Here is a 69,533-nt window from a genome sequence, read left to right as displayed (position 1 = left end):
CTGGCAGGGCTGAGGAACAGTGAAACCAGTGGTGGGGGTGGGAGGATGACGGAGGGGACAAGATGACTGTTTAGGAGGCCGGGACTTTCTTTCTGATGTCCTGAGTCTTCTCTGTAAAATGCCTGATTTATACTTTGGGTTCCTTGAGGGTGGATGCAGTGGGCTCCAAAGGCACATTGGATGGTTCTGAATTTCCAGGCCATCATGTGCAGGGGCAGGTTGAGGGGAGGGGCCTGTGGCGGCCTTCACCAGCCATCCGCTAGTTATTGAAGTATTCTGGGAGCTGGGAAGCCCAGCTGATTTCCTACCTCCCTTCCCCCCTCTCCCCACCAGGCATCCGGTCGTGGGACATTGACCCTGGCGTCTGCAGCCTCGATGAGCAACTCAAGGTCTTTGTGTCACGGCACTCGGCCACCTTTTCCAGCATTGTGAAAGGTGAGGCTGGGGACCCTGCATGCCCCAGCTCTCCCCTTCTGCTCATTCAGTGGACAGGTGTTCTTTGAGTGCCAACTATATGCCAGGCATGGGGATCAGGGAATGGCTGTAAGCAGCAACAGTAATAACACAACTGAGATCTACTGAGTGCAGAGCAGGGGCAGGCCCTGAGCCAGCACTCACTTCCTTTGGTCATCAGCAACCCACAAGGCAAGAACTTGTGTTTTTGTCCCCAGTGAGGTGTGGGGGACAGGGAGACCTCTGAGGAGGGTCTTTTTGGATGAAAAGCAGCTGGGGCTGGTGTGGAGAGTGGAGGGAAGGGCCCAGTCAAAGGGACAGGACATTTGGAAAGTGAGGGGCTGCTGAGCGGGACTGGAGGGTGGAGTGTAGGCCTGGTGTGGCAGGGACTATGTCTGGTTTATGCCTGTGATTCCTTCACAGGGCCAGGTACACAGTAGATGCTCAGTAGATGGGGACCTGAGAAAGCAAGATCGAGGAGGGAGTTGGGGTTCCTGGGCCAGCCCCACATGTCCCGTGGCTCCCTGGGGATTCTGGGGTGACCAGGGTGAACAGAGCAGCTGCTGGGCAGGGCCTGGGTGTTGCCTGCAGCTCTCCCCTGCCTCAGCCAGCCTGTTGAGTCACCTCCAGGCCGCTGCAGGAGAGGAAGGAAGCGTCCGTCGCCTCATTGTCCCAGTGGTTCTGGGTGGCTTCCTGACCCTCACCATTTGGGGGAGCTGGAAATGCCATCCGCTCTGTGTGGCCTTGGCAGCCACTTCCCCTCTCTGTGCCTTAATTTCCCCACCTGAATGGGGCAATAGCCGCACATGATAAGAAGCCCGTGATAAACTGATAAAGGGTAACCAGCAGTAGAGGGTCCTTGCCTCTCCAGACGCAGGCTGGGTGCTGCATATTTGAAACACATCTGGTCTCTGGGGGACGGACGAGGGTTTGGATCCCAGAATCAACCCCACTCCCCTCTCCGTGGCCCATGAGGCCTCCCTGCCCTCGGCTCCCTCCTGCTGCCCCTCGCTGCAGCCCCACCTGCCCCTTCCTGATCCTCAGACACAGAGAGCTCAGTCCTGCCGCAGGGCCCTTGCCCGTGTTGTGCCCTTTTCCTGGTGTACCCTCCTTGGCCCTCCCTGGGCTCAGGCTCCTTGATTATAAAATGAGGGTGACAGTGGCATCCCCCGCAGGGCTGAGAGCTGTGAATTGGGCCCTGCCAGCAGTGGAGGCCTTGTTTCCAGCGTGAGGCCTGCCAAGGCGGTTTCCTGTTCTTGCCTCATCCTGACCTGCAGCTTTACCACATGCCTGTTAATCCCTGGATGACCCTCTGGCTGGGGGTCCTGGGAAGCGGAGTCCTGGAGGGGCTCATGGCCGCCTGGGGGTTACACAGTGAGGGAGGGTTTGACCTTGTCACAGGCTGACCCCCACACATGTGGCTCAGCCCTAAACTCACAGGGCCCGGTTCCCCCACAGGCCAGCGGAGCCTGCACCACCGTGGAGACACCCTGGAGACGCTGGTCCTCCTGAATCCATCAGACAAGTCCCTGTGTGACGAGGTAGGGAAGGGTAGGCTCCTGGGGGGAGTGGGCTGCTGGGACGAGCGCCATTCCCTGGCCTCACCTCATGTGTCCTTGCCTTCATGCTGCCTGAAATCCTCCTCTTGACACCCAGCAGCAGCGAAGCCTCCCCCAATGACTCCAGCCTCGATTTATTCCCTCCTCAGAGCTGATGGGGGGAGCGGGTGGAATCAGAAAAGGCTGGAGTTTGGGAGGAAGGAATGAGATAGGGAAGGGCTGGAGGTGGGAGGGCAGAACCCAACCGATGTTTGCGTCCCGTGCGTTCCTTTGGGCTGGGCCCCGCTCATTGTCTGAACTGACTTAATACTTCTAGCTTGTGGACATCTGTGATCTTCTCTCAATTTCCCATGAGGCGACTCTCAATTTCCCATGAGAAAGATGAACAAGATAGAGCCCCGGGACACCCCTCTAGATACTCTTGTACGAGTTGATTCCTCTGATCAAAAATGCTCCCTGAAGGGGCTCGAGGAGACAGAGCCAGACACAGGCCCCTCTTCCCCATGGCACTGGGGCTGGGCCAGAGGGAGAGGTGGGCTTCAGGGAGCCCAGAAAGGGTGTGCAGGGCTTCCAGGAGGAGGGGGCACCGGAGCTGGGCTTTGTAGAATGAGCAGGAGTTGGGAGCAGGGATAGGGGGTCGAGCCCGACTGGAGGCCTACAGGCTGCAGTCCCGGCTTCTAGTTTAGTACTGGTCAGGCCGTCATGGGGACAGGAGTGGGGTGGTATATATAGATTAGGGGCTGGGGACCACCCCAAAGAGGGGTGCTGACTATCTCACTGCACAGAATAGGGCCTTGAACACTCTCCCTCTCCCTCAGCTCCGGAACCTTCTCCTGGACCCTGCCTCTCACAAGCTGCTGGTGCTGGCTGGGCCCTGCCTGGAGGAGACGGGGGAGCTACTGCTCCAGACAGGGGGCTTCTCACCCCGCCACTTCCTCCAGGTCCTGGGGGACAAAGAGGTAAGCCACGCCCTCACCATCCTGCCTCTGAAGCCTGGCTCGTCCCCACTGGGCTGAGTGGCTCCAGCGACCTGCTGTCCCCCTGAGCATCGTCCCTTCCTCCTCTGTGGAATAATGGTGGTGGCGTGTCTTCCTCCTGGGCCCAGTCCCATGACCCACTGCAGTGTGTGGGCCTGTAGGTCAGCAGATGTCTCAGAGTCTTCAAGTGGCACCGCAGATTCTAGGTCCCATCTGAATGGGGGTCCCTTCTGAATCCCTTAGTCTGGGTGGAGCAAAATGAGCAAAAAACTGGCAAACCATGTTTGGTTTGATAAGAACCAGTACACAGGGGTGGTGGTGGGGTGAGTGTAGAAGGTCTCTCTGGAGGATGCTGTGCTTTAGGAGTTGAGAACAGCAAATGCAAAGGCCCTGGGGCAGGGAGAGTGAGAGAGGGTGGGGGAGGGTAGAGGTGGACAGGTGGTGATGGGCCCTTCTGGGATGTGGGGAAGGCTGGGGTCTTGTCCTGAGGGTGACAAGGGCAGGCAAAGGGCCTTAGTTTTCCCAAGGGGCTGGGTGTTGTCTGGCTCCAGGTGACCCCTTAACCATTCCGCCCTCTACAGATCCGGGATCTTCTGGCCTCCACACCCCCGCCTGCAGACCCACCCAAGCTCACCATCACCTGCCCGACCTTTGGTGACTGGGCCCAGCTGGCACCCGAAGTGCCCGGCCTCCAGGGCGTGCTCCAGCTGCAGTTGAACCCTCCAGTGCAGCTTCCGGCTTCTGAGGGCCTGCGTGAGTTCCTGGAGTACGTGGCTGAGTCGCTGGAGCCGCCGTCCCCCTTTGAGCTGCTCGAGCCTCCGGCCTCCGTGGGCTTCCTCAGGCTCGCCCGGCCCTGCTGCTACATCTTCCCTGGTGGCCTGGGGGATGCTGCCTTCTTCGCCGTCAATGGCTTCACCGTGCTGGTCAATGGTGGCTCCAACCCCAAGTCAAGCTTCTGGAAGCTGGTGCGGCACCTGGACCGGGTGGACGCCGTGCTGGTGACCCACGCGGGCGCTGACAGCCTCCCCGGCCTCAACAGTCTGCTGCGGCGCAAGCTGGCGGAGCGTGATGAGGCAGCCGCTGGCGGGGGTTCTGGGGATGACCGGCTGCGCAGGCTGATCTCCCCCAACCTGGGCATCGTGTTCCTCAATGCCCGTGCAGCCGCCTCGCGGCTGGTACGCGGGGAGGATGAGGCGGAGCTGGCCCTGAGCCTCCTGGCCCGGCTGGGCATCACCCCCCTGCCTCTGAACCGTGGGCCGCTGCCGGCCGAGCCCACTGTGCTCTTCCAGAAGATGGGCGTGGGCCGGCTGGACATGTACGTGCTGCACCCACCCTCGGCCACCACTGACCACACGCTGGCCTCTGTGTGTGCCCTGCTGGTGTGGCACCCCGCGGGCCCCTCCGAGAAGGTGGTGCGCGTGCTGTTCCCTGGCTGCACGCCACCCGCCCGCCTCCTGGATGGCCTGGTCCGCCTGCAGCACTTGGGGTTCTTGCGGGAGCCTGTGGTGACCCCTCAGGACCTGGCGGGGCCTCAGCGAGCTGAGAGCAAGGAAAGCGTGGGCTCCCGGGACAGTTTGAGGAGAGAGGGCCGGACGACGGCACCCTCCAGGCCCGCCCAGGAGCGCCCCGGGGTGGCCCAGAAGGAGCCACCGCGGGCTGAGGCCCCTCGCAAGGCTGAGAAAGAAGCCAGGCCCTCCCGGGAGGTGAAGAAGGACCCCAAGCCGAGCGCCCCTCGGACCCAACCCCGGGAGGTACGGCGGGCGGCCTCCGCTGTGGTCAGTGGCAAGAAAGCAGGTGCCCAGGTGGCTCCCAAGCCCCGCAGAGCACCCAACACACCCCGCCCAGGTGTCCCACCAGCAGAGAATGGGCCCCGCAGCCCACCTAGCTTCCGGTGCAGAGAGGCCAGCCCCGCCACGGAGGCCTGCAGCTCCCCAGCCCCTCGGCTGGTGGCCACGCCCAGCCAGGAGAGCAGCCTGGAATTGGGGCTGAGCCCAGCCGGGGAGGAGGGCGGCAGCTTGGAGGAGAAGACCCTGGAGCTGCTGTTGGCCACCAGCACCCCCGAGCCGTGCACACCCTCACCCGCCGGAGCCCACCAGGGCCCAACTGAGAGCAGCGGGCCACTGTCACTGAGCCCGCTGCGGGGTGGGGAGCCTGGGCCGGATGCGTCCCCCACAGTGACCACCCCCTCGCTGCCTGCTGAGGTGGGCTCCCCGCACTCCACAGAGGTGGACGAGTCCCTGTCGGTGTCCTTTGAGCAGGTGCTACCGCCACCAGCTGCCGCTGCAAGTGAAGCCGGGTTGAGCCTCCCACTCTGTGGCCCTCGGGTGCTCCGCTCGGCCTCCCCACACGACGTGGACCTGTGCCTGGTATCACCCTGTGAGTTTGAGCACCGCAAGGCTGTGCCCATGGCGCCGGCACCTGTGTCCCCCGGCAGCTCCAATGACAGTAGTGCCCGGTCCCAGGAGCGGGCGGGTGCTCCAGGGGTGGAGGAGACACCACCCACATCCGTCAGCGAGTCCCTGCCTACGCTGTCGGACTCGGACCCCCTGCCTGCCGCCCCTGGCACCGCGGACTCAGATGAGGACACAGAGGGCTTTGGGGCCCCTCGCCGCGACCCACTGCCTGACCCGCTCAAGATACCCCCGCCACTGCCCACCCCGCCTAGTATCTGCATGGTGGACCCTGAGATGCTGCCTCCTGAGCAGGCGCGGCTGAGAGAGGGCCTCGGCCATACCCGGAAGCCCCTTACCCGCCCCAGCCGTGGCACCACTGCCCCCAAAGCCACTCCAGTGACTGCTGCCAAGACCAAGGGGCTGGCCAGTGGGGACCGGGCCAGTCGGCCACTCAGCGCCCGGAGCGAGCCTAGTGACAAAGGAAGTCGGGCACCCCTGGCCAGAAAGCCCTCAGTCCCCAAGACAACCACTCGAGGTCCATCCGGTAAGTACCTGGGGGCTGGAGTCCTGCAGTGGGTTCCCTGCCCAAGTCCTCCTGTTCCCCGCTTGCTGTGTGGTCTCAGCCATACGCACCACCCTCTCTGGGCCTCAGTTTCTCCGATAAAATGGAAGCTCTGGCCTGACTCTTTAAGCACTTGCAATTCCAAGGTGCTCAAGCAGTACCGTCAACGGAAATGTAATGTGAGCAACACCCATCGTGGTGAATTTTCCAGTAGCCACTCTAAGCAAAAAGAAACAGGTGAAATTAACTTCAGTATTATATTTTGTTAAACTCATTTGTGTGGAGGGTCCCAAGACCACCCCCACGTTGGATGATTGCCTAGGAGGACTCGGTGTATGGTCATACTCATAAGTTTATTACAACAAAAAGATACAGAGCAGGATCAGCAAAAACAAGACATGGGGGGGGGGAGTCCCAGGGAAACCAGGCACAAGCTTCTGGAAGCCTCCTCCCAGTGGAGTCACATATCATGTGCTTGGTTCCCCGAGCTCCAAGCTGTGACAACACGTGTGAAGTGCCGTCGATCAGGGAAGCTCCTTAGAGACTCAGGGCCCAGAGTTTCTATTGGGGCTGGTCATGCAGGCACCCTCTACCTCACACGTACACTGGAAAGGTTTCCAGGATCCAATTCTTGGACACCAGCCCGGTGTCCCGCAGTTGGCCGCAATTCTGACAGTCTACCCAGAGGCAGAATCACATTCCACAGGTAAAGGGCTCCGTCCCCCGAGCACCCTCCACTTCAGGTGCCAGTCACAAGTCCAGGCTGTTACCCGTGCTTCTGACCAACTGGTTGTAAATCGGAGGGTCCCATGCCCCCCTCCTCTGGTTTGATTAATTTGCCAGAGCTGCTGACAAAACCCGGGAAAACCCATTTACTCACTAGATGACCAATTTAGTATAAAAGGCTCTTAAAGGATACAAATTAACAACCAGATGAAGAAATACATAGGGCGAGGTCCCAAACAAGGGATCTTATGTCCTCATGAAGCTTGGGACCCTGCATGGTAGCACAAAGCGTTCTGGTTCCCTGGTGTGGAAGCTTTCTGTAAAAGGGCCAAAAAGCGGCCTTTTGAGGCTTTTATGGAGGCTTCACTACATAGTCATGATTGACTAAACCATTGGCCAATGGCGAGTGACTCAACCTGAGGCCCCTCTCCCCTGCCCAGGAGTCAGGACGCAAGACTGAAAATTCTGACCCGCTAATCACAAGGCTGGTTCTCCTGGCAACAAGCCGCCACCCTGGGGTGGGAATCCAAAGTCACCTTCATTAACATAAACCCGGTTGTGGTGGAAAAGGGCTTCTTATTAATAACAAGACACCCATTTCACCCTTTTGGCCCTAAAGTGTTTTCTGGAACTGAGGACTAGAGACCAAATATAACAAAGATGCTCCCATTGCTTACGTTGATCAGAAAATTCCAAGGGTTTTGGGAGCTGTGAGCCAGGAACTGTGGATGAAGGACCAAATATATCTGAGAATGACTATATGTATTTCTTATAAATCACAGTACTGCAGTCCACCCCCTGGCGGAACAGATCCCTTACAGCAAAGCAATCATACCTATCACAGCACTTATATTTGGGGTCGCATTTATTAGAACAGATGTAGCAATAGTACCAACATAAATAGGCCAGACATTTGGAGAAGCTGTGTGGGGTAGGGATGGATGGATTGGTGGATTTTTGGTTGCGTTGGGTCTTCGTTGCTGTGTGGAGGCTTTCTCTAGTTGCGGCGAGCGGGGGGGCTACTCTTCATTGTGGTGCGTGGGCTTCTCATTGTGGTGGCTTCTCTTGTTGCAGAGCATGGGCTCCAGGCCCGTGGGCTTCAGTAGTTGTGGCACGTGGGCTCAGTAGTTGGGGCTTGCGGGCTGTAGAGTGCAGGCTCAGTAGTTGTGACGCACGGGCTTAGTTGATCCGCGGCATGTGGGATCTTCCCGGACCAGGGCTCGAAACCTGTGTCCCCTGCATTGGCAGGCGGATTCTTAACCACTGCGCCACCAGGGAAGTCCCGGGATCGATTTAGAGAAACGTCATTTGCTACTTGTACCTTACGATCAATTTGTGCAGAACTATTCAGCACAGAAATCAGCTGGTGATTAGCTATCCTGGTCCTCCTCAGGCCAGTCATTTCCCACAGGTATTACCTCCGGAGGAGGCTTTAACTCAGGCTCTCAATACATTTGATCATCAGTATCAGTGTTACCATAAGACTCATTTACATGAGGTAGTTGAATCTTACCAGCGACAGGGCTACACCGTATCGAAATATGGTTACCGTACGATTCATTTTCATTACACAACAAATCGGTAAGAGCTACAGACGTGTTCACTTTGCCTTCCCAACAGAATCTGCCTTTGCCCATATACCAGACGGTATTAAGGACAGAGGTGACCACTGGCCACCATTCAGCTAGCTCCAGATTCCAAGGTAACTAGGGACAAGTTCACGAGCTTGTACTGAGTCTGATTTCCACTGTGTGTTGTATCACAGGGCCCACCTCCCTTCTGTGGGGAGGACACGAGTTGTATTTAGAGTATTCCTATCCCAACTAACTGTGCTGCAGGGTATATTTTATTTCTAGCTTTACTGGAGGTGCGAGCAGTCAGGGTGCATCTGTGTAAATTATAAATGTCCCCAGAGAACTTCCATAAGCTTGGAGGGCCGTAACATTCCCATAGGTGTGTGCGCCCCTGAGCCTCGGCAGCTAGGATTGAGGGTCACTGCCCCGTGGCCACTTCAGCCTGCATATGTATTTAAATAGTCAAGAGGCCTTGTTGGGTCCCAGTGCTAGTTCTAGCATATCCAGCATTATTGGCAGTCTGCCTGACCCACTTTGCTAAAACCTCATTCTCTTTCCAGGCTGGCTCCCATCCTTCGCCTTCCACCTGGAAGAGAACTCCCCCTAGTCTGCCTATTCTAATTAATCTTTTTCCTCTGAATGCCACTCCTCATTAAAAGCAAATTTCACTTGTCCTAGGATACCTACTAGCACCTATTTACCCTAAGGCTCTTTCTGGCTTGTGGGCCAGTGTTGTTGAATCCACCAGAGACCTTGTTGCCATTGTGTACTAATGGCCTGGGTGCAGATAGGGTGCATGTTTTGCACCCCAAAATTTTGGGCCCCCCAGACTAGGCTTAGATGCGTGGTAAGCACACCTAGATGTAATTTAATTTAGTTTGAGTATGCCATGAGGCTTCCCGTGGCCTGCCTTGTCTCTGGTAGGGCTGTACCCCAGGGGAACTTGAGCGACCATGTGATGCCCACTGCTTTAATCCCATCAGGGACCCACTGTTTTTCCCTAGTTTGATGAATCGTTTTCCATCCACAAAAACAGGATGACATGTGCTCGTGCACAGCACACCCTCCCATGCTCGGCATGCTGCCATTATATTTTGTCCATCATAACCAGGGACCTTTCTAAGCAATTGATTGTCACGATCTGTAATTACACAGTGATCACATAGATCGGTCTGCTGGGAGCTATACACCACACAGTTTGAAGTCCCAGTAGGAAACAGTTCCCAAATGTTATCCTTTGTAGTAGCCCGAAAAATGGGAGTCAGAAGACACAGGCGCATCGCTAGAATTCCATTTAATCTTTTAACAGTTGGTCCTGTTCGTTAATATATCTCAGGAACAGAATGTCTTTCCAGAGCCATGCCATTCAGGTGTGCAGGCTGCTGTTCAATCTTATCAGGTCCCCAAATCAGGGCTGATCTCAGCAAACTAGCTTCAGCCTGCTGGGCATCTGGTATGCTTCTGCTAAGAGATTCTATTATTCTCTTGCTCTGAGGCTCTCTCCAGGTGTTAATAAAATGTTGGATTTCCCTCATTGCATAACCCACTTATTCATCCCTTTACCCTCAGCTGTTATTCTTCCTCTCCATTTGTCATTTATCTTTACCCACACTTTTCCACTCTTGGGAGGGACGTGAGTTTGGCCACCGTGCTGGTCCAGATTGCTGCCAGGAAACTAGGCTGGCAGGTGTCTCCCCTGCCCCGTCCACTGCCGCTCGCCTAGAGTAGGGTTACACGGGTACAGAACCAGTGGGCTCTTGCAACTGCTAGGCAGCGCAGCAGCATTCACCGTCAGCACCAGCTTTGCCAGAGGCGGGTGAAGGCACATTCCGGGCCCATCAGGCCCTTAGGAATTCTGACATAAAGGTTTAAAGGTATAGTTACCAGTTTCTCGTTTAGGAATCATCCCTGCTTCTGGCCCCCCACAGTTGCATCCCTGGTTCTGGGACCACTGCATCGAGTAGGAGAAGAAAAAAAAAAAAGTTGCTGTGATGCGGGGCGGAGTTACACAGTTGCATCAGCATCCTCCCCCACCCCGACTCGCCCACACCCCCAGAAAAGCGGAGGAGTCTACCCAGTGGGGACCCGCCCTCGGCCCCGCCCATGCTGAGGGTGAGTGCATGCTCGCGCCGGTGTGTAAGCCAGCCTCTCAAGCCTGCATCTCCCCTGGTTTTAGACAGCACATGCTTCAGCCGCCCATTCCAGTTTTCTATTAAACCTTTACTCTGAGGATGATACGCAGCACATCTGGTGTGAAATCTCTTGCCACTGTTGGACTGTATGGGCTGTAAAGTGCACCCCTTGGTGCGAAGAAATGTAACTCAGTGGCTCAAATTGTTAACAGTATTTTCTGTTCCAGTCTTACAGTATTTTGAGCATTCGCATCTACCATCAGGTATGCAAACCCAGTGCAGGGTGTCTCTTCCTGTTAGGGCTCATTTATAGCCCCCAGCCCCAGGGCTACTGGCTTTGGTCCAATGTAATCCACTTGCCGGCTATGTGTGGGGCTCTGCATTGCTGCAGCCCTCTCCCCATGCCGACTCATTCATGGACCGCCCTCCCAAAATGTTCACTTGATGGTTCAGTGACCTTCCAAACCTGGAAGGGGTTCTTCTGGTGGGCATTGACATGTCCTACTTTAACACGCCCCTTAAATTCCCAGAGTGATTTCCATAAGGCCGCGCCCCATGCAGGCATCCCTTTAATAGTCCAGGTTTCCGTTGCCCATCTGCCCGACCACACAGCCACGCCATGGGCTGCGGCCCAGGAGTAAAAACCCAAACATAGGGGCTTTTACCGTTGCTCAATTCTTCCACCACTGCTAGGAAAACAGCGTGCAATTCAGCCCACTGAGCCCATTTGTTCTTGCTGCCTCCAATCAGAGTCTCGCCATCCCCTGGTCTTAATGCAGCCGCTTTCCAAGCAGGTTATTATCCATTCATCTTGAAACTGCCATCCATAAAGCAAGCGCGCTTTGTGGTTCAGTTGAGAGCCGTCCATAGGGCAAGGCCATGTGCCAGTCAGTTCCAGCAGCTCCTCAGGTGGCTCCAAAGTCGGTCCTAGAGGGAAAGAGGCTACGTGCTCATGATCCAGTGGGTGCCTCCCTGCATTACCCTGGCAGCGTGCTCTCGGATGAACCATTTCTCTTTTTATCATGGAACACTTCTGGGCACTGCGTTCATTGGAGTGTTTCTCCAACATCACCCAAGACATTATGGGCATCTCAGGTTTCATGATTATTTTATGTCCATCAGTAATCGAGGTGATCTCAGTTAATGCCCAGTCGCAGGCTACTAATGGTCTCTCAAATACTGTGTATGGGCGGCAGCATCTTGGAATTTTCTGGTCCAAAATCCCAGTGGTCACTGCTGGGAGGTGCTCGTGGGCTTTTGCCCGAAGCTCCAGTCTGCAGAGTGTACAGAGTATGGCCGACACTTCCCAAGTCATACCTGAGTGGGGGGTCGGCAGGGCCCAACGGCCAAGTTGAGAGGGCTGCCACCGTTTGTGATTCAGACACAACCTGCTCTCGTTCGGGTCCCTAACTCAGAGCTTTCTTTCGGGTAGTCTTCCAGGTGGAAGCAACATTCCCAGATGAAAATCCAAGTCAACCAACCAAACGCTGGGCTTCTTGTTTGGTCCTGGGGAGGACAGTGACAGCGGTTTATTTTTAGTCTCTTGTGGAATATCCCAGGTGGCCCCTGCCCAGGTTCTTCCTAAGAATTTGGCTGTTCGGGCAGGCCTGGGAACCAGTGCTGGATTTATGAACCCACCCCAGTTGGTCATGTGCGTCCCTGTTGCACTCAGATCAGTCCTAGCCTGCTCTTTGGTTTCCGCTATCACCGTAACGCTGTCAGTATAGGGTATGATTACATTGGCGACCCGCATCGAGTCCACGTCCCTTCTGACCAAATCACAACAGTAAGCCAGTGAGTTCAGATACCTCTGTTGCAGCACAAGAAAGGTAAATTGGGATCCTTCCCATGTGAAGGCCAACTGCTGCTGGCTCTTTTCTGAGATCAAAACAGGGAAGAAAGCATTTACGAGGTCACTCACTGAGTAGCAGCCTCCTTGCATTTTCTGTGTGTCTGGAACGGCTGAGCCGATGGGTGGTACAACTTGGTTTAAGTCTCGATAGTCTACAGTTAAGTCTCCATGAACCATCCGTCTTTTCCCCAGGCCGCACAAGGCTATGGTACAGTGAATTCGTGGGTACCCACACTCCAGCTTCTAGCATATCATGAATTAAAGTGGTCGTCTCTTTTTGTCCACCAGGCGTTCTAGATCACTCTATGTTAGCCGCCTGTGTGTGCTCGGGCAGTTCTAGCGGCTCCCATCTGGCGTCCCCAATTAAAACTGGCCGGAGGGCGGACTTACAGGCCTCTGCTTTACAATATTAAGTAGGGGAGGCAATCCCCAGTCAGCCATAGTCTCCATCCCAGTAATACAGTCAGGTAAAGGAGATGTGACCACCTCACACAAAATCTGTCCACTCACCCCAGTTTTCATCCCAATGTGCACCTTCATCCCATCAACGTTTGCATCTCCAGTTCCTCCCAATCTAACCTTCCAGTCTAACCTTAGCCCCCCTCTAAGACTTCACCAACAGGTGTTGGAATCACAGTGCTTTGGGCTCCTGTATCTAGGAATCCTGGGAAGGTCTCCTTCCTCTCCTGGCTGTTTTCTCCACGCCTGTGCAGATGGCCTTGGGTCCCCACCCCCCGGGGTGGAGCCAGAAGATCCTGGCCTCTGCTTCAGTCTTTATCTTCATTAATCTTCCTAGTCCTCACCCGCAGGGGATTCCTGGTCAGGTTTCTCATTGTAATCTTTGCCTCCTGGCTTTTGAAATCCGTCCAAACTAGAGTAAATAGTGGACTTGTTTGGGGCCCTTTGACAAAACGTTGGGGGCCGCACTGGTCCACCCAATCTCTGCTAGTGCTGCATCTGTTGCCGAAAACTCAGCTTCTGTGAACCAGTGCCACATCGAATCTTGCAGGGAGAGTTTTGGGTGAATTAGAAAAGAATAGCTTTAAAAAAAAAAAGAACAACCTCATTGCTTTGCCAGGCAGAGTGGGGCACAGTGGGCTCATGCCCCTGAAAAACTGTCCCCCAACCCAGGGGGGATTTGGTGAGGAGTTTTATAGCAGTGGTTCAAGGGCGGGTTGTTGATAAGATTAAGGTGTGTGTGGGGGGGGACACCTGTACTCCTTTAATCCGGTCTCAGGTAATCTCTTGATGAGCTTCTCTGGTTCCTTTCATCTGGCCTCAGATGCTGTTCTCTGGGATGAATAATGCTGACATCTTCCATTTGTTGGGGGTTTTAGTTCTGTAAAGAGCTCAAAGGTATTGTTAATATGTATCCCTTGAGGTGGAACGAGCCCCTGCCCCAAGGCTGCCCTATTGTTTCTTGGCTGCCCCTCCCTTGTCTCTGCATCCCCTCCCTTCCCTGATTAGCAACTGTTTGAATCTGCCCTTTGGGACTCCGGGAAGGTCCTGGAGGCTGGGGTCTGTCTCCTACAAACAAGGAACGGGGTACACAGAAAGGCTTCCATGTCCAGGAGCCCCACAGGGTCCTGCTCAGTTTCACGTGTTTCAACTCTATCAGTGTCTGCTTTTTTCATTCTACGTTTCAACAGCCATCTGAAGATGACCACTGCACTCGGTCAAGTCCCTCGACTCTCCCCTTTGTCTCTCCCCGTTTTCTTAATTACTCTAATGTTCTTGGTGTCATCAGAGAAGCTGAGATAGCAGATCTGATAAGGCTTCTAGAACTGTTGTTCAGTTTTGTAGCAGTAAAGTTCCACGGGGTGCCCATGCAACAAGGGTCCCGTTAATCACAGCATTTACCAAAACCTGGGTAACAGGCATATTCAGTGGGTGAATGTCCCAGTCATAAAGCTAATCCCACATGGCCTGCATAGGAAGCATTTCAGCTGCTTCATCTGGGGTGTCCCACTTGGCATTTATGGGGTGAGTTGGGCAGTCCCCCCTTCTCAGGATAAACACACTTTTCAGTGGTGTTTATCCAGTCGGCCAGGCTGGTTATGCCTTCGGGAATAACCTCCTGTGTGTCTGGAACAATCTGTGATTGTTCAGTAGTGAGCTTCGGGTCCTGCATCAACCCAGATGTGCTCTTCTACTCTGCAGCCTTCAAAACCAAAGACACAGCCCCCAAATTGGTTACTCTCACGATCCATTTGGGTAAAGGTTCTTCAGGAAACTGATGATACCAGTCCACAAAGTGAGCCCGTTTCTTTACACTCGATCTCCTGGTTTCAGTTGTTTCTTGGTTTTGCCCTCCCCCTACGTTAACTACCTTCTTGGTGACCAGAGACCTTAGAGGTATTTCCTGATGCCCCTGCATAATTTTTCCCTCTCTGGGCGGCTTTGAGGCTAACGACCAAACCTCAGGTCTACCCAAATCTGAACTTGGTTCAACATCAAGACCTGAGTGAGCACATGTTTTAACTTTCATTTTGGCTAATAGAGATAACAATAACCAGGAAACTGTATTCAGCATGCTGCTTATTATCTTGCATTTCCTTATATATCCAGTGAGCCAACTCCTTGGGTGTTGGGTCTACTACCATTACTACATTCCGTTGGTAACTTTTACCTTCAGTAACTGATTGCAGTGAGCTGCAGTTTCATACTGTGGGTGACTAGGTAGCTATCTGGGGATCAGCGTTTGCTCATTCCCCACCCTTTTATCCTTTCTCTTTAAAAAAACACATGTTTCGGGGCTCCCCTGGTGGCGCAGTGGTTGAGAGTCCGCCTGCCGATGCGGGGGACGCGGGTTCGTGACCTGGTCCGGGAAGATCCCACATGCCGCGGAGCGGCTGGGCCCGTGAGCCATGGCCGCTGAGCCTGCGCGTCCGGAGCCTGTGCTCCGCAACGGGAGAGGCCACAACAGTGAGAGGCCCGCGTACCACACACACACACCAAAAAAAAAACAACAAAAAAACACGTTTCTGTAAGCCAGGGTCATTCTAGCAAATCCCACTCCTGACACCAACCAAAAAGGGTTCCTGGACCCAGTTCCACTGTGTGTGTGTCTGTGTGTAGGTTTCCCCACACCAACAAGCAATTCTTGGATGCCAGCAGGGCGTTGAGGAATTCAAATCAATTCTGACACTCTCTACCCAGAGGTAGAATCACATACCACAGGTAAAGGGCTCAGTCCCACAAGACCACCCTCCACGTCAGATGCCAGTCACAAGCCCAGGTTTCTACCTGTGCTTCTGACCACCTGGCTGCAAACCGGGGGTTCTGGTGACCTCCTGCAACTCAGGATGCCAATCACAAGTCTAGTTTGTTACCTGTGCTTCTCACTGACTAGCTATAAATCAGAGGTTCCCATGACCCCCTCCTTGGGTTTGGTTAATTTGCTAGTGCAGCTTACAGAACTCAGGAAGAACCCATTTACTCCCTAGATTACTCATTTATTACATATAAAACACTGTTAAAGGATACAAATCAACAGTCAGTTGAAGAGGCCCGCGCACCGCAAAAAAAAAAAAAAAAAATTGACTACCTTAAGCCATTTTTAAGTGCACAGTTCAATAGCATTAAGTACATTCATATTGTCGTACAACTATCACCACCATCCATCTCCAGAACTTCTTTCATCTTGTGGAACTGAAACTCTGTCCCCTTTAAACACTAACTCCCCATTCCTCCCTGTCCCCAGCCCATGGCAACTACCATTCTACTTTGTGTCTCTGAATTTACTACTCTAGGGACATCATATAAGGGGAATCATATAGTATTTGGGGTTTTTTTGTAACTGACTTCTTCAACTTGGCGTGTTGTCCTCATGCTTTATTCATTTTGTAGCATGTGTCAGAACTTCCTTTTTTAAGACTGAATAGTATTCCATCATATGGATGGACCACATATTGTTTATCCATTCATCCATTGTTAGATACTTGAGTTGTTTCCACCTTTTGGCTATTGTGAATAATGCTGCTATGAACCTGGATGTACAAATACCTTTTTGAGACCCTTGCTTTCAAATTTGGTGTATATACTCAGAAGTGGGATTGCTGGATCTTACGGTGATTCTATTTTTAATTTCTTGAGGAACTGCCGTACTGTTTTCCACAGTGGCTGTACCATTTTACGTTCCACCAACAGTGCACAAGGGTTCCAGTTTCTCCACATCCTTGCCATCACTTGTTATTTTATGGCTTTTTTTTTTTTTTTTTTTTTTTTTGCGGTACACGGGCCTCTCACTGTTGTGGCCTCTCCCGTTGCGGAGCACAGGCTCCGGACGCGCAGGCTCAGCGGCCATGGCTCACGGGCCCAGCCGCTCCACGGCATGTGGGATTTTCCCGGACCGGGGCACGAACCCGTGTCCCCTGTATCGGCAGGCGGACTCTCAACCACCGTGCCACCAGGGAAGCCCTATTTTATGGCTTTTTGATAGTAGCCACCCTAATGGGTGTGAGGTGGTATCTCACTGTGGTTTTGATTTGCATTTCACTAATGATTAGTGATGTTGAGCACCTTTTCGTGTGCTTGTTGGACATTTGTATATCTTTTTAGAAATGTCCTTTGCCCATTTTTGAGTCAGGTGGTTTGTCTTTTTGTGGTTAGGTTGTGATAGTTCTCTATATATTCTGGATATTAATCCCTTATCAGATAATGATTTGTAAATATTTTCTCCCATTCTGTGACTTGCCTTGTTACTCTGTTGATAGTGTCCTTTGATGCACAAAATTTTTTGATTTTCATAAAGTTGAGTGTGTCTACTTTTTCTTGTGTTGCCTGTGCTTTTGGTGTCATTGCCAAATCCAGTGTCATGAAGCTTTTGCCTTATGTTTTCTTTTAAGAATTTTATAGTTTTAACTGTTATATTTTGCTTTTTGAGTTAATTGTTGGATATGGTGCTAAATAAGCATTGAACTTCATTCTTTTGCATGTTGATATCCAGTTTCCCACGGCCATTTGCTGAAAAGACTGCCCTTTCCCCATTTAATGTTCTTGGCACCCTTGTCACAAATCATTTGACCATATGTGTGACAGTTTATTTCTGGTCTCTCTATTTTATTCCATTGATCTGTATGTCTGTCTTGATACTAGTACCACATTGCCTTGATTACTATAGCTTTGTAGTAATTTTAGAAATCAGGAAATGTGAGTCCTCCTACTTTGTTCTTCTTTTTCAAGGTTTCCTTGGCTACTTGGGATCCCAGTGAGCTTCCATATGAATTTCAGAATGTATTTTTTCTATGTCTGCAAAAAAAAAAAAAAATCACTGGGATTTTGATAGGAATTGCATTGAATCTGTAGATCACTTTGGGTAGTGGTGACATAACAATATTTAAGTCTTCCAATCCACGAACATGGGATATCTTTCCATTAATTTATGTTCTCTTTAGTTTCTTTCAGTAGTGTTTTGTAGTTTTCGTGTACAAATATTTTACCTCCTTTTTAAGTTGATTCCTAAGTATCTCATTCTTTTTATACTATTGTAAATGGAATTGTTTTCTTAATTTCCTCGTTGAATTGTTCACTGTTAGCATATAGAAATGCAATTGTTTTTTGTGTGTGTTAATATTGTATCCAGCTATTTTCTGAATTCATCTGTTAGTTCTAACAGGTTTCTTTTGTGTGTGTGGAATCTTTAGGATTTTCTACACATAACATTATATCATCTGTGAACAGAGATAACTTTACTTTTTCCTTTCTAATGATTCTTCTTTAAATGTTTAGTAGAAACCCAGTGAAGCCCCAGAGGTTTTGATTACTGATCCAATCTCCTTACTATTTATAAGTCTATGCAGATTTTCTATTTCTTTGTGAGTCAGTCTTGGTAGGTTTTGTGTTTCTAGGAATTTGTACATCTCTTCTAAGTGATCCAGTTTGTTGGTGCATAATTGTTCATAGTACTCTCATAATGCTTTTTATTTCTGTAGATTGGTAGTAACATCTCCACTTTCTGATCTTACTAATTTGAGGCTTCTCTTTTTCATTTTGTTTTGTTTGTTTGTTTAAAATGGAAAGTTTATTTGCTCAGTACACCAAATAGAATGCAAGCACTGTCATGACAAATATACAGAAATATGCAGATCAACATAAAATAGTAATTTAGTTTAAATGAAGGGAAATCTCTTTAAATGTTATGACAACGTACGCCCGAGAATTTTTCAGTTAATTATACATTTCAATAAAATAAACGGTAATGAATTAAGTGGAAGTTAGCTTTATGAATTTTTCTTAAAAATAAAAATCCAACCCTATTAATCCATGCCAGTTAAACACTCTAACTAAAATCTCCAAGTAAGTGCAAAAGGAGATGGAGTTAGTTACCTTTTTTGCTTGAACAGCCCCAAGGAAAGCGGTTACTACAAATACAGCAGGCAAACTGTTAAGACTGACCGATCTAGAACATAGTGTTGAACTAATTTCACTCTCAAGTTGTGCTAAATGCTCATCATTGGTATGGCACAGTTTGGTCCATGATATGGTTTAATGCCAAGACAGATCTCATTTTGTTACAGAAACACATAGATTACTGTTGCTTTTTTTTGTTTTGTTTTTAAATATATATATATATTTAAAAGCCAGGTGTGCTTCCACATACTAAGGCAGGTTTTCCCAGGAGGAATATACAGAAAGTAGTCTGGGGTGCCCTGGGTCACATGAGGCTCTCCACGACGAGGTGCTGGGTCAAACTGAAGGAAGGAATACTTCAAAGTGCCATCTAATTCCATGATAGCAGCCTGGTTCCCACAACGATAGCTTAATTATCGTTGGGTGCACTGAAAATGGTAACCACGTTCCGATCGTGACACCAATTGTATCCCTCCATTACAAGGTGGTGAGCACGAGAAACCAGTGTGAGACCACTGGCATGGTTAAATGTTTCAGAAATATCTTGTCCAAATGTGTAGCCAGCACCGCGTGGTGAAATACCCCACCCACCACGATCACCTGGATCTGACCATAACGGATCACACGTTGGGCCCTCATGTGGAGCTTCTTGTAAACGATCCAAGGCTCTTCTATGATCCAGTGTATCTATGGATGGGGAAAGGCCACCATGGAGGCAGAATATCTGTACATCTGCTAAAGCTGTAAGTGGCAGATAATCAGATCTGTAAAGTATTTCCAAACATTGGCATTTCCATACTTTCACAGACATTCATCATCAAAGCCGTATACTTGGGTAGTTTGTCGGCTTTCGTGGTTTCCTCTCAATATTGTAATATGTTCTGGATAACGCACCTTTAATGCCACAAGAAGAGTCAGAGTCTCCACAGAATAATAACCTCTGTCTACATAGTCACCCATGAATAGTTTGTATCTGGTGATTTCCCACCGATTCTATAGAGTTCCATAAGATCATGGAATTGACCATGCACATCTCCACAGACGGTAACAGGACAACGGACCTCTCGCACATTTGATTCTTTTGTTAAAATTTCCTTAGCCTGGTTCTCGTTAAGTTGTTTACACTCGTTCAGCTGCTCGACCCACTGGTCCAGCTCCTTGTTGAATGCCTTGTCGTCCATGGTGGCCCGAGCCCCTCCCCCGCTGCCTCCGGCCCCCCCCTCCCCGCCCCCCGCGCGCCCCAGCGCCCTCGCCCGCAGCCAGCTCCCAGCGAGAGTGGAAGGAGCTGGGGAGCGCGACCCCGCGCCGCGCCCAAGCCCCACGGGCGGTTCCGGGCACACGGCCTCCAGGAGACCCTCCGCACTGGCCCATTGGGCCGCGCGCCCCTGGAGTAGGTGAAGGGCGCGGGGAGGTGCGGGGCTTCTGCACAACTCCTGCCGGACGATGGGCACCTGCCGCCGCCTCCCGCCCGCCGGCCACTCCCGGTTCCCTTGCCCCTTCTCTCTCGCTCTTTCTCTCTTTTTCTTAGTCAGTCTAACTAAAGATTTGTCAATTTTGTTAATCTTTTCAAAGAACCAACTTTTGGGTTTGCTGATCTTCTGTGTCGTTTTTCTACTCTCTATTCTTAAAATCTTTGCTCTGATCTTTATTATTTCCTTCCTTCTGCTAGCTTTGGATTTGCTTTTCTTCTTTTTTCAGTTCCTTAAGTTGTAAAGTTAGGCTGTTGATCTGAGGTATTAATAAAAGTGTTTATAGCTATAAACATCCGCTTTATCACTTCTTTCCCACAAAAAGATTCTCTTTGTCTTTATCTTTGAACAATTTGATTATCATGTGTCTCAGTCTGGTTCTCTTTGAATTTATCCTATTTGGGGTTCATGGAGTTTCTTAGATGTTTATGTTCATGTCTTTCATTAAATATAAGAAGATTTTGGCCATTATTTCTTGAAATAATCTTTCTGCCCCTTTCTGTCTCTTTTTTCTTCTGAGACTCCCATAATGTGTATGTTGGTCTTCTTGATAGTATCCCATAGGTCCCTTAGGCTCTGTTCACTTTCTTCAATTATTTCTCTTTCTGTTCCTCAGACTCAATAATTTCCATTGCCCTGTCATCAAGACCACTGATTCTTCTGCTTGTTCAAACCTTGAGTGGAATCTTTCTAGTGAATTTTTCATTTCAGCTATTATACTTTCCAGCTCCAGAATTTCTTTTCATTTACTCTTATGTTTTCTATCTCCTTATTGATAATTTGTATTTTTTCCATACATTGTTTTCTTGGCTTTTTCCACATCTTCCTTTAGTTCTTTGAGTATCTTTAGGACAGTTTTTTAAGTCTTTGGTGAGTCCACCATTTGGTCTCCCTTAAGGACAGTTTCTGTTAAATTTTTTTCCTTTCACTGGGCCATACTTTCCTGTTTATGTACCTTGTGATTTTTTTTAATTGAAAACTGTACATTTGAATCTAATAATGTGATAACTTGAGATCCAAAATTTCCCCTTGCCCAGGGTTTGCTGTGGCTCTTTCCTTTGATTATTGTGAGCTGTCTCTATGCTGGGGATCAGTCTGTGGTGTAAACTTAGGGTGTTCTCATGTCTTTTCTGATCCTGTACCTTTTGCTGGGCATCTGTGGTTGCTTTCTAAATTTCCCTGTATAGTAGTTGCTTTTGAGTGTCCTAGTGCTTAAATGTTTGGCTCCCGAAAGGGGAAAAAGAAAAAAAATGAAGGGAGAAGAAGGGAAGAAGAAAAAATTTCCGTCCTTTAAGTCCCGTGTAAGTTGCTTCAGACTTATGCTGAGGGGCTGCCAGCGCAACTATCTAGACGGGGAGCAGATTCTTGGAGCTTCCTACTGTGCCATCGTCCCAGAATCCTGCTGTGTTAATTCTTTCCTGCATACTACTATATCAAAATGACATTTCAGCATGTAATCAATATAAAATATTACTAGATAGTTCCCTTTTCTCTTTCCACACTACATCTTGGGAGCCTGGTGCGTGTTTTGCACTCCCAGCATGTCTTGGCTCACACCACGTTCCAGTGCTTGGTGGCCACTGCATCAGTCAGAGCAGGTCTAGAATTACCAAGAGAGGGCTGGTGAGAAAGCAGCGACAACGATGACAGTCATAAATAACTCCAGGTCATGTTCACTGAGTGCTTGCTCTGGACTGAGCCCTATTCTAGTTGCCTGGGGTGGTCCTGCCCTCCGGGAGCCGACAGGCATCTCCAGCTTCTCTCCCCATGTGGCTTTGTCCTCAGCTCCTGGCCACCCTGGTCTCTTGATTGTCTTCTAGCCTCAGCGCCCCCCTGAGCCCCCACTTCTTGTCTTTCCTGGGCAGATTCCAAGAGAGGCATCTGATGGGCCCTTGTGACCTTTGGCAGGCCAGGGGCTCCCAGCACAGTGGCAGGGAGAGAGAGAGGGTGGCCCCTAGGGCCCATGGGCAAGGCTGGCACCCGGAGGCTGGGGATCATCTGAGACCTTCTCTTCCTGGGCATTTGACCTCTTTCCAAAGGCCACAGTCTTGGCCACTCAGGGTCTCCTGCTCCCACTGCTTCTGATAAACCAACCATCGACATTAGTGTCAGCAAAGCCTGTCTTAAAGGGCCAGAGGGTAAACATTTTCAGCTTCGTAGGACAGATGGTCTCTCTCTCAGCTACTCAGCTAGCTACTCACTCAGCTAGGTGTCGTAGCACAAAAACAGCTCAGTAAGTACTCGGTGGGTGTTCTAGTAAAACTGTATTTCCAGAAGCAGGCAGTTGCCATACTTGGCCCACAGGCCATAGCTTGCCAGTCCCTGCTCCACCCCTGTCCTCCTGCCCCATGGCTTCCGTCCACATTCCCTTTGCCTTCGCTTTGCTGTGCTGCCTCTGCTGCTCCTGTCCCCCTCTCGCCTTCCACAGCCACGGTGGCTTTCCCTTCCTGGGGCAGCACTCAGGGTCCTCGACACCACTGTCCCCAGTTATGAGTGAGGGGCGCTACTTGCCCAAAGCTGGGGATTTCATTCATTCTGCAAATGCCCCAGCAGCCTTCTGGGCCCACACCCTGCACTGGGCAGCGTTTATGATCTTAAGACACCAAACACCTGGCAGGCTTCCTGTGGCCAAGACCTGGCGACGTCCTCAATCAGTTGATGAGTTCACTGGCCCAGGAATGGCGGCCTTGTCCCCCTTGCACGGGCTTTGGGTTCAGGGCATGGACAAGGCCCTGAGAGCAGCTGCCCCAGCTCCATCCAGGCTGCCCAGCCTGCATCACCCTCTCTCAGCTCTCCTTCCTACACCCACTCTGGCTCCCTGTCAACCTTGAGGGCAGGGATTTTTGTTTGTTTTGGTCACTGCCATGTCCCCAGGGGGCGGCTCCCCTTGAGTAACTAAACAGGTGGATGCTGCTGAGAATTCCAGGTACTGCTGCTTTAGGAACTCAAGCTCTAAAACCCCCTCTTCCAGGGAGCCCTCCCTGGCTGCCCCCTCCCTCAGGCCCTGGGGATGTCTGTGTCCAGGGACTGGCCAGGGAGTGTCCAGGCACTGAGGGGTTGGCTGGGGTGTTTGCAGGACAAGCCAGGGAGAGCTTGTCAACCATAAAACGGAGATCAGGCTTCCTGCCAGGGAGGGAGCCACTCACAGAGGTGCAGGTGGAGCTGGGAGCCTTGTCCCGGGCCCTGGGTCTCAGCCCCTCCCTGTCCCCAGAGCTCACGACTGACCCCATCCCTCTTACCCACAGGGTCAGCTGGCAGTCGGCCAGGAGGGTCACTGGCCCCGCCGAGCTCCCCCGTCTACCTCGACCTGGCCTACTTGCCCAGCGGGGGCAGTGCCCGCCTGGTGGACAAGGAGTTCTTCCGGAGGGTGCGTGCGCTCTGCTACGTCATCAGTGGCCAGGACCAGCACAAGGAAGAGGGCATGCGGGCTGTCTTGGATGCGCTTCTGGCTGGCAAGCAGCTGTGGGACCGTGACCTCCAGGTGCGTGACGACCCGGGTGTGAGATAGTCTCGATGACAGCAAATGTCACTGGGACATTGCCCAAGCTCTTGCCACTGAGCAGGGTCAGCGCTTCCCGGTGTCTTCCTGCTGAGCCCACCCTGTCCTGTGAGGTTGGTGTGACCTTCACCCGCATCCAAGGAGGGAGTGGGGCTCAGAGAGACTAAGCCATGTCCCCAAGGCCATGCGGCAATGAGGTCAGATGCAGGAGTGCCACCCAGCTCTCGGGACTCTGTTCCTGTTACATCCACTTCCCTGTCTGCAGCAAACCTGGGTGAGGTCGCAGGGTGGGGCTGGTTTGATCACCTCGCCTGACCCCTGGCACTGAACCTCCGTAATGTTATGAGAATCAGCCAGGAGGAATAGGTGAGATGTGTGGTGTCTACACAGCTAAGAACGTTGAGAATTGACCCTGAGGGCTGGGGTTGTCCCCACGGGAAGCCTTGAAATAGAACCTTGAAGGGTGAGGCGAATTTGGATAGAAGGAGCCTCCAGGTACCTGGCCGCCCACTCAGCCTGTGAGTGAGCTGACACCCAGCCTTGCACGCAGCTTACGGAGCAGCTGCGAGGGAGCGTCCCGGGCAGACGGCACAGCGTGGGCGAAGGCCAGTGGCGGGAGCAAGCTTAGTGTATTCAGGGAGCTGGAGGGAGGCCTGGGCAAGAGAACAGGGGGAGATGGCAGCGGTGGGGGTGGGCGGGAAGCATGGAGAAGAATTCGCAGAAGAGTGGTCCGGTCTCCTGGGTTGTGAAAGGGGCTTTTGGGTGCCGTGAGAAGGAGAAGGGACTTCGGGGACAGGCCGGCCGCCGGCTGCAGACATCCAGGCGAGAGGTAATGGAGGCGGAGACAAACACGGTCAGAGAAGAGGGGCCTCAGATGCCTTGGGGCTGGGCCGGGAGGGCAGAGGGCGCTCCCCCTCACCGTTGGTCCATCTGTCCCACCCACAGGTGACCCTGATCCCCACCTTCGATTCGGTGGCGATGCACGAGTGGTATGAGGAGACGCACGCCCGGCACCAGGCGCTGGGCATCACGGTGCTGGGCAGCAACAGCACTGTGTCCATGCAGGACGAGGCCTTCCCCGCCTGCAAGGTGGAGTTCTAGCCCCGCCCCCAGCAGCACCCCCCGCCCCAAGTCCGCCGCCGTCCTGAGGTGCACCTGTGTCAGAAATAAAACAGGTACTCCGCGCGGCTGTGGCCTCAGTTCCTTCTGCCGGCAGGAGACTTGGCAGGACTCCGCGCGGTCATTGCTGCCATGTGGGTCCCCAGTTCTGGGGGGAGACAGCTTCTGTGGAGTTCCCAGTAGCCTCCAGGTCAGGCATGCTCTGGCTTCCGTGTCACAGATGGGAAAACCCAGGCCCAAGGGCGACAGTGCCTCTCAGGTGATGACCCCTGGCCAGTGGAGCTCGCTGCTGACCATGGCCCTCCAGCGGCCGTGAGGGCCCCGTTCTATAGACGGGAAAGGCAGCTGCCAGACCCCGGCCACACAAACCATTTAGTGGCCTAGCAGAGATCTGAACCCCAGTCTCTGTGCTCCAAAGCCATTAAATAAAAGTTGCCCTCTGTTCCTAGGGATAATTGGCACTCATGGCAGGAAAGTCTCACTCTATAGCAAGGTCTTAAAAGGTAATCTGAGGGAATTCTCTGGTGGTCCGGTGGTTAGGACTCAGTGCTCTCACCGATGTGGCCTGGGTTCAATCGCTCGTCAGGAAACTAAGATCCCACAAGCCACTTGGCTTGGCCAAAAAAAAAAAAAAAAAAAAAGCAATCTGAAACTTAAAAGCTACAAAACATCAATCTCCTGATGAAGCCCCTCCCTGATCTCTCTATTCTGCATGTACAGAAACACCTAGATAAGTGTTTTCAATAAGATACCATCTGCACTGGGTTGAATGGTGACCTTAAAAAACTTATGACCAAGTCCCAACCCCTCAATACCTACCCCCCTTTTCCCGCGAGGAGAGACTTCTTAGTGCAGGGTCTCAAGATAGGTTACTGTTTATACATGAGGTCGTATCACCCTGATTTTTCATCTTAGCCAAACTGTTGAGTACATACAGGTGCTGCCTCCTTGTTCTCATTTCATTTCTTTCCAGGGAGATTTTCTTATATTTATTTTTTAATTAGCTGGTTCACTTTTTTTTTATTAGACATTTGTCTTTTTCTCATTCATATATCATAATTCCTTTTTTTTTTTAATAGGGACAACAAACTTGTTAAAAATTTTAATTGTAAACAAAAACACGTAACACAGGGACTTCCCTGGTGGTCCAGTGGTAAAGAATCTGCCTTACGATGCAGGGGATGCAGGTTCAATCCCTTTTCAAGGAACTAAGATCCCACATGCCGTGGGGCAACTAAGCCTGTGCGCCACAACTACTGAGCTCACATGCCTCAACTAGAAAGCCTGGTACCACAAACTACAGAACCCATGCGCTCTGGAGCCCGCGCACCACAACTAGAGAAGAGAAAACCTGCTGCCACAACTGGAGAGAAGCCCGTGCACCGCAACAAGAGGTCCCGCGTGCCACAACTAAGACCTGATGAGGCCAAAAATAAATTAAATAAATAAATAATAAATCTTTTTTTTAAATCCTCAAGAAAATAAAAAAAACACATGCATAACATAAAATTTACCATCTTAACAATTAATAAACTTTTGCATTGTACATTTTTTTCCAAATTTACCTTTCAGTTTTGTTTATGAGTAGTTTTGCTGTAAACATTTTGTTTTTATGATTTTCAAACCACATTCTTTAAATGTCTCTCTTTTGTGCTTTTAGAGGCCCTTCCACAGTTGGCACAAATTCTGCCAGGGTTTTTTATTTCTGTTTATTTTTACCCACCTAGGACTTATTTTGGGATGAAGAGAGAGGTAAGGATTGCCCCAACCTGGGCAATTCGATTGTTCATTGCTATGTACAGATTTTGAAACACTCCTTCCTCCCTGAAAAAGATCCCATGTGTGTCGTTGTTTGTTTCTAAATCTGTTCTAATCCATCGCCAACTTTTCGGGCCATCTCCTTGTTTTCGTTGGTATAGCTTTGTGTGCCTTAATAGCTCACCAGGCAGGTTCTTTCTCCTTAATCTTACTTTTTTCCTTCACAAAAAATTGTTCTTACATTCTGATTCTTCTTGGAGTTCTAGAATCTCCACGGAGGGGGCCCAAACACGTGCATAAGAAGCACTGTCAACTTCTGCTTCTGACCAGATATTGGGCTAGAGTCCCAATAAAAACAACTAAAATTGCTGGGTAAAAATAAGTTAAGTCTTGATTAACATAATGTAAGGGTTAAGTCTTGATTAACATAATGTAAGAGTTAAGTCTTAATTTCTGGTTGCTCAGTGAGCAACCAGAAAATAAGTAACAGTCAGAGGCCAGACCAGTGCAGACAGAAACCCCAGGAGGGAAGCAGCTTTTGTGTTAGACAAGGCAGGTTTGGTCTTCCGTTTTCATGGACCTTCAAGATGGTGTGTCTGATAAGTAAAGACCTCAAAGCATGAAGTAGAAATCAAAATAAGATCTTCCCAAGAATGGAAAGCAAACTTGGGCAGATGACATGGTTTAAAGTAGTCCAGGATGAGTGGGTGTGGAGAAAAGGGAACCCTCTTGCACTGTTGGTGGGAATATAAATTGATACAGCCACTGTGGAGAACAGTATGGAGGTTCCTTAAAAAACTAAAAATAGAACTACCATACGACCCAGCAAATCCACTACTGGGCATATACCGTGAGGAAACCATAATTCAAAAAGAGACATGAAATGCTCATGAAACTGCAGAACACTGTCAGGTGAAATGTGTAATGATTATGGCCAATGCTTCTTTTTAAAACATTTTATTTATTTATTTGGCTGCGCCAGACCTTAGTCGCGGCACGCAGGATCTTTAGTTGCGGCATGTGGGACCTAGTTCCCTGACTAGGGATTGAACCTAGGCCCCCTGCATTGGAGCATGAAGTCTTAGCCACTGGACCACCAGGGAAGTCCCTAGGCCAGTGCTTCTTAAACTGAGAGCCACACAACACATTCTTCAGCATTTTTGAGTTCTGTAGGAGAATTTTTAGTTTTTAATTAGATGCTAATTTAAAAGTTAATGCAAGCATATTTCAAATTATCTGATACACTTATTGTCAGTTGAGGAGACAGGCTGAAAAACTGCACTGACAAACGGATCAGAAGAGGGCTCCGTATTTATGATTGCATTTGTGCTGAGGGATCTACCAAAGAGTTTAGTTTTAAATGTGTCAGTAAGAATGTCCAGCCCTACTACACGTCCTGATGTCAAGAAGGTAACACTTATCCCACAACTACTATTACACAACTCTTATTAGTTTCAAATACAGGAAAAAAATTTCACTCTTCTTTTTTACAGTGATAATTTGCAACTGAGAACCATTTTCATAGAATAAAATGTTGATTTCTTATTTAGTGACTACGATACTATCATTTGACAATGGTACATAAAAGACCCGTACTCAGAAAACTATAAGATACTGATGAAAGAAATCACAGATGACACAAACAGATGGAGAGATATACCACGTTCTTGGATTGGAAGAATCAATATTGTGAAAATGACTATACTACCCAAAGCAATCTACAGATTCAATGCAATCCCTATCAAATTACCAATGGCATTTTTTTACAAAACTAGAACAAAAGATCTTAAAATTTGTATGGAGACACTAAGGACCCCAAGTAGCCAAAGCAGTCTTGAGGGGAAAAAAACGGAGCTGGAGGAATCAGACTCTCTGACTTCAGACTATACTACAAAGTTACAGTCATCAAGACAATATGGTACTGGCACAAAAACAGAAATATGGATCAATGGAACAGGATAGAAAGCCCAGAGATAAACCCATGCACCTATAGTCAACTAATCTATGACAAAGGAGGCAAGGATATACAATGGAGAAAAGACAGTCTCTTCAATAAGTGGTGCTGGGAAAACTGGACAGCTACATGTAAAAGAATGAAATTAGAACACTCCCTAACACCATACAAAAATAAACTCAAACTGGACTAGAGACCTAAGTGTAAGACCAGACACTATAAAACTCTTAGAGGAAAACATAGGAAAAACACTGACATAAATCACAGCAAGATCCTTTTTCACCCACCTCCTGGAGTAATGGAAACAAACCCAAAAATAAACAAATGGGACCTAATGAAACTAAAAATGTTTGCACAGCAAAGGAGACTATAAACAAAATGGAAAGACAACCCTCAGAATGAGAGAAAATATTTGCAAATGAATCAATGGACAAAGGATTAATCTCCAAAATATATAAACAGCTCATGCAGCTCAATATTAAAAAAACAAAAAGCCCAATCAAAAAATGGGCAGAAGAACTAAATAGACATTTCTCCAAAGAAGACATACAGATGGCCAAGAGGCACATGAAAAGCTGCTCAACATCACTAATTATTAGAGAAATGAAGTCAAAGCTAAATGAGGTATCACCTCACACAGGTTAGAATGGGCATCATCAGAAAATCTACAAACAACAAATGCTGGAGAGGGTGTGGAGAAAAGGGAACCCTCTTGCACTGTTGGTGGGAATGTAAATTGATACAGCCACTATGGAGAATAGTATGGAGGTCCCTTAAAAGTCTAAAAAGAGAACTACCATATGACTTAGCAATCCCACTACTGGGCACATACCCTGAGAAAACCATAATTCAAAAAGAGTCATGTACCACAATGTTCATTGAAGCTCTATTTACAATAGCCAGGACATGGAAGCAACCTGTCCATCGACAGATGAATGGGTAAAGAAGATGTGGCACATATATTCAATGGAATATTACTCAGCTGTAAAAAGGAATGAAATTGGGTCATTTGTAGAGACGTGGGTGGACATAGAGACTGTCATACACAGTGAAGTAAGTCAGAAAGGGAAAAACAAATATTGTATATTAACGCATATATGTGGAATCTAGAAAAACGGTACAGATGAACAACTTTGCAAGGCAGAAATAGAGACACAGATGTAGAGAACAAACATATGGACACCAAGGGGGGAAAGTGGGAGGGGGTGGTGGTGGGATGAACTGGGAGATTGTGATTGACATACATACATTAATATGTATAAAATAGATAACTAATAAGAACCTGCTCTATAAAAAACAAATAAAATTTTAAAAAGGGAGACATGTACCACAATGTTCACTGCAGCACTATTTACAATAGCCAGGACATGGAAGCAACCTGAGTGTCCATCGACAGATGAATGGATGAAGGAGATGTGGTACATATATACAATGGAATATTACTCAGCCATAAAAAGAAACAAAATTGAGTTATTGGTAGTGAGGTGGATGGACCTAGAGTCTGTCATACAGAGTGAAGTAAGTCAGAGAAAAATAAATACCATATGCTAACATATATGTGGAATCTAAAAGAAAAGTGTGGGGGTGGTTCTGAAGAACCTAGGGGCAGGACAGGAATAAAGACGCAGATGTAGAAAATGGACTTGAGGACACGGGGAGGGGGAAGGGTAAGCTGAGACGAAGTGAGAGAGTGGCATGGACATATATACACTACCAAACGTAAAATAGATAGCTAGTGGGAAGCAGCCGCATAGCACAGGGAGATCCGCTCGGTGCTTTGTGACCACCTAGAGGAGTGGGATAGGGAGGGTGGGAGGGAGACACAAGAGAGAGGGGATATGGGGATATATGTATAAATATAGCTGATTCACTTTGTTATACAGCAGAAACTAGCACCACATTGTAAAGCAATTATACTCCGGTAAAGATGCTTAAAAAATGTCTTTCTTAAGATTTATAGATTTTAAATAAATACTTATTGAACACATTAAAAAAAAAAGTCCAGGATGGTGGTGACCCTGGGGGTCTACTGGCAGAAACTTCAACCCCAGTCTTAAAAGAATCACCCCAGTCACATCCCAGGAAATTAGAGCCAGAATCAAAACTCACACCCTATCAATGCCAGCAGCAAAGACCTGGTATCTTTAATCCTGGTGTCTTTGCTGTGTTTAATCTTAAAAAGTGAACAAAGAGCAAGAGAGAGTAATATCTGTAGAAGAACCAAATAGAACTAAGAGAAATTAAAAAGCAAATAATCGGGTCAACAGTGGATTTGAGATAGCTGAAGAGAAAATTGGTGAACTAGAAGATGGAACTGAATGAATTTCCCAAACATGGGAAGAGAAAAAGATTAAGAGACAGAGGAGAGAGAGCAGAGGCAAACTCTGAAGGGGATAATGGTGGAGAATTGTCTAGAACTGATGAAAAGTCATCAATTCACCCGTATTCAGAAAGCCAACAAAATCCCAAGCAGGATATATAAAAAGACAATTGACAGTGCAGGAAACCAAAGTCAACAAGAAAACAGACCAAGAGCCGGCTCCTCAGCCCCACAACGTGAAACTCAGGACACAGTGGGGCACCATCTAAAATGCTAATAGAAAATAGCAAGAAGTTCTCATGCAACAGAAACATCTTTGGGTGAGAGAAATGAATACCCTCATTGAAAGAAATTCTGAGGGAATATTTTTTCAGGCAGAAAGAAAATGATCCAGGTGGAAATGCTGACTTGCAGAAGGAAACAGCAAAAAAGCAGGAAAAACATTGGTGCAGCTAAAGAAACATCACCATCATTAACAAGAATTAGAATGTCCAATATGTAGGATTAAAAGCTAAATGAAATTTAGGCAAAAATGGCCACTAATAAGAGCTGATTGGAGTAAGGTTTTTAAATCTTTGTATTGTTTGAGGGGAGAGTAACATATTGCTTAGCTGAGCAGAGTAGCAATATTAATAGTTACAGTAAATACTAGGAGAATAGAACTAGTCTATAACTTCCAAATTAGTAGAGGGGGAAAAATTAGAATGAAGAAGAAATAATCCAAAACAAGCCTTCCATAGGGAAGGAGGTACAAATAGCACAAAATAAGATAATGGAAATACATAAACATTTTCCAGTAATTAAAATAAATGCAAATGGACAAAAACCTCCAGTTAAAAGACAAGATTTTTTAGACTGTATTTTTTTTAATTCGTTTTATGCTATTTACAAGAAACATCTCAACATGAAGGTGCTGACTATTTACAATAACCAGGACATGGAAGCAACCTAAATGTCCATCAACAGATGAATGGATAAAGAAGATGTGGCACATATGTACCGCGGAATATTACTCAGCCATAAAAAGGAACAAAGTTGAGTCACTTGTAGTGAGATGGATGGACCTAGAATCTGTCATACAGAGTGAAGTAAGTCAGAAAGAGAAAAACAAATACCGTATGCTAACGCATATATATGGGATTTTAAAAAGCGGTACTGGTGAACCTAGTGGCAGGGCAGGAATAAAGACGCAGACATAAAGAATGGACTTGAGGGCACGGGGGGTGGGGGAAGGGGAAGCTGGGATGAAGTGAGCGAGTAGCACGGACATATATACGCTACCAAATGTAAAATGGATGGCTAGTGGGAAGCAGCCGCATAGCACAGGGAGATCAGCTTGGTGCTTTGTACGACCTAGAGGGATGGGATGGGGGGGGGGCAGGAGGCTCAAGAGGGAGGGGATATGGGGGTATATGTATACGTATAGCCGATTCACTTTGTTGTACAGTAGAAACTAACACAACATTGTAAAGCATTTATACTCCAATAAAGATGTGAAAAATAAATAAATAAATAATAAATAAATAAACATGAAGGTGCTGAAACTTTGAAACTAAAGGATGGAAAAAAATAAACCTGGCAAATACTAAAGAAAAAATTAAAGCTGATATACCCATACTAATAAAGTTATATGTTTGGTATAGTACTAGAAATAAGGACTATCATATCAAAACTTTTAATTCACCAAGAAGATGTAACAGTTCCAAACTTGTATGCACCTGATAACAGGGCTTCAAAATAAAGTGAAGAACCACTGGAGGGAATAAGTTTATCTTAAAAAAAAAAATCTATTAATAGGTTTTCTAACATTGATCCATCCTTACATTCCTAGAAAGAACTCCACTCTGATTTTTATTTTAATAAGTTGTGTATGTGTTGTGGGGAGAGGGGGGTCTGGACTTTTGCACTCAACACTTGGTGGACCTTTCCCTGCCCTTCAGATTTCTGCTGGTGCTGTGTTTCTCATCACCCTCATTTAGCAGCCCAGCATGATGGAACTTCCACCATCTAGAACATCAGGTGGCAAGACGGGAAAGGGACATGGCAAATCAGGCACCAGCTCCTAAGGGTTTCCACCATGCCACTTCCACTCTCCTTTCATTGGCCAAAGCAAGTGACATGACTCTGCCTAATTCAGAAGCTGAAAGGTATACTCCTCCCTTGTACGTGGAAGGAGGAGAATCAGAAATAGTGGTGAAAATCAATGAATAACCACTGACACGTCCCCCCAAAGAGAGAGTTTTGTCCTGGCAGGAGGTTGGCAAGCTCATTCTGTAAAAAAAAAACAACAAAAAAAAAACACAGATGATTTTTTTTTGGTGTTGTGGGCCATAGAGTCTGTCCAGACCTCAACTCTGCTGAACAAATGGAAAGAAATGGCTGAATTCCAATAACACCTTATTTACGGAAAGAACCCAGTGGGCTGGATTTGGCTTATGGGCTGTGGTTTGCCAACTCCTGGTCTAGGGCATTAACTCTGACTCTTTCCCATCTGCCTCCTAGAACAATTTGGGGCCTGGAGTTCCCCTCCCGCTCTTTCTCTCTTCTCTCTTTCTCTTTCCTCTCTGTGCCTCTCTTCTTCCTCTCGCCCAGTCCCTCCTGACAGCTGTCTGGCCCAGCCTCTGCGGAGCATGCGCTAAAAATATCCCGTCAGTAGCCGAAACACCTGGGGACCCTGGAGCATGCGGCGGGAGCCAGATGTGCGATCTTGACCTGGGCACCCACTCTCTGCGCTGCCTGCTCGTCGGCAGCCCCTCCCCGATACTCACCCAGAGCCCGATCCGCAACCGCCCCCTGATTTCTCTGTGTTGCTTCAACATCCACATCCTGCCTCCCCAGGCCCTTGCACCCGCGGTGTCCACTCCCTGGAATGCCACCATCCAGCCATTCATCAGTCAGCACATACTGGATGCTGCCCTCGCGGGGCAAACAGTGTCAAGTAGGGGAGTCAGACACATAGGTGGGGACAACAACCCACAATGAAGGGTGTGGTGGGTGGCACGGGGCGCCAGAGGAGCCCCCCAGGCCTGGGGGTTGGGGAAACCTTCCTGAGGATACAAAGGATTAAGCCAATGTTAGGGAATGACAGAGAGCATGGCTGGCGGAGGGACCCGCAGAGGCAGAGGCTTGGTCTTTTAGAGGAACCGAGAGGAGACAGAAAATTGAAGCTCCCGGAACACTGGCAGGCCGGGGGCGGTGCCGGCCCTACAGCTGCGTGGACACCCCACCGAGCAGTTGGGACTTCCCCTTCAAAGGACTGGGAGTCAGGGAGAGGGGTCCAAGCTGGGGAGCTGTGAGCATGCCAGGGTTGGCACTTGGAGTTGGTAGAGGTTCCCAAGGGGACAGAGATGGGACTGGGGGGACCGGGTCCCTCGTGGGGCGTGGCCAGGGCACTTTTCTGGAAAGATGTGGACTCTTTGAAGGCCACGACGGAGGAGGAAGGGGTAGCCTTTCTCTGAAAGAGCAACGCAAAACCTCTATATCTTCCAAACCCCACCTGCTAGGGGCCCTTCTCCAGGAAGCCCTCCCTGTTCTTCTTCTGGTCCCCACCTCTAGCCCAGGCCCTTCTCTGGCTCTTCCTGACCCACTCCCTTTAAAATGCTACCCTATCCACCAGTGAGTCACCCTCTTGTGCTACCTTCTGGTCTGTAAGCTGGGTTGCTGCTGGGACAGGACAAGGTCGGCACCCGCCTACACAGTATGTGCCGTTCCCCTCCCTGCACATAGTAGGTGCTCAGGAAATGTTGGTTGTGTCCTGGCTTGGCATGACTGGGAATGTGACCTTGGAAACGTTACTTAACCTCTCTGGACCCCACCGACCCCCCACCCCACACACAATCTCAGAAAATTGGCCTGAACCTCCAGGGGCTGTATTGGAGGTGACTGGACACCTGAGTTTCCTTCCCCAACCCCAGACGGGCCTGTTCTGCATCCTATCTTCCCCATCCTCACAGCGTCTTTTGGGATCCAAGGTGAGGACAGGTGAGAGCTTAGGCAGCAGTGCACCTGGGTCAAGCCCTGCCTCTGACATGTCTTCACTCTCTGACTTCAGAGAGTAGTCTCTTGTCCACCAGCCTTGGTCCCTTCACCTGTAAAACAAGAATCAAAGCCCCCTTCCCAACCCTTGCCCCTGGCCCAGTCTTGAGAGAGGCTTGTATGGGGGTATGAATGCAGTTCAGCCCCCACCTGGCTGGTGTGGGTGGTGCTGGGCCCCCATGGATCTCCCAGCTTCTGGCACGGAGGGCGCCAAGCCTAACACAATGCCCCAGCCCTGGGCGTTATCACTGGGCTGAAAGGAAGCCAGACCAGAGCTTCCATGCAGGAACTGAGAGCTAAGTTACCAGTCAGATGGGGAACTGGGAAGAGAGCACTCCAGCTGGAGGGAACAGCTGGAGGGAGCAGCAGGTGCAAAGGCCCTGAAGTGGGACTGATGGTGGTGGGACTGCCGCAAGGGACGCATGGCCAGACTGGGCTGGCCTGGAGGGCTTGGTGGGGGGGCGGGGGGGGGGGGGGTTGCTGGGGGGGGGGGGGGGGCCGGAGGGGGCTGGGGGGGGGGGGGGGGGGGGGGGGGGGGGGGGGGGTCTTTACTGAGGGTGCTGGGCACTCAGGAAGGGTTTGGAGCTGGAGAGGCAGGTGATCAGTTTCTGTTTGAAAACCCCTCTGTGGGTACAAGTTAACATCCTGAAGCCACTATACCTGTGCCCCTGAATGGAATAATTAAGCGAACGGAGAGCGGTTGGTGGGAGCCAGGTTTCTCACCACTGGAGTGGGAGGTTACAGACAGGCAAGGGAGGAGGCTAGGAGGATCCATTTGGTAATGGATCAGGTGTAGACATATCTGTATGAACTCATGTTTAACTTAATATAGATACAGTTACATATGGAAATATTTACAGATCTGTGTATCTGTAAATATACAGGTTAGTATACAAACATATATGTATATATGTATACAAGTTAGTATACAAACATATATGTCCTTGCTCTGTCAGCCGCCTAGAAGCAACTACACCCCAGTAGTGATGAGCAAACCTACTACCCAGATCTTGGTTTCTAACAGTATTCTCCAATGAAAGACACCAGGGCTGCTCCTTGGAGAAAAGCTGATTCTAGGACTGGGGCAGGAAATATACCAGATGAGCTTGGAGCATTTTGTAGTGACAACATAAGGGAAGTGCTAAAAAAAAACAAACCAAGGATGCGATGGATGGGGGCATGTCAAAGGGACATGAGAGCCAACTGAATGAGCTTCCGGGGGCCAAAGCTGGAAGAATTTGAGTAGGAAAATCAATAAAGTAGTATTGGATTATAACCCAAAATGTAGAATAAATATCCATGAGTCCGTACTGATATGAATGATTGAATAGATAAATAAATGGGGAGAAGAGACATATTTCCCATCAGAGGAATTCCAAATAATTTTTGCCCTCGAGGTGGGGGAGAGTGAATACTTATCCCTTAGGTGTGGGCTGTAAATAGTGACTTCCTTCCAAAGGGTACAGCAGGGAAAGGGGGAAGAGACTAACTTGACAGTGGAGACACCTGACAGATGCTACCTCAGCCAGGTGATCTCAACATCAGAGTGAAAATTCACGTTGATGGCATGTGCCCCGGAAGTTTCACCTCTGTGATCCTCCCCAAACCCATCCCCCCAGTCTAACCCAGAGAAAAACATCAGACAGATACCAATTGTGGCAAGCATATTATGGCATATAAATGTATCAAATCCACATGTTGTACACATGAAGTTTATACAATGTTATATGTCAAATATAGTTCAACTTAAAAAAATTTTTTAAAATCCTGATTGAGGGGCATCCTACAAAACACCTGACTAGTTCTCAAAACTGTCAAGGTCATCAATACCAAGAAATTCTGAGAAACTACTTAGCCCAGAGGAGCCTGAGAGATATGATGACATGATGATCCCTAACAGGATCCTGGGACAGAAAAAGGACATTAGGGGAAACTGAGGAAATCTGAATCATGTATGTATTTTAGTTAATAATAATGTCTCAATATTGGTTCACTAATTGTGAAAAATGTACCATATTAATGTAAGATGTTAATAACAGAGGAAATTGGGTGTAGGACACACAGGAACTCTCTGTATTAGCTTCACAATAATTCTGTAAATCAAAAACTGCTCTAAAATTTAAAGTTTATTAAGAAAAAAACCCTATAGTTGCCATGGGGAACAGGGATTGTCAGGGGAAGAGGTGGAGGCAACAAGAGGCCCAAGTAGAAGCCCAGGCAGCAACCAGGCTGGAGATGACTGGGCCCGGGCCACTGCAGGGTACAGGAAAGTTAGCAAATTGGGGGTGTTTCAGAGACACAGGGCCAGCAGGACCAGTGTGGATGATGAAGGGAAGAGAAGGCTCTCAGGATCTCCCAGGCCTCTGGCCAGCCTCCTGAGTGGCCTTTCTAAGCTGGGGAGGCTGGTGGAGGAGCAGGCCTGTGGGCAGGCAGATCAACCAGGAGTGGAGGTTTGAATGGAGGACCGGCAGGTGCTGTGTAAATCTCATTTTATGAGGACTCACTTGAGGGCGACCGGACCCTTTCAGACTTGTGACATGACAACATTCTTAAGGATGGTTCTCCCCACCGCTGGGACCAGATCCTGAGGCTGCCCTTATAAGGCTGTGGACTTGCTCTGTGGCCTGCAGGAGCCTTCTCTGAGCCTCAGTTTCCCCATCTGTAAAATGAGGATCAATAATGTCCCGCTCACAGGCTTGTAGAGGGAATCAAATGAGTCCTTCTCAATGCTTGGCACACATTGGGAGCTCAATAAACTATAGTCACCCTTCCCACCCAATCTCAGGTGAAAGGAGCGGGACCTGTCGCTTTAAATTACGGAGATTTTAAAAAAAAAAAAAGGAGCCGCTTCTCCGACTCAGCCAATCAGCGCGCTGGGCTGGCGGAGCTGGCCTCCTAAATGGTCCAGTGGCTGGCCGCGCGCTCTCAGAGCCCGCCCCTGCCTCCAGGCCACCGCGGAGGTGGGGACTCTCCCGGCCACGCCCCAAAGGCGGAGCCAGCTGGCGGCCGCGCCGCACCGCGGAGGGAGGGGAGGGGAGGGGCGGGGCGGGCTCGCGTGTCAGCGACCGAGCCGCAGGTGGCGGCGGGCGCGGGGCTCGGCCCGAGCTCGGGAGGTAAGTGCTGTCCACCGAGACACCCCCGAAACCCCCTGGCCCGCGCAGCCCCCCATGCGCACCGCGCCTGGCAGCCCGGCGGTCCCGGGGGTCAAAGGCGCGGCGGGGTGTGAGGGATGGAGAACAGGGGGTGGGGGGGCTGCGCAGTGGGCTCCCCGTCCTTCCCCCGCTCCCTCGTGATAATCGGGGATCCGCGGAGGGAGCTAGAGACCCCTCCCAAATCCTCCATCTCCTGGCCTAGAACTGGAGCGTGCAGCGGGGCAGCTATGAAGCGAGACCCCTCCCCAGATCCCTTTATTCTAAGCCTGGATCTGGGTCTAGGTTCCGGGGCAGAGATGGGGACGCCACTCTCCCTCCAGCCTGGGACCCAGGACAGCCGAAACGGGTCCCAATTTCCCTTTTCCCAGCTCTGGCCTGTAGACCCCTGGGGACCAAGATGAGGAACCCCTTTTCTCTGCTATGAACCCCGATCTAGGCCTGGCCGAGGAGCTGGGGGTCCCCTGGTCCCTCCTCTAGAGTGTCCTTTTCCAGCCCCCCCCCCAGCACAAGGATGGGCGGTGGAGGGGCCTTTCACTGGCGTCCTCTGCAGGGACCCCAAGTTTGGAATTCTAGCTAGGGGTCAGTGTGGGGTCCCTTGCCTGCCGGGCCAGGCTTAGAGAGACCTGGAGCATGGACTTGGTGGTGGTCCCTGCTTCAGTGGGGTTGGGCAGCGAGCATCTGTTCCCAGGGATTAAAATAAATCGTAAATTAGGATCTTGCTGGAGGCTGGCTGCAAGTGAAGTGCGGAGGAGTGTTGGGGGGTGGGTGGCCCCTCCATCTGCCTCAGATCCCAGAATTCGCCTGCCCCAGCCGCAGTGGGGACCTGGAGGTGGCTTTGGATGGACCTGACTCACTGGTGGCCTTGGGCAGGTGACAGACTTCCCTGAGCCTTGATTTTTTTTTTTTTTTGAAAGTGGGCTTTGGAGCCTGTATTCTACAGATTCTGAAACCCACCCACCCTATCTTTTGCCAAATGTAACTCCACCCTTTTGCTAAAGATGTTGGTGGTTGGAGGAGAGAGAGCAATAGGTTTGGAGATCTCCCCATATGCCTTGCTGGCCTCTGAGCCTCAGTTTACTACACTGCAAAATGGGTTGATGGTCACATTCTGGCATTGCTGGAAGGGTTGCTCTGCCAGACAATAAAACATATTGCCAAGCTGCCATCATCAGAACAGGGGCTCCTCCACCCTGGTCGCACCCACTGGACTGCCCGGGGCACAGCCTGACCCACATACCTTCACCCACACCAGGGGCAAAGCTGGTACCTGAGCAGGATCCTGGGCAGGAGGAGGTGGGAGGCACTGGGCCAGTCTAACCCCTATCCCTTGGGGCTCTTTCCCTGTGGTGGGGCTGGGAGTCCAACGCTCCCAGGTTCAAACCCAGCTCTCCTGTGCATGGCTTTGCCCCTCTGCACCTTGATGTGTTCTTCTGTGAAATGGGCTGAATCCCCCTTGGAGGATCAGAGCAGACTGTGAGAATGGGAGTGCTGCAAGTGCAGACATGATCATTATAATACTCCAATCATTATCGTACAATATTATTATTATTATAATATTGTAATTATAATACTAATTACAATATTAGTGAGCATAAATGGGGTCAACAGCTGACTCGGGTTGGGGCAGGGGTAGGAGAGAGGGAAGTCTGCAAGGGTATTGCCTGCTGTGTCTCCAGAGCTCGGTAGTCAGGTACACAGTTGGTGCTCAATAAGTGTTTTCCAAGTGAAGTGATGGAGAGGGAGGAGACCAGGGCGGGAGGACTGAAAAATTCCTGAGCATAAGCTCAGATGCCGTTCACAGCCCAGTCTGTGTGACATGGGGCCGGTGCCTCAGTTGTCTCATTGGGGTAATGGCTGAGATGAGACACTGCTTCCAAGTGCCATTGTGAGAATCAAGCCAGATTGTGTAAATGGGCACAGCCCTGGTGGTCAGCCTTAGAGGGGAGGAAGCACATGACAGAGCTGGTCCTTGAAACAGCATAGCCAAGCGGCCAGTCACAGGAAAGGAAGAGAAAAATCCCAAACTGGCCCTACTGTGAGCAAATTAGAGTCCAAGGGGGAACAAAATGACATCCTGTTTCGCAGAACCTTAGAGGCCCAGAGAGGTCAGGGCAGCCCAGGGCCACCAAGTGAGAGGTCAGGAGCTCCAGACAACCCATCAGGAACAGGAGCCCTGCCTTCTTTGCTGACTTGGTTCCTGTCTTGTTTTATCTGCTCCGAGACCTGCTCTAATGCTGAACCGGCAAGAAGCCCCAAGGTTTTGGGAATTGGTGCTGGGGAGGGTGGATCTGTGGGCAGCACCCAGAGCCTGTGTCAGCCACCTCCCGGAAGGACTCTTCCCCACTTCCAGCAGCCAGAGGATGGGGACATCCAGGTCCACTGACAACCTGCTGTGTGACCTTGGGCAAGTCCCTGTCCATCTCTGGGCTTTGCCCTGGCTCTGTGGAGGCTGGGAGACCTGGGTTCATGCAGGGCTGACTTCATCAGACACAGTGACCACCGTGTCTCAGGCACAATATTTTAGGGGTCTGTAAAGGTGTTTTAACTTCTTTTAAAATCAGAAGGGGAAAAAAAAACAAGCTTTGGGGTCAAAGCAAACATTTAATATATGGTATTAATATATTCATCTCTATGCCAAATGTAATTGTAAAATATAGTTTAAATTCTCTTTTTTTATTGGAGGAAGGGGCCCATGAAAGCAAAAGTGCCTCTGGCCTATGAACGTCCTCATGCGGCCCTGGGTTCGAGCCTTGGTGCTCCCATTCATGGGCTGTGCAACCTTGGGCAGGTGGACTCCCCTCTCTGAGTCTTGGGTTCCCCCCCAGTGAAGCAGGCATCATTGGCCCCCCTCAGAATGGTGAGGTGTGGAATGTTTAGCCCAGGGTTGGTGCTCAATTTGTGGGTACTATTATTTCACAATTGTTGTCAAGATTATTTGCTTGGTAATAATAGCCCCGGCTAGGGGCCTCAGTTTATCCACCCAGGACCTGCACGGTGCCAGGGAGGTCCCATGGGTGCTGTCTGGAGGGGGAGGGGAGGTGGCTGTTGGGCCGTGGGCGGGGCAGGGTGAGCTTCCTGTCCCCCAGACGCAGGGGCCTCTGCTTGGTGCTAACGGAAGTGGCAGGGGCCACGTGGCTCTCTCCTGGTGCCTGCCCCAGCTGACAGGGGCTCTGGCCCCATTCACTGTCTGGTGAGTTTGAGCCCAGGCCAGGAGGCCCCCATTGCCCCTTCTTGCCCCGCTCAGGAGCAGAAGGGAGACCCTTCTACCTGGCCCGGGTTTCAGGAGAAACAGTAGGTGTCACTTCCTGGGCCGGGCTGGGGCCTGTGCAGGGCCACCCTTTGCTCTGCCACCCCGACCCCCATTACGACTCTTGAGTGGCGGGAGGGATGGCAGGGTGGTCGGGGGAAGATGGAGATCCAGAGCCATGTGTGGAAGTTTCGAACAGGAGTTCTTTTGCGGACAGGTCAGGGACAAAATCATAGTGACCTGGGGCCAGTGAGTGACCTCTCTGTGGCTCAATTTCCTCATCTGTAAAGTTGGGATTGAGCCTTGCGGTGTGGTTGTGAAGGCTGAATGAATGTGTGGTACCTGTGAAGAGCTGGGCACAGCGCCACACACACATTCGTGCTCAGTGTATGTGTTGGGGGAGGGGCAATCTAATGGGAGTTGTAAAAACAGTAGCAAGATGCTTGGTTTCTGGGGAACTTGGGCCCGGTGGCTCCTAGGATCCTCTAGAGCAGCACTGTCTAGCAGAACTTTATCTGTGCTTTCCAGTGGGGTGACCACCAGCCCCATGTGGCTCCTGAGCCCTGGAAACAAGACTGGCACAACTGAGGAACTAGGGGTTTAACTGTATATAATTTTATTTAGTTTAGAATTAAGTTGCCACGTGGGACTAGTGGTTCCCTTATCAGTTAGCATAACTCTAAGGGATTTGGAGATGCTCAGGGTCTAGGTCATGGCCAGGAACTAAGAAATGAGATGGGAATTTAGGGCTTTTCCCCCTTGGGATGTCAGCTTAGCATATCCCCAGCTAGACTGGGTTTCCTCAGGGGCTACACTAGGAGCTAGAGTTTCTCAGGGGCCCCAGCATCACCCAGCACAGGGTGGTGGTTGGGAATGTTTGTTGAATCAAATAATTGTTTGCCTGGTGAACACCTATTCATGCTTTAAAACCCCAACTTCCACGCCCCCTCCTTTAGTCCAGGTCCCCCAGTCCTTGTTCCTCCATTTGGTTCAGCTTTGACCCTGCAGGACTGGGGTATCTGTGTTCAGCTCTGTTTTCCTAGACTGAGGGCTCCTCAGGAAGCAGGCCCAGGGCTGAATCATCTCATGGACCCTGGTATTGTCCTGGCCAGGAAGGCACATGGTGGGTGCTGGGTGACTTACAGAAGTCAAGTGACCAGGGGCTAGCTGATAATGGGTCGAATTAAACTCACTTTCAAGATTAGAAAACTGAGGCTCAGAAAGGGGCAGCCTTGTCCAAGGTCCTTGCTCAGTCCTTTCCTGGTGAGGCCCGGGGAGCTTTCCCATCCTGCGGTCACCAGCCCCGTCCCTGCTGCTACTGTGCCTCCTGGGCTCCCAGCTGCTGCTGAGCTGCCTGCGGGGTCATGAATTATGGATGAGGCTTGCGGGCTCCAGTGACAAGCCCAACCTCAAGTACATGCCAAGGACACCAAGTGTCCCTCCCTCGTCTGGTGGCTTGGCCCTGCCCCCTCTGCAGGGAGGCCTGGGGTCCTCCAGCAAGACCCCTTCTAGGCATTCCCTCTTGTTTTGCAGATGGGGAAACTGAGGCACGGAGCTGGACAGTGACTCAGATACCAGGTGAACATATTGGCTTCCAGGGGGTAGGGTTGGGACTCATAGGGGCACCAGTGTCAGCTGGGTCACCATGGTGAGGGATGAGCTTTCCATTACAGGAGTGTGCATGACATGGAGACTGTTGTAGAGGGATTCAGGAGACCCCGAGGGAACCTTAGGGGCACTTCAAGGACCCCGACTGCCATGTGGCCGATCACAGTCCCAGTGTCCACCTCTCACCAGACCCTCTTCCCACAGGAGCTGCCCAGCGTGGGGCTGAGTGCTCAGGTTGGGACTCAGCTGGCACGAGTGCAAATCCACTGTCATTTCCTGGCTGTGTGACCTTGGCAAGTAGCTTCCCCTCTGGGCAGGGCTCAGTTTTTCCATATGTGAAATGGCCTAGAGCTTTTCTACCCATCCCCGACCATGAACTCCTATTCATGCTTTAAAACCCCAACCCCTATGCCCCTTCCTCTAGTCTAGGCTCCCCTAGCCCGTATCTCTTCATTTAGTCTGACCCCACAGGGCTTGGGCATCTGTATCCAGCTCTGTCCCCCTAGGCTGGGAGCTACTTGAGGACCATGCCCAGAGCTGTATCATTTCAGGGGCCCTGGCATACTCCCAGCCTTGGGGTTTTTGGTTCCTTCTCCATCCTCTTTCTCCCTCCTCCACAAGGAGAGCAGTTGGAATTTCCCTTCCTCAGGCCCGAGCTGGCTATGACTACAGCTCAAACTTGCCTCTCTCTTCAGACAGGCACCAGACGGGAGCCTTCGGGGGTCTCCATAGAGGCCATCAGGATGTCGTATTTTGGGGAGTATTTTTGGGTAAGTAAGATCCGCTGTTACTTTGGTGGGGGCTCCTGGAAGGGCTGTGGGGGCTTTTATGGAGATGGAGGGACCTGGGGGCTTGTGGGCAGAGTCTTGGGCAGATGGAGGATCTGCAGGGGATAGAAGTTAAAGTGGGAAAAGTCAGGCTGGGTTTGAATCTATACCCCCAGATGTCATAGGCCTTGTGATCTTGGGCAAGTCACAGGTTGAACAGGGAGACTGAGGCCCAGAGTAGGAATCTCTCACCCGAAGTTGCCCAGTGAGAAAGTGCAGAGTCAGGGCTCAAACCCAGGGCCAGACTGAACTTTCAGGATCCAGGATCATTCCAGCCAGGGAATTTCCACATCTTCCCCATCCTGGAGAGTTGGGGGGTTTTCTTCACTTGACCCCTAGGGACCCGCTCACCTGTCTGCCCTCCAAGCTGGGGACCACATACTGTGACTCAAGGAGCCAAGTGAGACAGACTTGTTTTTATTCATTCACTCCCTCCCTCCCTCCCTGTCACCACCACCCCACACCCAGCCAACTCTGGGAGATGCTGGAGCTCCCAAGAGATTCCATCCAAGCCCTGACCCTGAGAAGCCTCCAGTCTGGGGGACACAGAGCCAGTAAGATACACCCAGCCCTGTAGGGTCAGGGCTGAACCCAGCCTTGGGTAGGCCCAGAGGAGGAGCAAGGACACAGAGCTGTGTTTGCCATGGGCTTTGAAGGCTGATTTTCCAGGATGTCAGAAAGGCATTCTGGGCAGGGGGAACAGCCTGGGCAGAAATCCAGAGATGTGACACTGGGTGGCCAGTTGAGGGCACAAGGACTCCTCCCGCAGAGCTAGGCTAATGGGGAGCCACAGAGGATGTGTGAACAGGAGAGTCAGGCAAGGACCAGGGCAGAAAGCCCCTTCCTCAGTTGCAAGCCCAGAGCTTGCAGAGGAAGCTCAGTTGCTAGGCAACCCGTTGCCCATGGCAACAGGCCTTTCTCCCTCCCCAGCTGGGGCTCCTCTTACTAGCGCTTGCTTTCTTAAAGGGGCTGCATCCCCTTGCCAATTGCGGAGTGGTGGCGGGGGAACGGACCTCCACCTCCTTCCCAAGGGTCAGAGTCCCTGGATTTGCCTCTGAATGGCTGTGTGACCCCATCAGAGTGCTGCCACTCTCGGAGGCCCTGGTGGTGATCTGTGTAAGGGGCGGGGTTGGCCGTTTTGAGGATCGGTGGTCGCCCAAGTATTGGAGCCCTGACAGCGGCACCTACATTTATTTTAAATTTCTCTTAATGGCATGCGGCACCTACATTTCTTTTAAATTCTTTTTCATTGTATGAGGCATGCAAGTTCGCTACAGAAAATTCAGACCAGCAAAGAGAAAATAGAAGCCACCCCCGACTCCTCCTTCCAAAGATAGCCCGGTACACAGTGGATAAGAGCTTTGACTTTGGGATTTGAATTGGGCTCCTCTGGGAGCCCTTGGGCAGGTGGCTTTGCATCTCAAAGCCTCAGGTTCTGCATCTGGGAAAGAGGGATGAAACTCCTGCTTCCCCAGGACTAAGGTAGTACCCCTGGAATGTCTGTTTCTTTTAATTAATGTTTCTTTTTTAATCTATTGTTAGTATCGGTGACTCTTTGCTGGGTGACGCTGGGGCCCTGACTGGCCTGAAGGGGGCTCCAGTCAGGGGAAATCAAGCCACACAGGGATGCCCCAGTCTTGTTGGACCAAGTCAGGTCTGGAGGCATGGACGGCACTGGGGAGCCACGGGGGAAGTGTGAGCAGGAGAGGGACATGATCAAGCTGTATTAGAAAGATCTCTCTGGGGCTGGCGTGGGAGCAAGATTGGAGTCCAGAGGTTGTGAAAGAAGACACAGGCCCGAGACAGCCCCTCCCAGGACCCTCGGCTGCCAGCCCAGCCTGGGGGAGCCAGACACTGCTGGGGGCTTTGCCAGGTCTGGGAAACGGGCCAGCAGTTGGCTCTGAGTCAGCTCCAGATGCTGGCCTGGGCGGCGGTGCCTGGTGCAGCCTCACCCGAGGATCCCCTGGGCAGGGTGGGCGGAGGCCTGCTGGGGCTGTTTGCTGAGCCCTCAGCACTGTGCAGGAGGCCCTGTGTCTTGTACCAGCCTCATCTCACCCAGACCTTTGGGAGGTGAGTGCTGCCATTGTCCCCATTTGTCAGATGAGGAAACTGAGACCCAGAGAGGTGAAGTCACTGGCTCAGAGTGACCCAGTGCATAAGAGGAGGATTTGACACTTGGGCCTTGAAAGTATGTTTCTAGGGAATTCCCTGGCCGTCCAGTGGTTAGGACTGTGTGCTTTCACTGCCGAGGGTGCAGGTTCGATCCCTGGTCAGGGAACTAAGATCCCGTAAGCCGAGGCCAAAGATAAAATTAAATTAAAAAAAAAAAAGAAGTATAAGAGAAAATATATTCCTGGGGAGCTGGAGGGATCAACAATGCATGTTGGGAAGTGGGGGTCTGAGGAGGGTCTAAGAATGTTCCTGAAGGAGGAGGGCCTGGCAGTGATCCTTGAGAGGTGGAAGAATTTGGATGGGTTGAGAAAGTTGCAGGCTAGTGAGCCAGGTGACCGTAACAGCCCCAGCAAGGATACCGTGGTGAGAAAGAGCAGCATGTCTGCACCATTTGCTGTTTGCTGGCGAGGCCAAGAGGCTGTCCTGGGTCTTCCCCAGTCTTGGCCTCCATTTTTCCATTTGCACAGCAGGAGGGATCATCTGGTGGTGACTTCTGGCTTTATCCTTCAAGCTTCCAGGTAACTGGGAGGCTGAACCCCTCAGGTTGGAGGAGGATGGAGGAAACCATCATTTCCAGAGGGTCTGTGAAGTGCTCCCAAAGGGATCACTTTAGTGATTTGTGTTGGGAATTAAATAACATTGAATCCCTCTATGAGCTTCCTCTTTCAGTCTAATTACAAGGCCCCATTTGGTGCTAAAATATCTCGACTTCCCTCCGACCACAGCTGATCACCCTTTTTAACTGACAGCTCAGTGTTCAGACATGTTGCCTTTCACGTGTGACAGGATCGGGCTGGCATTAAAACAAAGTCGTTGCCTTATTTTTTCCCGTCCCCTTCATTATGGCAAGGGGCCCTGGCTTTCCACTTAGAATAGTGGTAGGGACTTCCCTGACAGTCCAGTGGTTAAGACTCCACACTTCCACTGCAGGGGGCATGGATTCGATCCCTGGTCGGGGAGCTAAGATCCCACATGTCGTGTGGTGTGGCCTAAAAATAAGAAAAAAATTTTTTAAAAAAAGAAAAAAGAGGATAGTGGTAAGCGTTGCCCTTTTAAATCAATATATTTGGAGAAGAAACAAGAGCAACCTTAAAGCAATGATAACTAAGTAATACCATGAATCAGCAGAAACTAGGGTTGCCTTTGGGGCTTTAGGGGAGCGTGATGTGGATCATCTTGGTATTTACTTCATCCCCATATGAGAGGTAGGTGACTGCCTGCCCCCATCTTAATGAGGAGCCACTACAGGTTCAGAGACAGACAGTGACTGATCTGGATCACACAGCACAGGCCTGGCCTCTCCCACCATGGTGACCCCAGAACTAGGAGGAAAGAGGTTTGGTGCAAGGCATCAGCAGGCACCAGGGTAGAGGCTCTGTTCCCACCAGTCCCAGGTAAGAGCAAAATAACTTTGTCCGTCTATTCGACAAACTGAAATGCCCTTTCTGTGCCCCACCCTGTACTGGATATTGCTGGGTCCTGAGAGAGGTGTCAGACCTGCATCCTGCTTTGTGGGGTTCTCAGAGAGGGAGTTTTCATGTTGAAGGGAACAGAAAACACAACTACAGTGACTTAAGCAACAGGGGTCATATTAGTTCATAATATTGAAAAGTTGTGCAGTAGTGTGGCTTTCAGGGTTGGTTTGATCCAGCAACTCTACTCAACACACTTTTTATTCAGACCCTCTCAGGTTCAGCTTCTTTCCAAAGTTCATGGTTTCCACTTGGTTTCCAGTATCTCCTGTGACCACACAATCATTTATGGAAAGATAGAGAGAAAAACAGGGGAAGAGACTGATAGAGAAAGGAACAAACAGAGGCAGAGGTACACACACACACAAAGACAGAAAGATAGTGACAGAGAGAGACAACCAGTGAATGAGAATGTCTCTCCCTCAACTATGGGAGAAAAATCCCAGGATTCTTTCTTTTTTTGAATTTTTATTTTATTTATTTTTAAATTTTGTTTATTTATTTATTTATTTGTCACGCCTCGTGGCTTGTGGGATCTTAGTTCCTTGACCAGGGTTGGAACCCGGGCCCCCTGACGTGGAAGCGCAGAGTCCTAACCACTGGACCACCAGGGAATTCTCCCAGGCTTCTTTCTGATTGGACCAAATTAAGGCCCATGAACCAATCCTTGTGACGAGGGGGAAATGCAACAGGTTGACTGGCTCAGGCCTGAACCAATCCCTACAACCAAGAGGATGGACTTCTTCTGGTTAGCTCCTCAGCCCAGCCCCTGTTGCTAGGTAACCTTGATGTCCTCTCCATCCCCTTTCTCAATCTCCACCCCCATCCCCTGCAGGGAGAGAAGAACCATGGCTTTGAGGTCCTGTACCACAGCGTGAAGCAGGGGCCCATCTCCACCAAGGAGCTGGCTGACTTCATCCGGGAGAGGTGAGGTCCCCAAGCCCCACCCACCCCATGGCCACGTCCCACAGTCCACACAGCCATGCTCATCTTGTGCCCCAACCCTGGTGCCCCCCTTTTCCCTTGCCCATTCCATCCTCCCACCACACCACACCCTGCCAGAAAGGATCCAGGCCCCTGGGGTCTCCAGGAACCAAATGGGCTTGAAGACCCTCCAAACCAATGGTTCTCAACACTATCAGTCCCATGCCCCATCTTAAATGACAATCGCCAGGTTCTAACGCCTCCCCCTGAAGAGACGCTAATATGACCTACTTACAAGGAGAATTTTGAAAACTCAATCTCGGGGCCCTGAGTATGATAAAAGAAAAATCATGTATAATGAAATAAGCTACATCTCAGCATGTCAATGCTCCGACGTCTGAGAAAACATAATAAACTCAAATTGCAAGGCAGCCTCTGCTCCCCAGCTTCTCAGCAGCTGAACGCCCGTTAAATCTGGGCAGAAAGTCCAAAGGATTATTAACCAGGTTTTTCTCTTTGTGGCTGTCACGTGGGACCTGTCGCAGCCATACAGGACAGGGGCCACTCTTTATTTTATGGGCCTTCAGACCCTGGATCCATCCACTGTTGCTTATGCTACCCCACGGGTGCCTCTCTCAGAAAATACCCCAATGGGTAACTGGTTTTAACTGGGCACACTGCTACCCTAAACAAAACTGAGGTTCTATTAGGATGAAAATGTGAGTGGATATTAGGTAGGCATTTAGCAGTGTCTGTCTAGAGGGAAAAAGGAAATACGAGTTTGTCTTCTGCAATTAAAGGAGACAAAGCGTACAAAACATTTATATTATGTGCTTAAAAATTTGTTTATCTGCTGTTGCTACTGCTGCTACTACTACTGATGTTTTTACTTAAGGATTAAAACCTCTCCCATGAATTTCCAGAACACCTCCCCCTGTCAGGGGACTGTATCATTCTGGAGAGACACCGCTCAGATGCTTGAGATGGGGAAACTGAGGCCCAGGGGTGTGGGGCCTTTCCCAAGTGTGCTCAGAACCTTCCCCATCCTTGCCTTGTCCTCCTACCCAGGGCCACCATCGAAGAGACCTACTCGAAGGCAATGGCAAAACTTTCCAAGCTGGCCAGCAACGGGACCTCGGTGGGGTGAGCGGGCTCTGGGTGGGGCAGGAGTGGCCAAGGGTGTGGTGCGCTGGGGGGGACAACAGGAGCCTGCCCTTGGGTGGACATCTCTTCACGCTTGTGATATGTGGAACAGGGAGTCATCCCCCTGCTTATGGGGCTAATTGGACAGAGGAATATAGTTCATTCATTCACTAGTTCATTCATTCATTCACTGGATATTTACTGAGCACCTACTGTGTGCCAGGCACTGTTCAAGGCACCAGGGGGCCCGGGGCAATCAAGACAGATAAAGCCTCCAGTCACCTTCATGCCCTGTTCATAGGTGTACATCTGGGATGTGTGACGAGACGGTTGTTAACCACAAACATGAACAAAGTCCTCTCCCAGGGAGAAAAGTGCTAGGAAGAGAACAGAATAGGAGCATTAGAGGCTGGACACTAGCTCTGGAGCTGAGACCTCAGTAATGCGAAGGAATCAGCCATGGGGGTGTCTGCGGGACAGAGACCCAGGCAGGTGGCTCAGCTAGTGCAAAGGCCCTGAGGCAGCAACGCACCGTACATGTTCAAGGAAGAGCCAAGAGGCTGGCATGGCTGCAGGGCCTGGACAAACTGGAGATGAAGTAGGGGAGAAATAGAGGGAAGGGGCCACAGGGCCCCAACACACAGGTGACTTTTAAACCAGGATGTGATGTGGTTCCATTGGCATTGCAAAGTTCCCTGTGGCTTCCGTGGGGCAAAGGTTCTGTCGGGGGCCGAAATGGCGGCAGCAGAGAGCGAAGGCAGTGGGGAGGCCAGAGGGGTCTTCTGTCGAGGTGGGAAAGCCCCTCAAACTTGATTTGGGCAGGTTGAGTCTCAGCTGCCTGTGAGTATCAGGCGGGGCCTGGAGTCCAGACAGAGGACTGCGGGGCCTCGGCCTGGGTTTAAATTCCAGCTCTGATATTCATTTGCTGAGGGCCCTTGGGTGAGTTATGGAGCCTCCCATGCCTCAGTTTCCCCATCTGCCACAGGCCCACCTCACACAACTGCAGTGGGGATTATTAAATGAATTCATATGTGTTCATGCTTAGCAGGGCCCGGCACACATTCGATGCCTGAGCCAATGCCAGCCATGCTGTATGAGGGGTCCCTGGGGGGCTGCGCCTGCTGGGCCCGGGATGTGTGACCCCACCTGTTTCCAGGACCTTCGCCCCACTCTGGGAGGTCTTCCGAGTCTCCTCAGACAAGCTGGCGCTCTGCCACCTGGAGCTGACACGGAAGCTGCAGGACCTCATCAAGGACGTGCTCCGCTACGGCGAGGAACAGCTTAAGGCACACAAGAAGGTGTGTGCTGTGGGTACCACAAGGCTGGTGGATGGGGGATGCCAGCAGCTCCCAGGATCCCAGGACTTCTGGGGCCTTGGAACCTCCAGCCCCTGGTGTGTGCCTCTGAGAATTCTGTTAATTCCACGACATCAAACTCAGAATCTCACAGACCTGAGCATTGGTGAATTTCAGTCTCAAAATTCAATAGCAGGGATTTGCAAACTACGGCCCGCGGGCCACATCCAGGCCACCACCTGTTTTTGTGCAACCCTCAAACTAAGCATAGTTTTTCCATTTTTAAGTGGTTGAAAAAAAAACCAAAAGAAGAATATTTTGTGATGTGTGAAAATGACCCCTGATCTAGAGCATCAGGGGCTACAGATCTTGTTATTTGACGTTTCTAGACTCTGGAAGAGCCAGACCTTAGACTCTCAGGATCCCAAAATATTTGAAGCGTATAATTCTAGAGTCATAAAGGCTTTGCATTTACAGATCCCTAGAATCTACAGGGGGTTTTGTTTGTTGTTTTGTTTTGTTTTGTTTTCTGGCCGTACCATGCGGCATTCGGGATCCTAGTTCCCTGACCAGGGATCGAACCTGCGCTCCCTGCAGCGGAAGTGCGGAGTCTTGACCGCTGGACCGCCGGGAAAGTCTTGAGTCTGTGGTTTTTAACCCCCGTTAAAAAAGGGAGTTGGGGGCTTCCCTGGTGGCGCAGTGGTTGAGAGTCCGCCTGCCGATGCGGGGGACACGGGTTCGTGCCCCGGTCCGGGAAGATCCCACATGCCGCGGAGCGGCTGGGCTCGTGAGCCATGGCCGCTGAGCCTGCGCGCCTGGAGCCTGTGCTCCGCAACGGGAGAGGCCACAACAGTGAGAGGCCCGTGTACCGCAAAAAAAAAAAAAAAAAAAGGGAGTTGGTAGTACTTCATACTGTACAGTTAAAAATGGTTAAGATGGCAACTTTTATTTTATATGTATTTTACCACAGTTTTTAAAAAATGGAGGAACAAGGAAGTTTTCTACAGGCTGACCTGGAACAATCTTGGGAATGAATTATTAAGTGGAAAAAGCAGTGAGTTTAACAGTATGGACTGTTGCCATTTGTCATAAAAAATGGGCACATTTGATGGTCCATGTGCCAGTTATTTCTGGAGAAGTATCATGGTAATAATGGGAGGTTTTTACCTGAACTCATCCCTTAAAACTTTCTGAAATGTGAATTATGTGTAAATATTACCTATTTAAAGAGTTAAAAATTTTGAAATTCATAGAATACTCAGAAAAAGTATTCTCTAGGACCTGGAATCCCACAGAGTTTGGGAAGCTGGGAATTTCACGGCATACACCTGGGGTCTGCTCAGGTCCTGTACCCCAGCAGGGGCTTCAGGTGGCCCGCATGCTCTTCTCCGCCCCCACAGTGCAAAGAGGAAGCAGTGGGCACCCTGGACGCTGTGCAGGTCCTTGCAGGCGTCAGCCAGCTCCTGCCCAAGTCCCGCGAGAACTACCTGAACCGTTGCATGGACCAGGAGCGGCTGCGGAGGGAGAGCACCAGCCAGAAGGAGATGGACAAGGTGGGCACACAGCTGCAGGTCCCCAGCCACCGCTGGCCCACACAGGTCAGAGGAATTTGCCGAGGGGTGACGGAGCTGCCTGCTGGGAGAGTGAAAACATATCACAGAGCGATGGTCATTGAACCTGCATGAACCACATACATGCTGGGCACCCCAAGGAGTCTATGTGCTGGGGGATGGGGCCGGGGGAAGTGCCCTGAGTGTCACCCTCTCAACTCCGTCCCCTCCTAGGCAGAGACCAAGACCAAGAAGGCAGCAGAGAGCCTGCGGCGTTCAGTGGAGAAGTACAACTCAGCCCGTGCCGACTTCGAGCAGAAGATGCTGGACTCAGCTCTGGTAAGAACCAGGCATCTGTACCTTAGAGACCTACACATTCCTGGGCCCAGGATGCTCTGGCCCCAGAAGTCCAGAACCTTCCAAACCCTTGACTCCAGAAGCCTTAGAATCACAGGCTTAAAGCCGTAGAATTCTAGAGCCACTTAGCTATTGTTACTGTTATTATTATTTCAGAAACCAAATCAGTTTTGTGCCTTAGTTTCCCCACCTGTAAAATCGGGGCAGTAATAGTACCTGCCTCATAGAATCGTTGTGAAGATTAAATGAGTCACCATATGTGAAGTCTTCAGACAGTACCAGGTGCATAGAAACCACTCTATGAAGTATTAGTATTATTATTTTTATTAGCACTGATGAGGTTTTTGAAGAAGACAGTGCAGAGTTTAGAAGCCAGGAGTCTCCTGACATGTCATGGTAGCTGAAAAGCCTGGATTCCTGGTCCAGCCTCCATCTCTCCCCAGCTCTGCCACCTTTGGAAACGCACTGCACCTCTCTGGGTCTCTGTCTACCCAAATGTTTGAAAAGCAGATTGGGACCTCAGGATTAAGAATCAGATTTTTTTTTCTGATTTTGCAGTGATAGAAAGTTGCCAGTGATAGAAATCTTCATTCAAACTGACAAGGAGACGTATAGGCTCAGGGAACTGAAAAGTTCAGGGGGCAGAGCTTCAGGTATGGCTGGATCCAGGTGCTCCAATGGCATTGGCAGGAAGTTGTGCCTCTCTGTCTCTCAAGTCTGTTTTTCTCACTGAGGGCTTTACTCCCAGGCAGACATACCCTCCCGGATGTGTGTGTGTGTGTGTGTGTGTGTGTGTGTGTGTGTGTGTTGCAAAGTAGCCACCAGCAGCCCCCACATGCATCCAACAACACATTGACTTAGGGTATGAAAGTGTTTTCTTCCATGGTTCCAGCAGAAGTCCCAGAGCTCTTCCCCAAACCAATCACTGAGGCCAGGGGATTGGAGCATCCTTATTGGTCAGGCTGGGTCACATAGCCACTCCTTGTGGCCCCACCTTCCCATTTGCCCCTCCCCTCCTGCCTCAGCGCTTCCAAGCCATGGAGGAGACCCACCTGCGGCAAATGAAGGCACTGCTGGGCTCTTATGCTCACTCAGTGGAGGACACCCATGTGCAGATTGGGCAGGTGAGTGGGGCCAGGGGTGGGGAATGAAGCTGGGGTTCTGGGAAAGAGGGCCTTGGCCCTGCCTGATTACACACTTCGTTCGCCTGGCCCAGGTACATGAGGAGTTTAAGCAGAACATAGAAAACATCAGCGTGGAGATGCTGCTGAGGAAGTTTGCAGAGAGCAAGGGCACAGGCCAGGAGAAGCCAGGTGAGTCTGGGCATCTGTGGGGGTTGGGCTGTGGAGCTGTAGGGAAGGAACAGGACTCAAGAGGGAAGAGAATGAACCTCTCTGGGCTTCGTTTTCCTCATCAGAAAAATGGGCTGATGACAAATCTAACTCAGCAGCTCACAGAGGAAGAGGATCTGCTGCCTGATCTTATGTGTAAATCTCTTACAACTGGATACCAGAGGGGCCTTGAATGCCAAGCTCAGCCTTTCAGATTTTTCCCTGAGGGCCCAAGGGAGCCATTGAGGGTTGTTGAGCAAAAGACCAATTTGAAAATGTCCAGATACAGAGTTGAGGAAGAATTGAGAGCAAAAGTTTTGGGGTCACATCTGGGTTTGTGTCTTTTCTTTGTCGCTCATTGTGTGACCTTGGACGTCTGTCTTGCCTTCTCTGAGTCTCAGTTTCCTCATCTGTAAAGTGGGGATGATAATAACCCCCACCTAATGGTGTTGTGGATGTTCAGTAATTTGATGCAGATAAAGGGCAAAATGTGTACCTGGCACATAGTAGGCACTCAGTAGATGCTGGTACACAGTTTACGTCCCTAGCTCTGGTCAACCACTAGGGTCTGTCTTTTCTCCCTCCTGTCTCTATAGCTCAGCACCAGCTCAGGTCACCTCTCCTTGTGTGGGCCCCCACTCTTGCCCTTCACTGGCTCCAGGTTTGTCATGCCCTGCTCCTGCTTATATACCCTCTATGGCTCCCCATCACCCTTGAGAGAGAGTCCCAGATCATCATCCTGGCACCTGAGGCTCAGCCCACCTCACAGACTTATGGTCCATCCCCTGAACCACCCAAGTTCCACGCAGAAATGCTGGAGGTAGAAGAAGTAACTCAGGCAGTGCCCCCTCCAGTCCATCCCAAGGTGGCAACCATCCAAGGCAGGACCAGAACGCTTGGCCCATCCCACTCATGACCATCTCTGGGGCTGGTTCAGCATCTTGGCTCAGGCCCTGGACCTGACTGGTCTTGAGCCCAAATCCAGGTGCCATTGTGTGGCCAGAGGTATACTGCTACCCTTGCCAGGCCCAGTCTCCCCGCCCAGCTGAGTTTCTCAATCTTTTCTGTCTCAGGGCCTTTGGACTTTGAGGCGTACAGTGCGGCTGCCCTGCAGGAAGGCAAGTACGTCTGGGCCTGGATGCCCAGGCTGGACCACAGGGATGAGGGAGACAGAGCTGAATGGGAAGGGGAACCCCCCAGGGCTCAGCTGCATCCCCCTCATCTGTCCTCAGCAATGAAACGTTTGCGGGGAGCCAAGGCCTTTCGTCTCCCAGGACTGAGCCGGCGGGAGCGGGAGCCACCTGCAGCTGTGTGAGGAAGTACCCCAACCCAGCCCTGGCTCAGGCTAACCCAAGATCCCTCCCCCTGCCCGGGGTATCCCAGAAGGCCCCTGCTTAGGGTAGCCCAGGAGAATCGTATTCCAAGCTAGCCCAGGAGTCCCTCTACCCAGGCTAGGCCAGGAGCTCCTCTGTCCCAGACTGGCTCAATATTACCACTGCCCAAGCTAGTCCAGGATTCTCCTTTTGCCAAGACTAGACCAGGGCCTGCCTGTTCCCCCTTCCCCGGCTGGCCCAGGATTTCTCCCTCTGTCAAGGCTAGCCTTACTCTTTCCCCACCTAATCTAGCCTGGCAATTCTTGCTTTGTTAAGACGAGCCCAAGAGTCTCCCTGCCCAGACGGGTATCACATTCTTCCCTATGCCCATGGTCTCCCTGGCTAGCCCAGGATTACCCTTGCCCAGGCTAGCCCAGGATTCTTTTCTTTGCCAAGGCTAGCCCCATTATTTCCCTGCCAAGGTGAGCCCTACATTCAGACTAACTCCAGGGTTCCTCCCCTTCCAAGTTGACTGAGAACACCCCGTGCTCAGCTAACTCCAGATTCACTGCCCCGGCCCCAAGCAAGCCCCAAGTTCCCACCACCTGCAGGGCTAGTTCAGGACAACATAGCAGCCCAGGGGCTGGCCCCAGGTTCCGTGTCCGGTGTTGGGGGCGGAGGGGAGGGCCAGAGGAGGTGGGGGAGCTGACACTGACACCTCCTTCTGCATTCCCAGAGATTCCCTGGAGCCCGATTCAGGGGTGAGTGCCACGGGAGGGGCCAGGCCGGGCTGCAAGTGGGAGGGCTCCATCCCACCTTGGGCCCCCACCCCCACCCCGCCCAGGCCTGGAAGCCAAGCCTGGAGCTCAAGGGGCAAGAGGTAGCACAGCTTAGGGACCAGGTTCAAATCCCACCGTGGCTGCAAACTCCCACGGACCACGTGGGAGGGACCAATGTCCCCTCTTAGCCTCGATTTGCCCCTCAGGACAGGTTGCGGCATGTTCTGTTCCTCCAAGAACCTGCCCACGAACTGCGAGAAGACCGTTATTGCCATTGGGGTTGTTTCTTGGTTTGAGTGAGGGCCCACAGGTGGAGGGGGGCATGGCAGGGTGAGATGGGAGGTTTGGTACCAGAGAGACTAACTCACCACTTGTCCCCCCAGACATGTCCAGAGGTGGATGAAGAAGGTTTCACTGTCCGGCCTGATGTGACCCAGAACAATATCCTCCTGGCGCCTTCTGGGGGCAGCTGTTGGCACAGCAAGGACAGAGCTCTGTCCACAGTGATCCACCCACCATTAGCAACCCTCTCTGTGTACATCCTGAGGGGAGCCTCCAGCTGTGAACCAAGCAGATTCAAATGCAGACACTTGCCCCTGCGGGGTCAGGGCTGAACAAGAGGGAGAGAGGGGAGCTTGGTTACCCCAGAGGGGGAGCCAAGGGGACTTCCTGGAGGAGGGGGTCACCAGTGTTGGGGTTTAGCAGCTGAATAGGAGTTTACTAGTTAGGACAGGGCATGCTTGTATGAAGACTTGTGGGGGGAGGAGAATGGCAAATATATGGTGTCGAGGCAAGGGTGGCAAGTGGTGAGAGATGGAATTGTGCAGTGCCTCGAAGGGATGTGAGCAGGAAGAGATGGATTTGAGGGCTGACTGGAGGGAAACCCCGTGTTAGAATCCGCTTGGGCCCTTGACTGCAGTGCACGCACAGCGGAGCCCTCCCGCTTCTCATCCAGCGACTCCGATTTCGATGATGACGAGCCCCGCAAATTCTACGTGCACATCAAGCCCGCCCCGGCCCGGGCCCCAACCTGCAGCCCCGAGGCAGCCGCAGCACAGCTTAGGGCCACAGCTGGCAGCCTCATCCTCCCTCCTGGCCCAGGGGTGAGGCATGGGGAGGTGCTGTGTGTGGGGCAGGTGGGGCTGGCTGGATGCCACCGACCTCATGCCACCCCTTTGTCCACAGGGCACCATGAAACGCCATTCTTCACGTGAGTAGCCTGTTAAGGGGTCTTCAGTTTGATGAGGAGCACGTGGAAGGGAGACTGGGCCTGGAGTGTGGGTGTGGGTTTGAATTCCAGCTCTGCTGTGTAACTTGGGGCAGGCTGCTTACCCACTCTGATCTCCTTTTATAAAATGGGGTCATTATGAGAATTAAATGAGAGCCAAAAGGGATCGCTGGGGCTGGGAAAGAAGCCAAAAACTGGAGACAAGTTGGCTCAGGTTCGAACCCCTCTCTGCCTGATTTGCTGGTCACCTTGGGTAGCTGACTAGACAGCTCCAAACCTTGGTCTCCTTGGTGTGTGGAGTGGGAAGCAGTGCAGGCCTGGCGACAGAAAGGCTCAAGGAGGTACATCTCTTGCAGGGGACACCGCTGGGAAACTACAGAGGCCTCGATCTGCCCCAAGGGCTGGCAGGTGGGTTCCATGGGAGGTGGGGCACTGGGCCCACATGAGTGGGCAGGTGAGGGCCGTCCCTGCCTCTCTCCTCCTCCCCTGTTGCCTCCCCATGTCTCCGACTCCCCTTCTCTTATCCTGGCAGGGAGTTAAGGGCGTGCCATCTTTGAGGGACCACTCAGTCATTCCCTTGATGAACATTTATTGAGCACCTTATGTGTACTTGTGCTATGCTGGGTTCTGGAGATAAATGACCAAGACAGATGCTCCTCAGAGTCCCATTCTAGAGGCTCAGATTTTTTAAATAGTAAATAAGTTAGAGTATATTCGATGCTTCCAAGTGCTGTGAAGAAACTGAAGCAGGCAATGTGATGGAAAATAGGAGTGGGTGACTTTAGTTGGGGCCGTGGTGGAGGGGTAGCAGGGGAGGTGCGAGGACTCTGAGCTGAGCCCTGAAAAGGAGCAGGAGGTGGCCGCAGGGAGATCGTGGGGGACAGAGCTCAAGACCAAGAACAGCAAGTACAAAGGTCCTGAAGTGGGAGGAGGCATGGAAACACCCCTCTTGTCCATTCCCTGTCCCCAGCTGTGCAGAGAAGCTGCAATCGGATGAGCAGGTTTCCAAGAACCTCTTTGGGCCTCCCCTAGAGTCCGCCTTTGACCATGAAGATTTTACAGGTGATGGGGGTGGGGCTTCGGGGACGCGGGCGGCCAGCAGGAGGAAGGGTGGGGCCACTGCAAGGATAGGAGGCTCAGGACCGTGGGCCAGGCCGGAGGGAGGAGTGTGGGCGTCCTTTGTGGGTCAAAGTGAGGGTGGGCGAGGCCATGGCACGAATAGGCGGAGCCGGCGAGAAGGTGTGGCCTTCGTGGGAGTGAGGATGACAATGAGTGGATAGGCAGGCATCAGTGGAGGTGAAAGTAGCCAGACAGCATGGCCTGGGGTGGAGGGGGTGTGGGGGAGACATCGAATGGGGGCGGACCTTCCTCGACATGGGCGTGGCCTGCGGGAGGATGGACGGGACTCCGTGTGAGTGGGGTCTGGAGCTGGCTGTCCCCTTCCCTACCCCAGGCTCTAGCAGTCTCGGCTTCACCTCCAGCCCCTCGCCTTTCTCTTCCTCGTCGCCCGAGAACGTGGAGGACTCTGGCCTGGACTCACCGTCCCACGTGGCACCCGGCCCCTCCCCGGATTCCTGGGTTCCCCGCCCAGGCACCCCACAGAGCCCACCTACCTGTAGGGTGCCGCCCCCAGAGTCGAGGGGGACACAGCCTCTGCTGCCATCAGACTCACCACGGCCCCTTGCACCATCCCCGGGTCCCTGGGGGGTGGAGGCTGTGGCTGGAGGAGGTGAGTTCCTCCACCCCTAGTCTGAGAGTTATCTGAGTCCTGGGGGAGGATTGAGCACCTAATGTGGCCAGGGTCTGAACAGGGTGCTGGGGACACAGCCGGGACCCAGGCAGGCAGAAACCCTCACCCTTGCAGGGACAATAGTGATATGGATATTTAACAAGGCAGGAGGTGGCAGGTGCCTGGTGAGGACTCAGAAGGGTAGGGCCTCCCTGAGGAGGGAACATCTGAGCTGGGATTTGATGGAGGTGAGGACGCAGCCATATGGACATGGGGGGGGGGAAGGGCATTCCCAGCAGAGGGCACAGCCTGTGCAAAGGTCCTGGGGTGGAAGCAGGCAAGACCCTTTGAGGAACAGTTAGGAGGCCAGTGTGGGTGGAGCAGAGTGATGAAGGGAGAAGGAGGGAGTGGAGGGGGAGATGTCGGCAGGGAGATGGGATCAGGTGGGGGCTGGTGGTCCCAGGGAGAAATGTGAGTTTTACCCCTAGCAGGGTCAGAGCCACAGGAGGGAGGGCTGTGAGCAAAGAAGGGGTGGGACCTACTTGGATTGCAGGCTCTCTCTGACCGCTTGGTAGGCAAGGATGAGAGCCAGAGACGAGGGAGGTGAGTCCAGGTAAGTGGTGATGGGGTAACAGTGGGGAGAAGGCCAGAAGACAGTCACGGGACCCAGAGAACAGAGGAATCAGGGCAGAGGGCCTGAGGGCAGCTGAAAGGAGAGGGAAGGGCAGAAAGAGCAGGGAAGATGGGGCGGAAGAAGCTGGGGTGGGGGCGTGTCAAGGCTGGGCCTTTAGATGGCAGGTGGATGGGGGAGGCCAGGCTGGAGCACCCTGTGGACAGCTGTATGAAGACATCATCAAGCTGAAGTGGGATGGAAGGCTGCCCAGGGAGAGGGTAGGAGAGCGCCCAGGGTGGAGCAGGGGCAGGGCTAGAGGGGGGGAGGAAGGAGGGGATTGGCTACTGGTTGGCTCCTGGGGGCCTGAGTCAGAGGGACTGTGGGCTGTGACCACATGAGGTCCCCAGCAGTGGTGACGGGGTGGCGGGGGGTGGGGTGGGGGGCTTGGTACCATCCTTGGTTAAAGAAAGATCCTGGTTGGAGCTGGTTCAAGGGAGGGCTCAGGGGAGTGAGTGTAGACCATGAGTGTAGACAGATAAAGTTGTCTGCGCTTTACAGTAAAACTAAGGTTCTCAACTGGGCCAGTTATGCCCCTCAGGGGACACTTGGCAATGTCACCACTGTTACTTGATTGTCACCACTTGGGGGCGGGGTATACCTGACGTCTGAGGGGTGGAGGCCAGGGAGGCTGTTCAACACCCTGCAGTATTCAGGGTGGCCCCAGCATCATGAAGGATCCAACCCTGTTGAGAACCTTGGCACAGCCTGGGGTGTAGGTAGGAGGGGAGATGGGCGAGTAAGCGTTTGTAGATGGAGCAAAGCAGGGACACTAGTGAAGCAAGAGAGCGAGGGGAACCTAGGTGTTACACCACGATTAGTTAATTTAGAAGGGTGTGACTCAGACGCAACCCAGGGTGGGAGACTACCCTTGGAAGTGCCGAATGTTGGGTAAAATGCCTCTGCCAAATCCCCACCCCCCCCGTAGAGTGCCTACCTCCTGAGCATCCAGCCCTTGCTTGCATACCCCCAGTAATGGGGAGCTCACCCCTTATTGAGCCACCAGTGTAGTGTCTGGGAGACTCAGGGTTGCAGATGGTGTCTACAGTCCTGTCCAGCACCTTCTCTGTAGCCCTAGGACTCCCAACCATCAGGGGGTCTCCTCCTATAAGCCCAACTCCCAGTTTGGGGCTGAGTTCCTCCCCTGGGGAGGTTGGAGAGGCCCAGGCAGCAGCTCAGCCATGTCTGTTCTTATGCTCATTCCCCAGACTTGATGCCTGTACCTGCTGACCTTGCAGCCAGGGAGGGCCTGGCAGCCCCACCCCGGAGACCTCGCTCCAGAAAAGCATCCTGTCCCCTCATGCGCAGCAACGGGGACCTGGTAGGGTGAGGGGGGGGGTGGCAGGAGCCAGGCTGGGGGTCGCCTCCAGGGTCAGCATCGGGGCACTGCTGCTAGGGCGTTCACAGGCTGGCCTATCTTCTTCCCTTCCAGTCTCGTTCCCTGAGCCCCTCCCCACTGGGCTCTTCAGCCCCCAGCACCATCCCAGAACGGCCCAGCTTCTCATCCCAGACAGGACATGGTACGTGGGTCCTCTCTGGGCCTCAGTTTCACCTTCTCTGATCCGGGTGTGTGGCTTAGTGATACAATGGAGGCCGTGTCGGCAGAGGGCGGGTTCTGGAGCCTGGGACCTGTGCTCACTCTGCCTGTCCCTCGTTCCCTCCCTGCCACCCCCAGGAGTCTCCCGGGGCCCAAGCCCTGTGGTCCTGGGCTCCCAGGATGCCCTGCCCGTGGCCACTGCCTTCACTGAGTATGTCCACGCCTACTTCCGTGGCCACAACCCCAGGTACACAGTGGTGGGGCACAGTGCAGATGGTGACAGGCAAACATAGGGCTCCCTGGGGGCTGTGCATCTAGGTTCTGGCAGGGACAGCTTTCAAATGGGTTTCATGATCTGCTTTACCGTGGGACAGCTTTGAACACTGAGCTGAACAACCAGACCCATCCTGAGGGCTGTAGGAACCATGGAAGGCATTTGAGCAGGGCTAGGCATTGATGTAGCCACGGTTTAGAGGAACTCCTCTGAGGCTGCTGTGGGCGTCAAACTGAAGGGAGCAAGACCAGAGGCCAGGCCCGTGGAGGGGGCAGGTTAAGGGTGAGTTGAGGGACCAGGGATAATCTGGGGGCGGTGCCCAGACGAAAAGACCTTAAGATCAAGCCACAAAGAGGAGGAGAGTATTGGACCGGAAACCTAAGCTGAGGACAGTTACAAAACTGAATGTTTTGCTTTGAGCTTCCTGGTGGCCTGGGGAAAAGAGAACTGGAGAAGGGGGTGTTCCTGTCTCCTTCAGCCCAGCGTGGATTCTTCCTGGTGTCTGGATTGCTGTCCAGGCAGGGACACAAGAGGTGGAGGCTGGGGCTGGGAGGCTGGCCATGGTCAGAGCCTTGCTGATTCTGAGGGACCTGGTGAACCACAGGCTACAGTGAAACTAGGAGAGAGGGGAGCGTGAGGTGCCAGGCAGAGCCCTGAGCCAACGCCCAGTGCCTTCACCACCCGCCCCCACCAGCTGCCTGGCTCGAGTAACTGGGGAGCTGACCATGACCTTCCCTGCTGGTATCGTGCGCGTGTTCAGCGGAACCCCACCCCCACCGGTCCTCAGCTTCCGCCTCGTGCACACGGCCCCCATTGAGCACTTCCACCCCAATGCTGACCTGCTTTTCAGGTACTGTTGAGGAAAGGGAGAAAAGTTAGGGGGTTCCAGGGACTGGTGGGGGCCAGGAGCACCCCGGCTCTGAATTCCTGTTCTGCCTCCCGGGATTTGCTGTGTGACCCTGGGCAAGCTGCTCTCCCTCTCTGAAACTCACTCTCCTTCTGTCTTTTGCTTCCCACCCTCGCCCTTCCCTGGGAGTTATGCTTTATTGGCCCCAAAGTTAGCCTGGGAATCTGCATCTTTAGGAAGCCCTTGGTGTAGGTGGGATGCTGGAGGCCCTTGGGACGGCATCTCCCGAGGGTTGGGGTGATTATTCCCGGTCTCTGCAGTGACCCCTCCCAGAGCGACCCTGAGACCAAAGACTTCTGGCTCAACATGGCGGCTCTGACTGAGGCCCTGCAGCGTCAGGCAGAACAGAATCCAGCTGCCTCCTACTACAACGTAGTGCTGCTGCGGTACCAGGTGGGCCAGGTGGATGGGGGGTGGGCAGAGGGGGCAGGGAGGGGATGGTGAATGGGGACAGGGTGAGCAGGCAGCAGAAATGGAGGCTGATAGCAATGACCGTGGGGTGAGCTGTAGGCGGGGTGGGCAGTGTAGGGGGGCCTGGCCTCCACTAGTGCAGATGGCCCCATCGTGCAGATTAGAAGAGGTCCGATCCCAGGACCTGGCAGCTGGCACCTGTCCCCAAGACTTTGTTAGGATGGGGCACTCGTCTGCCCTCTGCTGGAGACGTGTTGTAACACGGCCTGTCATCAACAAAGAGCCCCTGGGGTGTCCTAGGCAGTGCAGTCAGGTCAGTTGAATGGCAGGTGGCATGGCAGGGGCAGTGTGGCTGAATAGTATGCGGTGTGGCAGGACAGGACGGCTCAAGCCGTGTCTTCTCTCCTGCTCTCCCTTCCCCTAGTTCTCCCGCCCCGGTCCCCAGTCCGTGCCTCTGCAGCTGAGCACCCACTGGCAGTGCGGGGCGACCCTCACTCAGGTCTCGGTGGAGTACTGCTACCGGCCTGGTGTCACAGCCGTGTCCACGCCACTCACCAATGTCCAGATCCTGCTGCCCATAGGGGAGCCTGTGACCAACGTCCGCCTGCAGCCGGCTGCCACCTGGTGAGGGCATGTGGGAGGCCTGGGGAAGCTCAGCAGTGCCCCCAGAACCTAGCAGAGCTCCCTTTGATACACCAACTGAAGGGTCCACCCTAGGCCTGACCATTCACTGTGGGCTCACCTTGCTTGGAGCTAAGGGTGATATTACTAGCAATAATAATGTCTGACACCGAGAGCTTCCTACATGTCAGGCTTGTTCCCTGTGTTCTGCACACACTGACAGGCTTGGGGCTTTTAGCAATCCCTCAAGGGGTTGGCCACCATCATCCCCACTTATGGAGGGGGAGCTGAGGCACACAGAGACTAAGTCACTTACCTAGGTCACACCAGGATTTCAACCCAGCCACCCACTGGTGGTCCCTGGCTTTTAGTCACTGCACAATGTTGCCTTTGTTTTGTACAAAAGGTAGAACCTGCCACCAAGAAGCCAAATTTATAGGGCCGAATGCATCATCTAAAAGTGCTGCAAGGCTGTAGAGCCTTCAGGAACCAGCTGCTCCATACCCCACCCCCATTTCACACATGGGAAAACTGAGGCCAGGAAGGAGACCCGGCTTTCTCGGGTCATATAGCCAAGAGGCAACTGAGCTGGCACCCTGGGCTCCCAATGTCCTTTCTGGTGGAGACCGGACCAATCTTCTCTTGATGCCAGGAACCTGGAGGAGAAGAGGCTCCTATGGAAGCTTCCGGATGTGTCCGAGACAGGGGGTGAGTTATGATTGTGCTTAAGGTCTTGGGGGTCTCAAATGGGAGAGGCTTATTTCAGCTAGGGGAGAGGGAATTCCCTGGCGATCCAGTGGTTAGGACTCCACTTTCACTGCTGAGGGCGCAGGTTCAATCCCTGGTCGGTTAACTAAGGTCCCGCAAGCTGCGCGACACAGCTAAAAAAATTTTAAAAACAAACTAGGGGAGGATTGGGGATGTGCTAGGAGCAGGGCAGTGTAGGCATCAAGGAAAGCTTGAAAGGGCTTTGACGAAGCTGGAGGAGAGGGCATCCCAAGGGGTGGGCACAAGAGGTGTAAAGGCCCTGAGGCAGGATTCCTTTGCAAACCACACACAGCCCCGTGGGGCCAAAGGAAAAGGGTGCAGGACACAAGAGGAAGTCAAACGGAACAGACAGAGCCACAGATCAAAGGGCTCGGGTGCAGGGCTGAGGAGGAGCCCAGGTCACAGCAGGACTGGGGTCGGGGAACAGGACACAGCTGACCTCAGACCTCCCCAGGCTCTGGCCGCCTGTCTGCCAGCTGGGAGCCATGCTCGGGGCCCAGCACACCCAGCCCTGTGGCTGCTCAGTTCACCAGCGAGGGGGCCACTCTGTCCGGCGTGGACCTGGAGCTGGTGGGGAGTGGCTACCGCATGTCACTGGTAAAGAGAAGGTTCGCCACAGGTACGCCCTCGCCCTGCCGCTGCGCATCCCCGGAGCCAAGACCAGGCCGGGCTCTGAGCCCCACTCCCTGCTTCTGCCAGGGTGCGGGGGTGGAGGAGGCATTTGGGGCGTTTGGAAAGGATAGGTGGGTGTTGGGGCCTGGAGACCCAAGATGGGGGGCACAGGTGGAGAGGGGTGGTCAGGGCCCCAATGAGAGGGATCAAGAAGTGTCCCCTACAGGACTTCCCTGGAGATCCAGTCGTTAAGACTCCGAGCTTCCACTGCAGGGGGCACGGGTTCGATCCCTGGTCAGGGAGCTAAGATCCCATATGCCGCGGGTGCAGCCAAAAAAGGAAGAAGTGTCCCCTGGCCGGCATCCTTGCAAGAACCCAAGGCAGGGAGCCAGAAGCCCCTCTGGCGCACCCATCCCCACCCCCATTCTCCCGTCCCCACAAGGGGCTGCTGGGGTCCATGGGGCAGTGGGAACAGTGAGTTACAGGGGGGTGTTTTGAAGAGGATTGGGGGATCCCAGGGTAGGGGCAAGAGCCCCCCCTGCACCCCTCACAACCCTGCCTCCACAGGGATGTATCTGGTGAGCTGCTGAGCCTGCAGAGGTCGACCAGCACCACTGGCCCCAGCTCTGCACTGCGTCCTGGTGCTCACTGACTGCTCCCTGGCCCTCCTGCTAGACCCGAGGGTCCCCCACCCTGGCCTCCCCTGAGGCCCTGACTCCATGGAGAGGATCCCAACACTCAGTCTGGCTGAGCCTGAGATCCACTCCTGCTCATGCCAACTCTCATGCAGGTCCTTGGCCTTTTAATGTTCTTTAAATAAACACTCTATTTTCTAATAAAATAAATAACAAGCCTTTTCCTGCTCCAGGAAGTTTCCTTCACATCGCCAGAGAGGAAAGGAAGAAAAGACGGATGGGTGGGAGAAATCTAATATCCTTAATAATCCTTAGCCCTGCCCCTCCACCCCCACCTAGCCCGTGTGGGGCGATACTGGGGGGAGAAAAAGCCAGACGTGAACACCCCCAGCCCCATGGACTCCTCCAGTCCCGTGGGCTGGTGGAAGAGAACAAGGGCCAGAGGAACCTAGAGGGGGATGCCAGAAAGACTTCCTAAGCAGAAGGCATTATAAATGGGGCTTTGAAGTTTGAGTAGGAGTTTGCAGGCTGGATATGGGCATGCCAGGCAGAAGGATGGTGAGTTGTGAGTTCTGTGAGAAAGCAATTAGTCCACAAACACTGATTGAGCACCTACTATATGCCAGGCTGTAGAGACACAGCTATGAGCAGGAGAAAGCTCTTAGAAGCCGTGAGGCTGCAAAGTCAAAAGGTGTGGGTTTAGAGCCTGCCTGACCCCCAGTGGCTGCGTGTCTGAATCAGTGACTTGACCTCCCCAGGCCTCATTTGTAACCCACCTCACTGGGTGGTTGTCAAGAGCTCACATACTTTGAAGAGTACCTGGTACAGAATAAGCACCCCAGAAGTGCTGGTATTCTCTTATTTATTGGGGGTCCTGGGGTGGAGGGTGGTCCTAAGTGCAGGTGTTGTGCAAGGGGTAGCCCGAGGTGGGCCCAGGACAGGTGTGGTAATCAGCATGCTGTGGTGGAGAGCAGGTCTGAACTTGATGGAAAGTCCTGGGTCCCAGTGGACATGTGGGTATGCTGGGTGCCTGACCCTGAAGACCATGCAGATTCCAGGGACCAAGCCAGGGCCAGACGGAGCTCGGGAAGCAGAAAGCAGGAATTGGCCTGTGTGCTCTGATCCTCCCACCCTGTCCTCCAAAGTCAGGGTGTGTGTGGGGGGGGGAGAGGGGCCCGGCTGTACCTCAGTTTCCTCCTCTGTAAAATGGGGGGAAATTCTCTAGTTGGGAGAGGTCTGGGGAGCATCCTCAATTCAGAGCAAGTACACGATCAACACTGTCTGTATGAAGGGCAATTACAGTGGTCTCTGTATCAAATGGGGGCATTTCAGGCAGCGATGTCACCAGCACACACACTTCACTGCCTCCAACAGCTAGGACTTTGGAGCCACTGGAGGTGGGGCCTTTCCCTCTCCGGCCCTCAGCTCCTCAGCTGCAAGTTCATAGCCCACGCTCGCCCTATGGGGCTCTGCGGTTCCCTGAGCTCATGGGCCCCATAAAGAAGCTAGAATCAAACATCTGAGCCTATGGGATTGTCCCCTCCATCCAGGTCTTTGCACACATGCGTGCATGAGTGCGTGCATGCTCAGTGGCTTTGAGCCCTCTAAGACGGTCCCTTTGCTGGTCCTGAGGCTGAGTGGCTAGGGTGCCATATCCATGCTGTGGGCCACTGAGTGAGGAGACACTTTGCCACGGCTCTGAGCATTATCTGGGTGTGGGTTCTGGCCCATCTGATAAGAGATGGGAAAATGGCACCTCCTGGTGGCTTTCATTTGCTTTCTTTGGGTCACCAGTGAGGCTGGGCAACCTTTAAAATACAGAAGGCCTTTCTGGGTGCGGCCTCTTATGTGCCCGGACATTCAGAGCTGGTGTGACATGTGCCTACCTGGGAGGGTGAGTCCCAGGAGGGAAGGTGGTATCCCCATTTAACTGGCCAACCCCAGGCAGGTGGGTTGTCATTTGGTGGTTTACAACGCCCTGGTCTCCTACACCTGGGATGCCCCAAAACCTCGGTTTGGGGCACAAAGCAATTAGGTGACCAGCCAGAGGCCACCCCCAGTAGGTGAATGGCCTAATTGAGATAATTTTTTAATTGAGGTGACATTCACATAATAGAAAATTAATTATTTGAAGTAAACAATTCAGTGGCCCAATCACAATGTTGTCAACCATCCCCTCTATCTAGTTCCAGAACATTCCCATCACCCCAAAAGGAAACCCATTCTCATTAGCTGTCACTCCCCATTCCCCATCTCCCTCCAGCCCGCAGGCCTCTCACTGTTGTGGCGTCTCCCGTTGCGGAGCACAGGCTCCAGACGCGCAGGCTCAGCGGCCACGGCTCACGGGTGGCATGTGGGATCTTCCCGGACCGGGGCACGAACCCGCGTCCCCTGCATCGGTAGGCGGACTCTCAACCACTGCGCCACCAGGGAAGCCCCCCTGGCGCTTTTGAAGCCACTCTGGCAGTATAGCAGACTCAAACTTCTGACCGGGCAGATCTCAGTTTCCACGTTGCAAGCAGGGCTGGGTGTGACCCAGCTCCCAGGGCCCTCACGTTCCCCGGGAGATGACACAGGAAGGGGCCCTTGCCTGATGTGGAGGTAGATGGGCGGAGCCACGCCCACCAGATCCGGTGTTTGATTCCGGCCCTTTTATGGGGCTCACGAACGCAGGAAACCCAAGGGGACCCTGTAGGATAGGAGAAGACCTTAAGCCCAGGAAACGTCAATGGGCTCCAAAGTTCAAGGGTTTGCCGCCGCAAGAAAGTGTATGAGCCAGGGCCTCTGAGGCCTGAAGTGCCCCCATTTGATGCAGACATTTAATGTAATCGACCTTCAACCGCTATAGTTGTAGTATAGTGTACACCATGCAGTTGCTCTGTGCTGACCTTGCCCCCCAGACCTGTCCCAGCTAGAGGAACCGGGGTTTAGTTCCTCCACTTTACAGACGAGGAAACTGAGGCACAGCCAGAACCTGCCCCTTTTCCTCCACGGGAAGAAATCGCGATGCGAGAGGAAACAGGGGATGACTTGAACCATCACCTGGCTCACACTTGTGGACCTGGATCTTCCCCCTCCCCAGAGCTCCCAACTCTAACGTGTCAACACCAGAAACTTCTAGAGGCTCAGACGCAGCACACAGCAGGGTTCGAATCTTCACCAGCCCCAGTCCCAAGAATCTTCCAATCTGACTTCTGAAAATGCCAGCTCACGGCATCCAGACGTCTGGGGTCTCAGGATAGCTTATTGGGTTCTGAAACATTCTAACCTCTTGAAGAGCCACTGGGTTCAACTCGCCTCCCTGCCCCTCTTTTTTTTTTTTTTCCTGCCCCTCTTTTAATCATTTCTTCATCGAACACATGTTGGACCAACCCTGCCTGGGGCCCTGTGCCGGAAAAGGCGCTGTTTGCACACCTCCAGCCGCGGGGAGCTCACTTCCTGACTGTGGGCAGGACTCAAGTGGGGTCGTGAGCCGGGATAGGGGCGGGGGAGGCTAGAAGCGGCCTGGGTGGTGCCCTGCGGTCAGTGGAGGGGAAGGGGCGGGGCCGGGGAGGGAAGAGGGAGGGGCCGGCAGGAGAACTTGTACTGGACCCTGCAGAAACGGCCCAGCTGGGAGTGGGGGCTCCGGCGGAAGGCAGGCAGGAAGCAGCGAAGCCGGGAAGGGCGGGGGCGAGCCAAGAGGAGCAGGGATAGGGGTCGGAGGCTGGACGGCAGTCTGGGGGTGAGTACTGGGGGCCCCGGAGGATCTAGCGGAACCCTGGTGGGGGGCGGAGTTGGGGCTCTAGGGAAGCCCCTGCAGGTCCCTGGGGTCGGGTATCTGCCGCGTTTACCCTGAAGAGGCAGGGAGATCCTGGAGCCCCGGGTCTCAATAACCCTGTTGCCTTCACCCATCGGTAATAGTACTCGCCTGCGTCCCAAGGCCGGCTCAGTCTTGGCCGGGAAGGAAGCCTCACCCACGCCTGGGGAATGGGGGGAGACCGAGGCCACGTGGAGCTGTGGCATCCCTGATCCTGGACAATGTGCCGTCGCAGTCGTGGACACAGTGAAGCGACCCTGGAGCCCCACCTCCCATCCTCCTCCTAGGATAGGGTGGGATCCGAACCCAGGAGTGGAGGGAGCTTTGTATGTGCTGGCCGTTACTATTACTGTTATCGTTATTGTTGAGATTGTTAGCATACTGATTGAGAGGGTATAGGCAGGAACAGCACCCGGGTTCCCAGGTTGGGTTTATTATTGTT

At 52.1% G+C, this 69,533-nt stretch overlaps 2 protein-coding genes and 1 pseudogene across 17 annotated transcripts in view; 2 read left to right on the top strand and 1 right to left on the bottom strand.

Annotated features, from left to right (window-relative positions):
- Positions 1-25,307, top strand: part of MAP1S (microtubule associated protein 1S) — a 26,371-nt gene extending 1,064 nt beyond the window's left edge. The window contains exons 2-7 of the mRNA XM_029218264.1: positions 334-435; positions 1,912-1,994; positions 2,831-2,971; positions 3,571-5,926; positions 23,294-23,529; positions 24,493-25,307. Coding sequence (XP_029074097.1) covers positions 334-435; positions 1,912-1,994; positions 2,831-2,971; positions 3,571-5,926; positions 23,294-23,529; positions 24,493-24,648 — 3,074 coding nt within the window. The 3' untranslated portion in view covers positions 24,649-25,307. The remainder of the gene's footprint in view (positions 1-333; positions 436-1,911; positions 1,995-2,830; positions 2,972-3,570; positions 5,927-23,293; positions 23,530-24,492) is intronic.
- LOC114891689 lies at positions 11,282-19,760 on the bottom strand (annotated as a pseudogene).
- A 12,433-nt stretch (positions 25,308-37,740) lies between the features above and the next one.
- FCHO1 (FCH domain only 1) lies at positions 37,741-67,844 on the top strand. Of its 16 annotated transcripts, XM_029217055.1 has the most exons (29): positions 37,792-37,846; positions 42,666-42,710; positions 42,945-43,033; positions 43,436-43,510; positions 48,047-48,138; positions 49,204-49,278; positions 50,435-50,576; positions 51,974-52,126; positions 52,358-52,462; positions 53,506-53,604; positions 53,697-53,793; positions 54,885-54,929; positions 55,044-55,122; positions 55,861-55,885; positions 56,287-56,344; positions 56,828-57,006; positions 57,089-57,113; positions 57,488-57,539; positions 58,102-58,193; positions 58,585-58,860; positions 60,739-60,851; positions 60,963-61,050; positions 61,206-61,314; positions 62,036-62,191; positions 62,509-62,641; positions 63,084-63,283; positions 63,933-63,988; positions 64,503-64,667; positions 65,228-65,523. In XM_029217055.1, the coding sequence occupies exons 4-29, from the start codon at positions 43,484-43,486 to the stop codon at positions 65,248-65,250; spliced, it is 2,664 nt and encodes an 887-aa protein (XP_029072888.1). In that variant the 5' UTR covers positions 37,792-37,846; positions 42,666-42,710; positions 42,945-43,033; positions 43,436-43,483; the 3' UTR covers positions 65,251-65,523. The 16 variants fall into 16 exon arrangements, 15 of the variants coding, with proteins under 15 accessions (XP_029072889.1, XP_029072886.1, XP_029072880.1 ...); XM_029217056.1 differs by lacking the exon at positions 42,945-43,033 and having other exon boundaries at positions 37,741-37,846; XR_003792693.1 differs by having other exon boundaries at positions 54,885-55,122; positions 64,503-65,134; positions 65,228-67,844.
- Positions 67,845-69,533: the final 1,689 nt, after the last annotated feature.

Source organism: Monodon monoceros, unplaced genomic scaffold (assembly GCF_005190385.1).
Source record: "Monodon monoceros isolate NGI ecotype Baffin Bay Population unplaced genomic scaffold, NGI_Narwhal_1 Super_Scaffold_12, whole genome shotgun sequence".
NCBI lineage: Eukaryota > Metazoa > Chordata > Mammalia > Artiodactyla > Monodontidae > Monodon > Monodon monoceros.
Note: the sequence above shows the minus strand (reverse complement) of the source record. Positions and strands in the feature narration are given on the sequence as shown.

Bases quoted from the DNA above. Each gene is read 5' to 3' on its own strand.
- FCHO1 (XM_029217047.1), top strand. From the start codon at position 43,484: ATGTCGTATTTTGGGGAGTATTTTTGG. The intron at 55,123-55,860 runs GTGAGGAAGTAC...CTGCATTCCCAG, and splicing joins CGGGAGCCACCTGCAGCTGT to AGATTCCCTGGAGCCCGATT. The intron at 58,194-58,584 runs GTGATGGGGGTG...TCCCTACCCCAG, and splicing joins TGACCATGAAGATTTTACAG to GCTCTAGCAGTCTCGGCTTC.